The 68951-nt window shown below is 36.9% G+C and overlaps 12 protein-coding genes across 12 annotated transcripts in view; 2 read left to right on the top strand and 10 right to left on the bottom strand.

Annotated features, from left to right (window-relative positions):
• LOC107191567 (Niemann-Pick C1 protein-like) overlaps positions 1-419 on the bottom strand; it is a 6421-nt gene extending 6002 nt beyond the window's left edge. Inside the window, exons 1-2 of the mRNA XM_015580629.1 lie at positions 194-419; positions 1-118 (exon numbers count right to left, since the gene is read on the bottom strand). The exon at positions 1-118 is cut by the window's left edge and continues 97 nt beyond it. Coding sequence (XP_015436115.1) covers positions 1-118; positions 194-419 — 344 coding nt within the window. The remainder of the gene's footprint in view (positions 119-193) is intronic.
• Positions 420-6773: 6354 nt separating this feature from the next.
• LOC107191809 (protein still life, isoforms C/SIF type 2) lies at positions 6774-15292 on the bottom strand. Its single transcript, XM_015580924.1, has 19 exons — positions 15084-15292; positions 13588-13733; positions 13189-13456; positions 12539-12682; positions 12259-12441; positions 11454-11708; positions 11171-11341; positions 10890-11076; positions 10158-10463; positions 9779-10059; positions 9441-9635; positions 9246-9354; positions 8993-9172; positions 8726-8844; positions 8472-8648; positions 8215-8402; positions 7435-7874; positions 7126-7347; positions 6774-6973 (listed from the first exon to the last, which is right to left on the bottom strand). Exons 1-19 carry the CDS (start codon positions 15201-15203, stop codon positions 6795-6797), a joined length of 3870 nt encoding a protein of 1289 aa, XP_015436410.1. The 5' UTR covers positions 15204-15292; the 3' UTR covers positions 6774-6794.
• Positions 15293-20020: 4728 nt separating this feature from the next.
• LOC107191566 lies at positions 20021-30500 on the bottom strand. Its single transcript, XM_015580628.1, has 12 exons — positions 30477-30500; positions 28470-29225; positions 26501-26685; positions 26274-26392; positions 25375-25582; positions 24367-24617; positions 23145-23703; positions 22194-22550; positions 21561-21617; positions 21309-21483; positions 20317-20446; positions 20021-20032 (listed from the first exon to the last, which is right to left on the bottom strand). Exons 2-12 carry the CDS (start codon positions 28634-28636, stop codon positions 20021-20023), a joined length of 2220 nt encoding a protein of 739 aa, XP_015436114.1. The 5' UTR covers positions 28637-29225; positions 30477-30500.
• Positions 30501-33529: 3029 nt separating this feature from the next.
• On the top strand, positions 33530-35990 carry LOC107191565 (GPI mannosyltransferase 4). Its single transcript, XM_015580627.1, has 7 exons — positions 33530-33707; positions 34019-34419; positions 34599-34743; positions 34906-35137; positions 35212-35674; positions 35732-35905; positions 35982-35990. The coding sequence occupies exons 1-7, from the start codon at positions 33530-33532 to the stop codon at positions 35988-35990; spliced, it is 1602 nt and encodes a 533-aa protein (XP_015436113.1).
• A 760-nt stretch (positions 35991-36750) lies between these two features.
• Positions 36751-42290, bottom strand: LOC107191564 (histone deacetylase 6). Its single transcript, XM_015580626.1, has 19 exons — positions 42270-42290; positions 41809-41976; positions 41316-41738; positions 40930-41027; positions 40701-40874; positions 40435-40627; positions 40263-40322; positions 39969-40058; positions 39792-39898; positions 39585-39725; positions 39407-39513; positions 39169-39338; positions 38749-39089; positions 38482-38677; positions 38265-38394; positions 37619-38197; positions 37390-37556; positions 36998-37285; positions 36751-36874 (listed from the first exon to the last, which is right to left on the bottom strand). Exons 1-19 carry the CDS (start codon positions 42288-42290, stop codon positions 36797-36799), a joined length of 3531 nt encoding a protein of 1176 aa, XP_015436112.1. The 3' UTR covers positions 36751-36796.
• A 448-nt stretch (positions 42291-42738) lies between these two features.
• Positions 42739-46388, top strand: LOC107191595 (mitochondrial intermediate peptidase). The gene is made up of 11 exons (XM_015580659.1): positions 42739-42762; positions 43138-43332; positions 43413-43675; positions 43875-44061; positions 44307-44386; positions 44505-44693; positions 44776-44917; positions 44993-45331; positions 45404-45625; positions 45700-45930; positions 46001-46388. Exons 2-11 carry the CDS (start codon positions 43195-43197, stop codon positions 46304-46306), a joined length of 2097 nt encoding a protein of 698 aa, XP_015436145.1. The 5' UTR covers positions 42739-42762; positions 43138-43194; the 3' UTR covers positions 46307-46388.
• Positions 46389-48533: 2145 nt separating this feature from the next.
• LOC107191603 (cullin-4A) lies at positions 48534-53299 on the bottom strand. The gene is given in 11 exon segments (XM_015580671.1): positions 48534-48966; positions 49068-49220; positions 49303-49581; positions 49675-49968; positions 50121-50347; positions 50412-50604; positions 50696-50882; positions 50959-51105; positions 51179-51367; positions 51442-51805; positions 52825-53299. Coding segments are annotated over 11 exon segments (2433 nt in total). The 5' UTR covers positions 53129-53299; the 3' UTR covers positions 48534-48870.
• Positions 53300-54162: 863 nt separating this feature from the next.
• Positions 54163-56013, bottom strand: LOC107191670 (adenylate kinase). The gene is made up of 4 exons (XM_015580766.1): positions 55741-56013; positions 55367-55603; positions 54932-55099; positions 54163-54856 (listed from the first exon to the last, which is right to left on the bottom strand). The coding sequence occupies exons 1-4, from the start codon at positions 55855-55857 to the stop codon at positions 54620-54622; spliced, it is 759 nt and encodes a 252-aa protein (XP_015436252.1). The 5' UTR covers positions 55858-56013; the 3' UTR covers positions 54163-54619.
• A 3172-nt stretch (positions 56014-59185) lies between these two features.
• Positions 59186-60260, bottom strand: LOC107191643 (putative neutrophil cytosol factor 1C). Its single transcript, XM_015580729.1, has 3 exons — positions 60188-60260; positions 59902-60100; positions 59186-59539 (listed from the first exon to the last, which is right to left on the bottom strand). The coding sequence occupies exons 1-3, from the start codon at positions 60247-60249 to the stop codon at positions 59312-59314; spliced, it is 489 nt and encodes a 162-aa protein (XP_015436215.1). The 5' UTR covers positions 60250-60260; the 3' UTR covers positions 59186-59311.
• Positions 60261-60284: 24 nt separating this feature from the next.
• LOC107191563 (guanine nucleotide exchange factor DBS-like) lies at positions 60285-61459 on the bottom strand. The gene is made up of 4 exons (XM_015580625.1): positions 61122-61459; positions 60734-61051; positions 60468-60665; positions 60285-60374 (listed from the first exon to the last, which is right to left on the bottom strand). The coding sequence occupies exons 1-4, from the start codon at positions 61455-61457 to the stop codon at positions 60285-60287; spliced, it is 942 nt and encodes a 313-aa protein (XP_015436111.1). The 5' UTR covers positions 61458-61459.
• Positions 61460-61493: 34 nt separating this feature from the next.
• LOC107191562 (guanine nucleotide exchange factor DBS-like) lies at positions 61494-64756 on the bottom strand. Its single transcript, XM_015580624.1, has 10 exons — positions 64675-64756; positions 64468-64582; positions 64299-64389; positions 63987-64217; positions 63656-63915; positions 63316-63550; positions 62736-62771; positions 62055-62249; positions 61787-61963; positions 61494-61709 (listed from the first exon to the last, which is right to left on the bottom strand). Exons 1-10 carry the CDS (start codon positions 64754-64756, stop codon positions 61494-61496), a joined length of 1638 nt encoding a protein of 545 aa, XP_015436110.1.
• A 1745-nt stretch (positions 64757-66501) lies between these two features.
• LOC107191560 lies at positions 66502-67686 on the bottom strand. Its single transcript, XM_015580622.1, has 2 exons — positions 67628-67686; positions 66502-67533 (listed from the first exon to the last, which is right to left on the bottom strand). Exon 2 carries the CDS (start codon positions 67522-67524, stop codon positions 66502-66504), a length of 1023 nt encoding a protein of 340 aa, XP_015436108.1. The 5' UTR covers positions 67525-67533; positions 67628-67686.
• Between the last annotated feature and the right edge of the window lie 1265 nt (positions 67687-68951).

Below are 68951 nucleotides of genomic sequence, written 5' to 3'. Positions count from 1 at the left end.
ATTAATTTGTAGGCATTTCTCACACAGGTCGGACACCTGCCGAAAACACCCTCGACCATGCCCATCTGACCGAGCAGCGTTCCGATGGTGCCGTTGTCGCAACATAATTTTGGCATGTCTGAAAATTCATTTGAACTCGTTGGAAATTAAAATTCTTCGCTCGTTTAGATTGTCTACTCGTGTGGACACGTACCGGTCTCTTCGAAGTATTGGGGACATTTCTCGCGCAGCTTCTTCGCAATTTCCTTGTCCTGGATCTGTTGTGGTGGATCATTGGAAACGCATGTGACATGCTTCGTACTTCCTTCTTCTGTGCAGTCTCCGTACCATACGCAATGCGGCTCCTCCTCGATACTGTGCGATACCGTTAAAACGCAGAACAGTGTCAGCAGAACGTTCAGAATTCGATTGGGCTTCATCCTGTTGCATCGAATCCGCGCTGAGGCCCGGATACTGTATCTTTTTCTGCACAAATTTACAATGCCGTCGTTTCTTATAATCTTTGGATTTCATAGACTTTTATGTCTGTTTATTTATTGGCAGGGATCGCGCGGGCATGTAATTCGGAAACCAAAAGAAGAGTGATTATTTATTTCTTTAATTACTTGGACAAATTCTCGATAGCCAAATCTGTGCACTTTACTTACCCTTTCTCCTGTGCTGATCGTAATCGTAACTTTCCTTTGACAAAGTACACAGCACTCGAGGTCCGTGTCTCGTTGATCGGACGGTTAGTCGTTCTTGAGTGACTGTGTAGAAAGGTTGTTAACTAATTTTCATCAACTTGGAATCAAGTTTATCGCTAGACATGTTATCGTGTATCCTCAAACCACGCTAAATAAACGAAAGAGAGAAACAGAACGATACATCGATAATTAATCGGCTAATGAATCTTCGGAATCGATATAATGTAATTCGATAATAATTATCTTCGTGATCATTGGATTAAGTGTATTGTGCACACCTGCGGTTTACCCGATAACAAAAGAGAAGATTATAACACGTAAAATTTGATCGACACCTGGTGTTCTACCAGTCATGCCTGAAAAGAATTAATATTTCGCTGGGAGATAGACGGAAATTATCTTTCGCTGTAAACGGAAACGCACGTGTACCTACGAAGGATTGAGAATTATTGTCAGGCGTGCGTACAACACGGGACAATGGATTAAACAGCAGTCGAATTACTGGGTAATCATATTTTAATGACTCAATGATTGTACAAATGGATCACTCTTGAATGTTTTCGTGTAACCGAGGAACAATCATAATAAATACAGGAATGTTTGCAATCGGAGTGTTCGTTTTCTAAATTCATAATTACACAGTCGATGAAAACGTAAACAATTATGCAGTTTGTTATCGCAGCGTTTGCATTCGTACGTAGAAGAGTATTTTTTTCATTTTCGACTTTCGTCTCGCAAGTTTTTCTGTACATCAAAAAAGGAAAAGAATGCGGAAAGACTCGTTACATTCTTATTTTTACCCCAGCTTCGTTTCGTTATAACGCGACCCCATCTTTTTCATCGTATCCTGCTCCACAGTTAGATGCTATTCTCCCTTATGATCTATAATAATTCTATCAACCATCTAAAATCTTCGTATTCACGGGACACTCGAATAGATTACTTCATCCTTCTTTTCATTTTCGTTCGTACTGTTTCTTTTTCGCGCACAGCGCGCACACAGGCACATTCTCTGTCATTCATTCACTTAGTCATTCACTCAATCAGACATTCACTCATTCACTCACTCACTCACTTACTCATTAATTTTCTCAGTCAGTCATTCACTGACTCACTCACTAATTTAGTCACTAATTCACTCAGTCAGTCATTTAGTAAGTCATTTAATAAGTCATTCAGTAAGACATTCAGTCAGCTATTCTGTCAGTCAGTCAATCAGTCAGTAAGTAATTAAGTAAGTAATTCAGTAAGTCATTCAGTAAGTCATTCGGTAAGTCATTCAGTAAATTATTTAGTCAGTCAGTCACTCACTCAGTCATTGTGTAACTCACTCATTCGTTCACTCCCTATCTGCTACCCCGTTTCCCATTCACATATCACATTCATATTTTCTATCTCTCGTTACTTCGTTTCATCTGGTGCCCGTAATTATACCGAAGGTATCGTCATTATAATTTAAGTATATTATGTTCAACGGTAGCGATAAAGTTTATATCAATAAAATTTGTGGAGACTGTCAATAATCGTACAATAGATGATAAATCGTTCGACGATTCACCGTCATCGGGACAAAAATATGAAACTCGACACTAGGCCAACTATCGAGAGACGCGTCTCCGAGCCAGAGTGTTTTTTTCGACAGGTTCAAGAAATCGAAATTCTCCGATCGTGTTTCGTGTGTGTGTGTGTGTGTGTGTGTGGGTGTATGTATGTATGTATATACCGAATCTTCAGGAACATGTTCGCCTTATCTAGCAACCGCAGGTTACAAATAGTGTCGTTATAGAAAGAAAGGGTAAAAGAAAGTGAACGCCGCGTCGCGCAACGAAGAATTCTTGAGAAGCTTGCGAATATGTACAATAGATATACACGCGGGTCTAAAAAACAAATCGAACCAGGATGCGAGAATCTTAATTGTAAATAAAATCATTTCGGAATATTTCTTCGAGTGATCTGGATAGTTCGTGTCGTCTTTCTCTGTCGCCTGTTCGGTTCATCTCTCTTTAACAATTATCATGATTATTATCTTATGACATTGCTGTCATTGTTGTTAAGATAATCGACTGTTCTTCGTAATCATCGTCCCTCTATTATTATTATTATTATCATTATTATTATTATTACGTTTTAGTTAGTGTCGTTGGTCACTCATTCCTCCTTCGATAAAAAAATGCTGCCTTTGATTGTCACGAGTCCTGAATACAAATTACGTAATTGAACGTAGTGTACGCGCGGTGGTAGAGTATCGAAGACTTCCGAGAACGTGTGTAGGGGAACGTAGACAGAGCAATTAGTGAATGAATAAGGTTTTGCAAACGGTCTCGAAGCGCGCCGATACCACCGTGGTGGGGGGAGGGAGGGAGCGTATCTATAGGAAATCACATTCAACGTTTTCGCACGACCCACCGTGTATCGGAATCGAATAAAACTGTTCGAAGGGGCGCAAAAGAAACAACAATATCCAACTCTGCTTGAAGGCGCGTCTCAACAGAATTTATCCAATAAAATTTATATATATATGTAGCAGAGAATACAATAATACGAGCAACAGAAAGACCTCTGTAAATTTCTTTAAATCTGCACACATGACGTCTACAGTAATTAGTACATAAGTTATTTCATTATTTTTTTTTCTTTTGTCGTCTTTCGCTGTTAAATGTCAACCGATATTATCCTATTACATTACATACTTCGCTTTTATACGTATACGCACGCGTGTTTGCGTCGTCTTACCGTGTGCCCGTGTATGCACGTGCCTGCATATGTGTCACATGTGACAGAATAGATGTTTTTAAACTTTATTTCCTATACCGTTTGGTTTACAAATTTTTTTCGTGTAGGATCATCAATGCAGATAATACGGATGATTCTACGCTCGTTCTGTCTCGAATATGTATTTTATTTTCTTTTTTCTTCGTTATTAAATTCGACATTTCAACATGTGTTATTTTTCCTTTGGTACGTAACCAATAACCGATATTTTTTCTATCAAATAGTAGAACGAAATCGTGAAACGTAAGATATATCACAGCTGAAAGTGTGAAACAGAGTGATTGAGTTTTAATACACAGGTATTCTCTTAGCACCGACTTCAAAGTATGCGAAACACGAATTTAGATTGGGATTCTTGTAAACCTTATCTCTTCCAGGTTGTTCGATAAAACGAGTTACTATGGTTCGTGTAATTACCAAAAGAACTCGATCGTTTGTTTGATGATTACTTCTAAAACGCACATATGCATATAAACACACGCAAATCGGATGTCTGCGCGCGCGTGCCCGCACGCACACGTATACGTATATACACGATGCTATGTTCATGTGTATCTTATGTTAGTTTTATACACGTATATATACCGATAGCGGTTCCAATCTTTTATCTGAAAATTTTGAGGATACATGTCATTCGTGTGTGCACAGAGAAAAATGCGTTACCTTGATAGTTACTAAATCGACTTTTGCGAATATTGAGTGTGAAACAGAAACGTAACGCGAAACTAAAAGTCTTCTACTCGAATTGTACATTTTACATATGTCGGAGGAAAAAAGTCGAAACAGAATGGTATAAAGCTCGTAAATTTTCAGATAACAGCCTGGCGTCCGTTCTGCATGTACTGTATACGTACATGCGTACACATTATTTTATTGTTTGTTTGATAGATATTTATCTATACGTATAGATGTACTTTCTGTTTCCTAATTTACAAGCATTAATGATTTAATATCGTGTCAATTTGTCGTAAATACCCATTTCAGAACGCGCGTGTCACCGGGCCCGAATATCGTTAGCTTTTATGTGAAACATTTTTTTTATTGGTGATTTTGCTGGACGACACTCCACACGAATGTTTCCCTTTTGCTGTTGTGCTCGAATCTGCGAACGAATCTCGCGACGATCAATTCGATGAATTTCTGTTTTTTCTTTTAAATACACGTGCACCTGTTATCACCTGGTCTTACGAACTGGTCAGGCACAAAATCAATATTTACCTTTCTGTTATTTTTGGCAATTTATATTTTCGATTCTCGAGCATCCTGATCACTAATCGTATTTTAAGTAACGTTAAAAATAAAGTTTCCTATGACGATGAGAATACTCGAGAACGAAAAGAAAGTGTTTTCTATTTCGAAACAGGAAACATGTGGAAAACCATCCCGTCACATTACAATAATTGTGTACATGTACGTATCCATATACGGAAATGTATGTACGAGTTTTACCTACATTTTTTTTTTGTTTGTTTACATAAAGACATATCGTATATGTACACATGCGTGCACACATACATGCACGCATGCATACGCTGCTAGTGTACGTCGCGCACCTGTACACCTCCCATATTTCTCACTATTTCTCTCTCCCTCCCACTCACACAGACCCCCCTCCCTTTCACTTCCTCGCTCAATCTATCTATATATCTATTTATCTATCTATCTATACATCTATCTATCTATTTCTCTCATACATGCACGTACACACACACAAACACACAAACAGACGTGCGCACATACATACATACATCTAACGCACACGTTATACAGTCATTTTATACGCGGTCTCGCAACTTCCATATGTGTATCATATGTATATGTATATAATTTATTCCGTTAAACTTTGTCGTTTGATCGCTAAATCTGTTTTCTCGTTTACGTCGTCGTTTTACACCTCCAGATAACGTTATTATTATATTCTTTTCTTGGATGCAGTATCGCAAATCAGGATCGATGAGATGGATGAATATGACAATGTATCGATAATGATGGATGATGGATGACAAAAGGTGACGGGCAACGATGTATATGTATAGATAATAGTATCAGCAAAGACAATAATAGTAATATCGGGCGCAACAACACCAACGGAAAATGCGATTAATAGTAGATATACGGTAATAGTGGTGGTGTCGATGGTAATAATAGTATTATTGGTGTTGCTGATCGTAGGAGCGTGTATAGTGTTCGAAGTGATGATTATCGATTAGACTTAGACGATCGAAATAATGATACCAGCGACGATTCATTAAAATAAAAATGAAAAGGAATAGCGTGAAACAGATGTCAGCTGTAATAACGTGTTTAGTTAGAATCGTGATGAGGACAACGACGACGACGAGGACGATAGTTATAATAATAATAATAATATCATTCTTACATTATATACAGAGTGTATCACTCCATAACTGCACATTGCCGTCCACGTGGAAGAAACAGTGTAGAAAACAATAGAAATTCGAGAAACGAAACAACGAATATAATCGCAATTACTGCAAGCGAAGGGAAAAACAAAAGGAGGCGCGAGTCTCCCGGTAATTTCGTCGCGTCGCGTCGAGTCAGATTGAATTCGGTACTGGTATGGTATGTGTTCAATAGATACAACAACAACAACAACAACATCAACAATAACAGCAACAACAACTAGTAAACGTGAAAAATAGAATCTCGGAATGGAAATCTAACGCGACTCCTACCAAAAAAACGTCTCTCATCCGATGTTATCCGAACAGATTCGTTATTCCTTCTTGTTGTCGCAAGCTGAATAATTTTAGTTCGAGCAAAGTGGTTTTTTGGGGCGCGGGGCGTGCAATCGATTCCGAACGTTTACCATTGCTAACAAGAGTGCATTTAATAACAGACGCACTCGTATACTCTTGGAAATGAAAGAACAAGGCGGTTCACTCTGCAGGAAGTTATAAGGAATCAAACAAATCGTTAATAGATCGTGGCGATTTCAAAGTTAACACGTTCTTCGTATATTAGTTCTCGTTGCAAAAACGAAGCGCCTTATCTGTACGTGAGAGTTATTTTACTGTTCGACACGAAACAAATGGACGATCGAATGCGTTGATTGTGCAGAAAAAAAAGATATGTCGCGAGTATATAATACCGTGTGTCGTGCGATATAGCATTTGGAAGACAGAAACGAGACTTTTGGAGAAGAAAGTAACCCGACTGGATCATCCCGTTGAAATATTTCCGCGTGAACGGCACACACGCCACTCTCTTATTAGTCTTTTCACGATAATCGAATAAGTTGATCGGTTTATTTCACGATTTTTAAATTTAATCCCTATATCTTTGTTTTGTTTAGCCAGTTAACAACTACTTAACTTAAACGTGGTTATTATAGTTAGATTGTTGAGCACAGTTATTGATTTCTATCAGAGACTTTCGGGAAGCGCTGTGAGACGAGCTCATGTCCCCAAACTCGCTGGCCGACTTACCCTTGCGCGGTAAAGTGGTGGCCTCTCCTAACGAAGGTAACTCCCGCGGTTTCCAGATCGGCGATCCTTCAACAAATTTGCAAAATAGAACAATCAAATTATTCAATTTTCTCTTCTCGTCCGTCACGTTGTGAATAGTAAAGCCACGCGCGGATAGCAAACCGTGTGTTTTCCAATTTACTCGTAACAATTCGCCGCGACATCGATTCGTCCCTTACCGAGTTCTTTAACTGTAATCGGTTGATAGTTCTCCGGCTGATGTGACGACTGGATTAATCTCGCTTGACTACCGGTACTTCCCGCTGAAATGGTTGAAGTGGTGCTCAAAGTCAAATGATTCGGAGTGCGGCCCAAATTTGCCGTCTTCTCACCTAAAAAAGCTTGCGAGTCCTCCTCACCCTCGGACTTTGTCCCCGAGTCCATCTCGACCTTCGCCTCTCCTGTGTTTTCAACGAAAGAGAACGAGATTCGTTTCGTTTTCGTACGAGATGATGATGGGTTTGCTGTGACGCGATTACCGCTCTTACCGGACGTGTCGCTAATCGTTTTGCTGCGAAAACGAAAGATGGTCTGTTGTTGATTAACCGTGCCGCCACCGCCGCCGCCGCCGCCGCCGCCGCCGGCGGGTTCTTCTGTGTCCTTGTCCTCGGAACTCTCGTGTTCCACGCTTTGCTTCGACTGACTGTACCGTCGTTTAAAGTTATGCGCGGTGGACAACGGTTGCGGCTTCACCGGCTTCTTCGGCAACGGCGTCGCGCCGGCCGTTCCGTTATTGTTGCCGTTCGGCCCTTGGCTCGCGGCCGATTGTTTCTCGAACTTCTCCACGTGTCCGGTCGACATACGCGGGGAGATCGTCATCGGTGGTTGACTCATATTCTGTTTAGTCGACGGTATACTCATATTTCGTACCGATTCTCGAATGATTTGTCGAATTGTCCGCAGGAAGGCGTTTCGAAATTCGGTCGTGCTGCGGACCAGAAATACGGATAAGATGTTATCGTGCTTGTGAGTTGCAACCAAGAATAATCGGTACGATTGCAACTTAGCGAAACGGAGGAAGGAAAATTCGTGTTTCACATATTAACCCATTCGGGGCCAAACATACATCTGATATATGATGCCGTCCCCTAGACGAAAAGATCAATGACACACCCGTGTGTGTAATGATCATGGATTCATATATGAGTTATAAAAATACTGGCTCCTGGGGACCGACTTTTGAAAAGTCGCCGGCCTCGAAGGGGTTAAACGAAATAAAATATTCCGTCAGAGAGACCATGTCGACTGTTAGACGATGTATTAGGTACCTGTTAGAGAGCACATATACTTTTTCCGATCTTCTCTGTAATTGACTTCTTAAATGGATCAACTCCCATAAGAAATGGGACTCCATATCCTTCGCAGAACTAGCCCGTACTTGAACTTCTGTCACAGGTATCAACACTTGGTAACGTATTATCTCCACCTCGCTGGAATTCGCTTTCGTCGAGACCCCCTGCACATACACGAAACGTCTATGTCTCTGTCCGTTGTGAACTGATCGCACTAAACAAACAAGATTTACCATGAGCTTCTTCTTTTGCCTTAACCTTTCTTTGCACAGAAAGACGACCGCAGACTTGAAAACGAAGCACATCGCATGCAGCTCCAGGCCTTTCTTGATCTTTCCAAGGAAATCAGAAATGTTCAGCCATTCGACGCCTCCGTAGTAGAGAAGATCTCCTGGACTCAGGTCGATAGGCTGTCGAATCAGCACACTTTTAGCGATCGTTTCGAATGAAAGAATGGAGGGAAGGAATTGGCCCTCTTTTTACATACCTGCTTGCAAGATTTCTGGTGTTGCCTGAACAAATGGTCAAAGATGGCTCCGTATTCCTCGTGAATTCTTTGCATTTCATTTATGTGTTCCGCCACTTTCTCCATGCCATTTAGCGCTTCTGTAACCAGTAAACGGTCATCCATTAGCAATTTCATTGATCGAAACAGTCTTTTTTATGGTACCACGCTATATGATTACTATTTCAATAGTATAGCGTGTAAAAGCATTAGGCAACAGGGTTCTAGTGAATTAACTGATTCTTTTACCAATTAAATGTTGGTGTTCCTCGCTTCGTTCGTCGGTGAGATTTCGAAGCTGTTGCAAAAGCAACGGATATTTCAGTATTCTTTGGATAGGCTTGATCAAATACGACTCTAAGGTCGACGAGTGTTGTTGCCGTGGGTTTCTTGCCTGCAAGAATTCTTGTAAAGCCTGGTTCCCTTCGTCTGCAACAAATGGTAGTATTTTGAGTAGGACGGGAATAAAACAAAAGCGATTGAACGGGGCAATTCCACTCACTTGGATGTAGAACTTTTTGCGCCTTCGAATGGCTGGCGCAGAACGAGCTGTACAGCTTGAAATGGTTTACGTAATATAAGAAGGCACTTCCAATGGAGAATAGGACACCCTTTAAACACGAAAAAGGCCTATTTACAAACGATTGACTGGATGTATGCGACACAGCTGATCATGTACTATCTATAATCACGTTACCTTAAATTGACTCGGATGGTCGAAATGATTAAAATCAGCCTCCATCTCGATCGCGTGATCCAGATTCTGCAGAAACTGTCGTTGAAACGTAACGATCTCCTGAATGTTTCCGAACAACGCGTTTATCTCTGCGTTTGATAGGAAAGTCTCGCGTTTAAGGGGCTCCAGGTAGTTCTCCAGCAAATTGTTTAAATGCTAAAAGTATCGTGTAAACGTGTCACCGTACAAAAGCCAACAAATATCTATAGTTTCGATCGACCAGAATCATAGATGGTTCCACGATCCTTGTTAAACTATTGATAGCAATTCGAATTTAGAAGTTGGGACGATAGACTCACCTTAACGTAAGTCCGTTCAGTCTCGATCAATTCTAGAATAACCTTTTTCAGTTTCTCGGCGTCGCTTAACTGCCGACTCGGAGTCATAGCTTGCGAATGAGAGCTCACGACGCTACCCGTGGGACTGGATTTCCTAGTTTCGCCGGGTGATCGACAGATCCCCGTCACTTGTTCAGCAGTCTTTAACAAATTTTCAATTTCGAACGAATTTGTGCGTGACGTTTGTTTTCCGTTCTCCGCGTGAGCAGCCGCCGCGCACTCTTGCGCGATGCTCTCCTTACCTACGTTCACCGAATCAGGTATCTTCGTTAATCAGAAGTAATCGAAGAAAGGAATGTCATTTCAGCAGTACTATTATATAGATTGTAGGTCGTAATACAAATTCGAAAAGCTAGAGGGAAAAATAGAAAAGCCTTACTCCATCCAGGTGCTGGAACGATCAAGTCGGAAATCATTTGTTCGCTTATAACTGGTGGATCGGTGGGAGGTGGTGGACAAACCAAGCTCTCGATTATGTCATCCGTTACCCTCATGATACCCGTGAGATCCGGCGGTTCGGTTCGCGAAGACCTCATCATCATACACAAGCCAACTTCTTCTTGTAACACGCTTTCCAGATACATCATATCCAAATCGCTTACAATAGCACCGTTAATTACCATGATCTCGTCGCCCTTGATGATCCCTGAAATGTTAAAACATCGATCGTGTGATTTCGCGTCAAAGCATAAACAATTATTCACGAAAACGGTTCGATTAACCGGTAGGAAATAAATAGTACGCGTATACAGAAAAATCAGTTTTTTACTGGGTCGTTTAGGATCGAAATATTCCGATGAAAAGCAAAAGAAGAGTTGTTATAAGGTCACCCGGTGCACTTTCACATGCATGTACGTAACCTTCGTTTTTAAATTAGATTGCAGAAGGTTAAAGGGGGGTCACGTTGACCTATATGGACGTGTATGACGTGTACATCCGGATATGATAGGACGAATATTGCACACAGGGCATCATACAATCTCTCTTTCGTCTTCTTAATACACATCGACATTCGAAAATGAAGGATGGAATACCGTAAAATTTTACATTCGTATCAAAAACATCCACTTACCGTTTTGCATTGCCACACTTTTGTCCTCGACTCGGCTAACGTAACAGCACAATTCGTCCTGCCTGTCGGAATTTTCAATCAGCTCCGCCTCCACCGAAAAGCCCCACATTTGTTCGAGAGTGTTTCTCTGTAATTCCACTTGATACAGGATTTTCGCGCACACTTCAACGATCTCGTGCGTGTGCAACTGAAACACACACACACACACACACACATCGGGAATATTTTGTGTTTCATTGTTTGCCGATATCTATCGTATTCAGATTTCTTATTTATCTTACATAGGTCTCTATCAAGTCGGTTCTGTGCGGCACAAAGTAATTGTGATCCTCCATATCGCGTCGTTTCTTGACACGAACAAAATGTTCCATTGGGTTCAGATTCTTTCTGTTGCAGGCGCTCGCTAGAAACTCCTCGACCGTCATAGCGTCGCGCAAAAGCACGGACACTAACTGGAAATCGAAAAACGAACGATCATTAATTTTCCCTCGTTGTCAGAAATATCAATTAGATTTATTCAATTCGTCGTTAATTATGTCAGAAATATCATTATGAGTTGCTCACCGTATTTTCTGGCACGCATACTTTCACAGACTTCTCATCGTCCCTCGAGGAAATTTGAAGGGATCTCCGGCTGGACTCGCTGTTGGACCTCGAGAGCAACGGTGGTCTTCGTTTGGTGGCTCCCCGTCCGGCCAACAGATTGTTCAACAACGACGGACTCCTCGCGCATATGAACGCGTGAAACGACGACACCGTGAACACGCCCAATTTGTTCAACGTTTGCTTCGTGGCACGCGACACGTGCGTCAATAAACTCTGCAGGGAGGAAAATAAGAGGACACGTATCGTGACACGGTGCGTTCCGATCAGGATTCTCGGGTTGCCCCTACTAATCTGGCGGAAACACTGGCGCTCATCCAACTTGCACGGGAACTCTATTTGCGGGGTTACAATGATCGATACCAGTCTCTCGGATGAAATGCGCACAAACGGTAACTTGCAAACCCTTTATGCGCGAGAATGTACCGTATAACATCATTATAATGATAATATGTATTATAATGGAGAAGGAGCTGATACCGCGAATTTCATATTTGAAATACTTTGACAAAGGTTTCGTGCTACATTATATCCCTTGATAAGCTGTACAATTGCGGAAACCGTAATTCTACATACAACAACAGATTGAAAATGCAGAATATATTATTTTTTCATGGAGTTTTCTTTCCGAGAGAATCTATTTTGATTTAAGTGTAGATTGGATTCGCGCAGGGCACGCGTAGAATTGTTCTTCGTTCGACCCACGCCAGGGGGGCATATTATTTGGAAATTTGTCCACGAATTTCGGAATTATACACGTACTCACTTTTGGATTAGGTAACTCGCCGCTCTGTAGGCTGGCCATGTAACACCTCAGACGGAATTGCTCGCAATGGAGTCGCTCCAGATTCTCTTCCCATTGAACGATCTGATTGTTGATCTGCTGTTTCGTTTCCACGTCAGAGACAACGGACTGCTGAAGATCCGCCATGTGCTTTAATTTATGATCCTATCAAAAAGGATCATCCTTACAATCCACGTCACTTCGCTTTCGCTGGTTTCTGCCGAGTGGCAGCACTTTGGCTGAAGTCGAAATAAAAGCTTACCGATTCTATCGCCTTTTCTAAGCGAAAGATTTCCTCCTGCAGCAGATGAAGCGTCCCCGTTTTGCCACGATGACGCGCGAACGCGGCGGCACAGGCCGAATGGATGCTGTTCACCCAGTTCTCGAGTTCTACCTGACACGGTGCCTAAACACGCCAAACACGATCACACAATGTATCCCTTTCCCCATGTACAATGAGAGTCAAAGGTGAGTGTACTGTATATTTTGGCTCATAATCTCACTAAAAGACCCATGAATGCACTTACAGCTGAATTTGATTTCAAAATATTTAAATATCAAAATCTGTTCATAGTACTGTGAATAAAAACCAACTGTCCTACACTAGAGGCTAACATACTGTCCCAAATCATAATAGTACATTCACCATGTTTAACGATATTCACAAAATTTTCTGATTATAGCTCTGAATTTCTTTTCTTCGAATTCGTTGGCTGCCTATTCATTCTAAAAATTTTAATAAAATCATATCCAACCGTATTACCGCCATGATCAATCGTAAGATACAAAAGTGTTACAGAAGTGTTACACGCACATCACCTTTGTAAGGTGTATACTTAGTTTCAACTCTCACCGTGCATGCATTTGTCGTGAACGTACGCATGCGATTAAAGCACACGATTCTCTACTCACTTGGAACAGATACGCGTCGCCGAACGCGGTGCTCAGGCAAAATATATAATCCCTTTTCGGATGTTCCGGGATCGGTTGCATGATAGCACCGTCGACAATTATCAGATGCTTCGGTGCTGCTTCCATGGCTCTGCTCTCCTGCGAGTCGCACGGATAGAAAAGAAGCGTTGTTCCTTTCAGGCAGACCCAGTAACCCTTCCATCCTCGTTTCCTCGCGAGCTCGATCTGATGTTTCTTCCGTAGCAACCACTTTTTCACGCTGAGAAATCTGCGAACCAACAGACACCACGGTTGTAAACAATCACGTACAACACACAGTATTTACACACTGACACATCATTCGTTGATTTCTTTTTCGTTTTTTTGTTGTCGATCCACAATCCGTCGAATGTCACTTACCCAGCCTTTCGAACCGCTCCGGTGCAATTAAAGGAGGCCGCAGCTGTGCCAGGCTGTTTTCCCCGATACGGCGAATTGATCACACTCTCGCCGTCGTCGTCGTCGCTCACAGCGGTGGTTAACGACATTCTGTCGTCGTCGGACATCTACAACATTTCGAGATTGTTTTTATTCGTTCTGTTGTCCGTGTGTCGCTTAGAACGGTGTGTACACGGATGGACAAAGCTGGAAAAATGATCAATCTACAATTGAGAGAGTGACAGAGTTCTCGTTCCGGTCACCACACGTATATCAAATTATTTGTGTGTGTGTAGGTATTTGTTGTGTCTACTACTTGTGTGTTCTGTACCTTGGAGCAGATCCGCCGGAAACAATATACCGTGAACACGCGTGCACCGAATATTGTAACACCAGAGTTAAGGAACGAACAAACCAAATGAGGGGACAGACGGAACGACGAAGAGAGAGATGGCACGCATCGGCATCGTGGCAAGTGCAAAAGGATAGTGTGATCTAGCGTAACAGGGTTGATGAATAATTACCGTGTATAAGTAACCTTGAATGTGTGTGTAAATAGATATCGATATTTTATAAAAATAGTACACACCATCTGGGTGCGTCTAATCTACCTACCTACCTACTCGCCCCGAGGATACTTGTTTCAATAATATAGGTACGTTGCAATGGATTTTAACACGATTAATATGTCGGTGCTTGTCGTAACAGTCGATTATCTCTCGCATGCGAGTCACTTCGTTCAGTGAGACCGACAAATCAGATGGGAGGACAGAACACGCGGTGACAACGATCGAAGTGACGCTCAGTGTTTCGATTAATGCTAATTAGCCGGACAGAACTTATAATTACATTTCATAAAAAAAGATACTCGATATATCCTGTAATATCTAGAACTGAACTTACTGTCGGATTATCTAAAATTTCTGTTTTATCGACGAGAATCAATTAACACCCTAAACAATACCTTCTAACATGTTGAGTGCCACAGTGAAAAATGCCGTACATATCCAGACATACTTTATTTCATTCTTTAAACCATAAATTATCGGAAAATATATGCATTTAGTTAATAGAGGCTGTTGCTCTTGTTTTAAAATATTTAAATAATCAAGCCTCCTTGCAATATACGTGTCACCCATATGGTGACGTAAGTATATGTATAAAAAAATAGTTTTGTCCAGCTAACATCTGCAATCGCAACGCTGTGCGGCGGTGAAGAAGGTAACAGACAAAACAGTGAAGGTGAAAATAGTGGCAACGAAACAAACACGAACAAAGGATTAAACGGCAATCACAACGACAACGGCAACGACAACGACCAGAAGTAAAACAATGAAACACCGTGATATACAAGAAGAAAGAAGAAAAAAAACGTTCAACGCGGATTAGGTACTCGTGTCTACCTTTTTTGCATAATTCGTCATACCGCGTAGCTTGTCGCGTATCCCTCTAAGGCCTTCGCCGGCCCAGAAACTTACAACTTTTTTCAGAAAGTCGGCGTTGCATGCGTCCGCCGTCAAATGCGGATGGTAGTGACAGTAGCAACCCTCCTTTAACAGCTTCATGTTCGTCTTCGCGGTCCCGTTGATCTTGAACATGATCTCTCTGCGCGTCACACCGAGACCGTCGATATAACGTTGCACCCAGGTGTTCAGGGCACAGTCGACGATCCTTAACAGCTTGTAGTAATAACCGTCGCCCAGACCAAAGTTCACCTTCTCGCGTACGTTCTTGTAGTTGAACCAATAGAGCTTCCGCGTCTCGTTAATGCATATCACGCTGATCGTGTGACGTTTGCAAAAGCAAAAATACTTCTTGCAGCGTTTCTTGTGCAGCGTCTTCAGGTCCGTGTAGCTACTGCTCGGATTCAACAGACTCAGTGTGCTATTCGTACATCTGATCGACCATTTTGGCTCTACCATTATTCGCGGTTACGTCGATCCTATCGGTGTATCGGACCAAGGAGATCGCTATGGATCATTGGACGAACAGACTTTACGGTGAAAGTCTTCCTGATTAGGAAACTTCACGGTTGCGACGATAGAGCCGTCGTCGCAGTTTGTCTCGTTTTCTGTCTTTTAATTCCTTCTTGCCCCATGCATATCTTTACGAAGGTCACTAATCATTATACTGGTTCGATATTCACATTTTTTTCGATTATCATCTATTTGTCTAGAAAGTCTTCAACTGTTCTGCTATTCGAATACCATCAGCTAGCTTTCCTTTAAGGATCTATCATTAATCAATTCTCCAGACAATCGTCGCGTCGATGCTAAGTTTCCGTGGACACTGTTCAAATTATTTGTTTCGATAATAAATTTGAAGAATGTGCTTGACAAACGCTACAACCAGTGGATCCAGTTCCTCTGTGAATAAACATAATAGACCGAACACACACGAAGATACGAAGTAGAACACACAGAGTCGTTTCACGTTGAGCATATTTCACGAAGGGAAAGAAGCGATGAGTTTGTTCGATCGTTTAGCATTATCGATCATTGCCGCGCAACCAGGTAAACGTTGAATAAGGGTGAAAGGAATCGAAAGGGGTTGGGGGGAGGGGGGGGGGCAAGTAAACAAGAAAAGAAGGAGCACAGAGATCCCCTCTCGTCGATTTCAGGTAATCTACGATTCGTCGTTGCTCGCCTGGTATTTATTCTTTCTGCAAAGTAACTCTTGTTATACATATATATCATACATATGTATATATATTATTCATGTAGATACATACATGTATATGTATATGTATGCATACAAGATGGAACGTCTGTGATTATTTGTGCACCATTAAAACTTGTTACTTAAGGCATATACCTTCTTTGCACTTTACGTATCACGCGATATCATTAGCTCCCTGTTCCATGAGATTCCAGTCGGTGCTCGCATCACAAACGTTTTCGTATTAAGCAATTCTGTTCATTATTTTAGCGGTCGATCACGTGTTCGTCGTTCCGTGACATTCTCCAAAGTGTGCACACGCAGAGAAACAATTGTTTTCTCCTTCTCACTCTCTTCCATAATACTTTCATTGATCTTCGTTCGTGAGGAACGTTGTATTTTAATCCCAGTACTAATGTACAGACCAAACGTTCACGGACAAACGTCGGGTTGGTCAACGAATGGAAACGGTCGTTTTAAAAAATTCGATACCGTGCGCTGGCCAGACACGTCTTCTCTCCGAATCTACTCGTAACGAGCCAACCTTGTGTTCCGCGATTAAAAGTAAATATATAGAATATGTTTTTCTTTTTGTAATACACGCGTAGAAACGAACTGGTCGTATAAAAATATGTTACATTTTTGTTTTTTTTATATCACTTTTTCATCTTGTTTCCTTAAGTATACATCTAGGTAGGTATGTATCCCTTTAATTTTCATCGAGTAGTCTGGTTCCTTTGAAAATTCCACCGAACTCTTCTACCTATCTCCTCTGTTTCTCTTGTTCGTCGTACTTCTCTACTGTTTTTTATACACTACGTTACGGTGTTCTTTGTACTGCGAAAGCGAATAAAGAATTTCGTTGAATCGTTCGCGGGAAATCAATCATTCCTTGCAACGTTTTCGACGCTTTGCCTAAATCTCGAAAACTCGTTGGTAAAGCAAAACAGAGCAGAGGGGGAGCCGAATGGATCTATCGATGATACCAGGTACCTAATTACTCGTACGTATATACGCACAAATACGTCTAGCATCTATCTGAAACGCGTTGGTACATTGTTGTTCACCGTGTGTGTGTGTGTGTGTGTGTGTGTATGATCATCACGTGAACCAGCACGTGACAAAACAAACCACAGGGACATACAAATATTCTCCTAGCTTCTGGAAGAACGGGGGCTTTTCGTGGGGCTTGTTTACCCGACGAAAATACGCTCTATTTTTCTCTCGCCTTCGATTACTCTCAGACACGATGATCCGAAAATGATCAATAGTAGTCTCTCGACTGTGAAATATTTCGTGTGACACACGTTCTCGATATATCCTTTCAAGATCGATATTCCCCTGTATCCTTCAAGAAACGGTGTATAGTCGTGTTGTTCACGATCGTACACACATCCGACGTCTTTTCTTAACGTATGACGATCGGATTCGGCGCGCGCCGTCCACGGTGGTAATCCTCGAGAGTGTCACTCGTCGTGTCCCCGTCCATCGTGAAATAATGTACGTGATGTCGCGGCCACGGATAACCAGGGTCCAGAGTGATGTGTCCGCAGTGTCTTTCCAGCCGGAGGATCCGCCAGTCTGGTGGCTCGAGGAGCGAACAGATATTCCAACCGCCTCCCCCGTGTGACCAAACAGCAGCAGACAATCGATTCTCGATTACAACCCTCTCCCCCGGATTATGGTCCCGCGGACACGCTAACGACAATTATACGCCGGCCTGTGTCTATCTTTCCGCGACTACTTTCCGCGTACGATCGGGTAAAATTAGTAGAGTGTGTTCGTATCCCCAGCAGCCGCGATCGCGCGTTGCTCCAGCAGACTACTGCGCTGAAGAACAGGCAAGAGGAGAGAGGAGAGCTGCTACCGCGAGGGGAATCAATACCTCGGTCCTTCTGGAGACCAAACGGAGAGGTGGGGGAGGACGAGGGTGGCAGCAGCCGGTAGTAGGGAAACGAAAGGGTAGGCAGGGGGTGGAGGAGGAGCAAGAGGGTATATATGTATATAGTATATATATATATATATATATATATGTATATCCGCGAGAAGAGGTCGCGGAACCGGGCTTGGAACGGGGAAAATGGGTGACGGACGGCATAGAAGGGGTGACAGGATAGTGGGAGAGACCAGCTTGAAAATGGAAGGGGTGGATGAACATCTATCCTGCTCGCTGCTATCACCGGTGGTCTGAAGGAGGGGGGCGAAGAAAACGTTTCGAATGCACCAAGCGGCGCAGCTCTCGCCAAAGAGGGATGCTAGACACGTTTTAGGGAAAGGGATTAATGGCAGGAAAACGCGACGCGGTACCAGAGTCAACAGAGACACACACATACCAAGTTTATTTGGTAACACTTGTATCGTGTTGCGTCTATACTATCTAGCATAACAGGTTATATAGCAAAGTTAAAAAACTTGAGAAAAACAGAAAGAAAAATGTTGTACAACATTTTTCGTGTTACATAACAAGTTACCTGTTACCTATCAAGTGTGATGCTATTATTAATAATGAGACAAGTCTGTCACAAGTTTGTAGAATATTTCCCATCTAATTATTAATAATGGATCATACTTAATGGATAACATATAACTTGCTATGTAACACGAAAAATGTTATATAACACTTTCTTTCTCTTTTTCTAACAAGTTTTATAACGTGTTATGCCATATAGTGTAGACGCAGCTTTACGACGCATCGTTATTTCTTCAAAACGCGTGTCGTCATCGTCATTGTTTCAATTGTGTGGATCCAAGTGTAAATAATAATTTTATATTTCTGGGCTCGTGAAAGAAAATGGAAAAAGTCGCAGGATCGCTACTTTGAAGTTTCTTGTTTTTATTATTCTTGATCGTTCCAATTCTTTAATCCTGTGGGCGGGCCATCGAGTTTGAAACATATCTCGATGTCTCGAGTTGTACAATTTGTCGTGTGTTATACGTGTATACCATTAATGTTCGATTTGATGCAGGACTAGAGGAACAGATAATTATCCATCGCGGGCATAGATCGGCAACAGTCTTGTACGTACCATGTATCGTTACAATCGCAACAAGAAAAGAAAGTACAAACGGTACACGGGGCATAATCTTGGCGGCTCGAGGTATACGTTTGCGCATGCACCTGTTGGCAAGGAAAATCTATCTTCGATTTCCCGTTTACTACACCACTTATACAGACGCGCATATTTCTTTTTCTTTCTGTCTTGTCATTCAATTTCACGCGGGAAGTGCAATTTTTATTTTTTTTGTTTCTATCAATTTATAAAATTTCGATACTTGACTGTACATTTTTCAATTTTCCGTCTGTACAGAGAAAAGCGAAACTACACGAGGAAAGTATGCGTTCTACAAAAAATTGAAAAATATCCCGTATACCGGCAGTACGTTGAAAGGGTTAGTAGGTTATCGACGTTCAGCAAATAGACGTGTACTTTTACTTGCAACATCAATGAAAACTATTGCATGTACACGTTCGTGCATGTACACGCACGCACACACATTCGTATGGAGAGCAATAAAATCCTATATTCACGCGCTTGCGCCTGTCTAGATTACACGTTTTCGCGCACGCGTACGAATAATGCAATTAAAAGAACAGAAGTAAAAATTTCAGTATTCATCTATTTACTGTAAATGGAGATTCTCATCAATATCCATTTATTTTCTCTAAATATGGGTAGAATCACCGACAGACGTTGGTATCTATTTTCAGAAGAGTCTCAGACTACGTTCAAGTTTCAATAGAATTGACATACCTACTTCAAATAAGTCCCTTAAATAATAAATGCCCAATGAAATATTTCGAGAATAAAAAATCTTTCTTTGTAAATTCTTTGGTTATCATCGTTATTATCGTATGTCTCGTAGGTGTGTGTATGAGAGCATGCGTGTATACGCGAACGCGAACATGTTCTCGTAGGATAGAGAATTTGAGAATTTTTGGTTTCACTTAACGAAATTCGGGCTAGTCGAAGCAACGAACCGTTTGAAAACAAGTAAGCATCCCGATATACGTCGCATTACACTATAGTCAACCACTCTATTCGAACGACTTACCTCCGAGGACGTTAAATAACAAAGTCTCGAGTCTGTGCTCTCCAATGAAGCTTGCTGAACGATTCCGTATCTACCGTCCCTGTCGGACATGTAGTCCGATCTCACGCTGTCCTGCCTGTCGAAAGTGCCTCTGAAAAATACGAAAAACACCCACGACTATAGTTTCCACATACATACGTATAATACATGACAAGTGCATCGTTAGAATATCACGAAAGCTTGGATCACGTTTTCTTTTTAGAACACTAAGTATGACCGTTACAAATTTTTCTGCTCGCATGTATGTACGATACATTAATTTTGCAACTTTTTCAAAGGATAAAAAGGGTAAAAAAAGGTAAAAGGTAAAAGGTAAACAGGTAAGGTAGGTTTTCAAGTAAGTTTTCACGGTGATTAGACATTTTTTCTCACCTGTGCTCAAGAGAATCGGTTCGATTAGATTTGTATCCGCTGTCGTTTAGGCTGCCCTCGTGTCTCAAGGATGGAAGCGAGTCCCACGGGGATTCTCGTTTGTGGCCAGGATAACTTGGATTTATCGAATATGCCGAAACCACTGAGCGCGAGCTGATTCGCCGATGCAGCTGGCACATCTTAAAATTGCATCGAATCCATATCTATCTGTGTGCTGTCTCGCTAGAAATACTACAGTATGCGCGTGCAGAACTTTTATCGAAATGGAAAACATTTGTTAACACTGTAACTGCTACGTCACCCAAATATAGGTGATACGTACATTGCGATAATTAATAATCGCAGTATAATTTAGAGCAAGGCCAATAGCCTCTATTAACTAAACGCATATATTTTCGACGATTCATGACTTCAAAAAAAAAAAATGAAGTGCGTCTGGCTATGTACGGTTTTTTTCACTGTAGCAGTCAACGTGTTAACATTATCGGTATCGTAGAATTTTCATTCATTCGACCGTACATATCGTATTCAGTTCAATTTCAATAATACTTGAGGTTCAACAGCGTTACAAGTCGAATTACCTAGAATTGTAATCGCTAAGGTATCCACGATCTCGATCAGCATCCCTTTCTCTCTTCTCTCGTATCATTTCATTGCGATCGCTATAGTAACCGTCCCTATCTTTGCTGTTCTGTCTCTCGGTGCAATAACGATACGACAGCGGCAAGGTCGACGATTTGTTGTTGGCACCGGGACCTGGAATAGTATCGTAGGCGTGTGTGAAACTGACGCGTACAAAACAAATCGTGGTTCGATCAAAAGTTTAAACTTACGTCTTCGTGAAACGTGAGGTGTGCGCTGTACATTCAGTGGTATATTCTCCGCAAATTCTGTAACATTAAAATCGGTATCGTATCGGTACTTATCCGTTATTCGCTAGGGATTCGGGAGAACCGGTTGAAATCGAGTCAAATTGGAAAACTGTCAATTTCGTTAACCCTTTCATTCCTACTGTTGCCATATGGCTACGTATTCTAAATTACGTATTAGAAAATGTAAATGTGCACGTGAAATCTTATCAGTAAAATAAGACATTATTAGTCCTTTGTCTCTTTCATGCGATAGAATTGAAATGTTGAAAGCATTGTTACAAATACAACGGAAACTTACAAAACTCGAATTTCTTTCAAGTATATTTCACGAGGCTTTATAAATCAGAATTATTATAAATGAGAATATTTCTATACTTATAAATGAGAATTATTAAAGTAAAAATCTTGTCAAATAGGTACGAACGAAGAATGGCATTAGATGGTTTCCAAATATTAAAATGATCTTTTGAATCATTTATATGTAATGTAGTATACAGGAAAAATACAACAAAATATTTCTTTGTGTGATTTTTAAACAATTTGGGAATGAAATCTATCGCGGTCTCGTGGATGGTAAACCAAGGTGGGACTCACCTAAATTTTCCATACTTTGGGTGAGGAGCGCCTCGAACGTACGCAGGCTATAACTCTCCGCGTCCATCCCCTTCTCCAACGTGTTCCTCAAGTGCATCTCGTACTCGAGCAGCAGTCTGCTGGTCGGACTGCCGGGCGTCGAAACGGATTGCATGTTTTGCTGCTGTTGATATGTCTGACTCCGGTTGCAATGTCGCGAATTACAATGGGTCGGCTGTTCCATGTCCGAGTTACCGTTCGACGAGCTCGGCGTAGTAGCGTAGCACTGATTATCGAAGATCACATTGTCCGACGGCGGTGACATGTCACCTGTGCAACGATTACGCTCCGCGTCCAAGTACGTCCTGCCTCGGTCGGCTATACGACAACAACAAAAAACACACAGGTGCTCTCATGCAGAGGAATCGGGAAACTTGTACGAGTGCGACGAACGTGTTCAGGTTGTCGGACTGAAACTAGTCCGTTACACACTTTTCCGTACGAGTGTCGGTGTACACCGATGTGTTGTTGGCATGCGCCATGCACCCCTCTGCTAACCGATCTATGCACCCCCTTATTTATTTATAAAGCACCTGTACACCTTTCCCTTTATATACGCTACGGACACGTTATAACATTACACACGCTCGCCCGAGGTATTATTTTCAAATCTATAGCGACATTAAACGACCCAAGTGCTGATTTAGATATCGAGTGATTATGTCATTTTGAAAGTACAGGAAATCATCGATGAGTGTTCGAAGCATCCTCGGCACTGACAAGGAATGAATATTCAGTGTCGAAGGGCCTTCGAACACTTATCCAGGACTCCTGTACTTTCGGTAAATCGTCGAACGAAAATCGAAGTGTTGCAAGCAATTTTTTAAAGAAATCGAATCGTGTATGGAATGTGTATTATATAATATGAATATATCGTACATCTTAGCTTGTATAAGAATTTGTCGTATATACCAGTATACTGACGTCCCATGTCGTGGACACTTCTGGAAGCCTGGAATTTGTTACTGTACGGGGCACGATACGGATGCGCGTAATTTTCGTTCTCAGTCTCTTGCATAACGTACTTCTGGTTGTTATTGCTCGGATGATAATGGTAACTGTGGTGGCTGTGCCGTTTTCTGGTCATCTCCGGCGACGTGACGGGACTATCGATACTCGAGATCGGTTTCAGCATTCTCTTCAACGTGTTCGAATCCAAACTGATCCCACCGTTTTGCGCATTCTCGATTCTCATGTCGTCGGTGCTCTTGCTTTTCGGTTTCTTTCCACCGTGATTGTTATTCACTGTATTGAAGATATTACCATTCTGTATCTCGAGATCCGTGTAGTCGGCCGATTTCGTATGATGCAATTGTTCCTTTCGTGACGATCTGTTTTGCAATGTACCGCCCGCCTGAGTGCCTTCCGACTTTAGCATCTCGGTGCCATTCTGTTCAGTAGATGTGTCTTGATTTTGTTTCTGTGATTTCTTCGGCGAGGCCATGGTACCTTTCTCCTCCGGGCTGTCGATCTGCAATCGAATGCAATTACATCAATTACACGTAATTAGTGGGATCAACAGTGAAATACAGTGACTCACATTCGTTCACACAGTTTAGAAATAATAATTAAGATCTTGATGTAATTCCTTTTTTATATATCCTCGTTACTTTTACTTTTATTGTCCTTTTGTGATGTATATTTCTTAATTTTGAAATAAAATTCGCAGTTTGCCTACCTGTTTTAGTCAAATAAATATGACAACCTTTCGTGAACAAATTTGTGAGTCGCTGTAATTGCAAGAGCATCGATTTAACAGGATCGTTTATACATTTCAGCGAGTTCCTACATCGATGGCTGATTTATCCGTCTAGTCTCTACTGGGACATACCATTTGTAATTTAACACATTATATAGAGAATGTCTAACCTAACAAAAATTTAAGATTTTGAGATTACGTAGAACTACGTTACCGGTACTCAGCAAAAGATTTTAAAATGACGTTGGATTATGTTGCCGGTTACGAATGTGTTAACATTATATGTATACGTATTCCCAGCTAATCTCTCTTTCACGCGCAATCGGCAAGAGTAAAACTAAGACCTGCCTACTGTCAGCCAGTCCCATGACATCGTGGAACTGACAATATAGTTTCTGTGCATTCATAGATTGATCGAACAGTTTCGAAACTTGCCTGTGACCCAACCGTGACCGTTTCGATTCCAACGTTTGCCGTCTTCGGTGTCGTCTGACACGTTTCGTTCTGTTTCTCCTTCTGTTTCGTCGAGTCACCGCTCACTTTCGATGTTTTCCCCGGTGTTGCGCTCGTGTTGTTAACGTTATCGTATAGGGACGCGCTAGACGTTGCTGCTGTGATCTTCTCCCGACCCGGTGTCATTTCCATTTCCGTGGATCGTGCCATGGTACGTGGAAGAGTAGAAGTATCTGCACGCGAACCACACGAATACCAAAAGAATTTTAATTAAATTGTTACACGACATATTTAAAGCACAGTCTGTATTATACAGAGTGCCTCCGGAAGTTATGTACAAACGAGCATGAAGTGATTTTTCGGAAGAATACAAGAATAAAAAATATAGAATAAAATTTGTTCATTTCAGTCTTCATTTTCGAGAAAATCAAAATTGAAAATCTGCTGGATACGCGTGCAATTGAGTGGGATTTGGTTAGCATGTCTGTTCATTGCATTCCCTTTCTACATAGTACCTACCACGACGAATACACGCCTTTCAGATTAGCGCGTAATTGTCGCAGTGAAAAAGGACCCACACAGTCAGACATACGTTTATTTTGTTTTTTTTTAAGTCATAAATCGTCGAAAATATTTGCGTTTAGTTAACAGTGGCTATTGGTCTTGTTTTCAATTATATTGCAATATTAATTCCACGCAAAATATTTGTAACGGTATTTAAATAATTCACGGCTCTTTGCAACGTACGTGTCACCCGTATTTGGGTGACATGGCAGTCAAAGTGTCGCCTCATGCTCGCTTATATATAACTTTCGAAACCAGCCTGCATACAACATAATCGTGTCTCGTGATACACGCATTTATTGACAACGTGGGGTTGAAATCTTTCGAGTGGAAAGAAAATGTTCTATATGTACGATTCCTGTCCGATTAACGGCTACGTGAAATTACGTAACAAGGGGCACGTGACAACGAGTATTGATATCGTACCGCAGAAACTCCGATATCTGGCTTCTTGATTTCGTAGTCTGGCGAATTGTTCCGGGGTCATGCAAGTGCATTGCGGCTCTCTGGATCTGCTTGGCGAGCCAGGCGTCGACAGAGGCTTTCTTCGCGGTTTGATCTTCTGCTTGTTCGGTGGTTCGAGCTTCAATGAGTAAGAAGAGGACTCTTTCCTTGAAATCTTGAACGACGGTGACTGTATGAAAAATTAACTAATGACGGTGAATGATTCGAGTCCTACTGAATCGATTTTCGCGATCCCCATACTCGTGTGGTAGCCCATTACGGGCGCTCTCGATCGTTTCAAATCAGAACCATCCTGGCCCCTTTGCGAACCGGTCCGTCAGAAAGATACTTTGAGCATGAACGATTGGAAAAGTTCTGTCGTTCTCCTTTCACAAGTGCAATATAAATAATATTATCCTTGTTGTATGCAGAATTGCATAAACATAATACAGAAAACGTACACAAGCCTCCCAATTTACAGTGACTCAGAAGTTTCTTCACGAAAACCAGTCACTTCTATTTGACCAAATTATTTACCAAAATGCGTATTTTATCCCAAAATTGATAATAATTTATTACAAAAGGATGATAAAAGTAATAAGAAGAAGAATTGTATAAACAGAAATTGCATAAAAGTTTCAACACTTAATTGTTATTTCGGAAGTATGTGTGAGTCACTGTATTTGGCAAGACTATATGTATAATCTGAAGCTACTACTACTGATATCTCTACTGAAAATGCCAGCCACTGCAATGGGGACGCACCTTTACCGTATTCACGTCTTTTCTACCATCGTAGCGTTACAAGAGCAATACAGAAAGAGAACGACCAAGCTTTCCAATGAATCTGATACGAAATGGTTTGTGTGCTGTAAACTTACGCAACATTCTCTGAATTGTTTAGCATCTATAGGGGAGGTAAAATTCAATCCCCATGTATCGTTAGTCATCGTGTCCTTCCAGTAAACGAAGCATTCTGACGCCTGTCCGATTCGTGTCCCTTAAACAGAACGAAACAACGACAACGTGAATAATATGCAATCATGAGCAAACGTGTCTCATTTCTTCATTGTTTTATTCGTTCTAGACGAGAGAGTCGCACTCTTACCTGGTTGAACCAGTCGCACGTCTAATATTTTGTCGACTTGACTATTGTACGCGGTGATATGGAAGACGCATTCCGGCGAATCTTGAATGCAAGTAATATTTACAGGAACTAAATCTTCCGAGACCTGCTGCCATTTTACAGTTCCTGCCCCGCTGGCGCTTACGTGGAACACTTCGGCCCACAACCTACAAAAATCTCATTGCTGAATCGTTGGTGGCTAGAGAGACTAGAGTTTCGAGTATTCACATATCCGAATAGATTAATAATCGAAGAGAAAACTAGCAGGAAAAGGTTATTAAAATGTAGCACGAGTAAGAGAGGAAATGTTCGAATGTTGTTTCTCGTCAAGATAATCAACAATCCATGGTGCTGGTTCTCTTTTTTCCTTCTGTCCTCGTTGTTCCTTTGTTGGTGCACAACATACAGTAGTTATCTTATCATAAAATACAATCGTATTTTCATATTAATTTACAGCGAGCCATTCTATGCTCTAAAATATTCTAAATGTATCCCATTACTGTATACTGTGCGGAAATAGAACACAAACATTTATTTCCCTTCGACCAAGTTGACTGATGTTTCTCACAGGATTTTGTACATGGAAGCATGCATCTGTTCCATAGTTCTTACACTGGTTTGACTAGTATACAGCAAAGAAATTACGGAACCATGCATAAGTCAAACGCAATTTCTAGGGCGGAAGCGTAAAAAATCAAAGTGAACAGTATTGCAGCTTTGTAACGTTAAATGATGTTTGTGCAGTATAAAACAGCGATAGTCCCGAAATCAGTATAAACTCGAATTACTTTCTGAATACATAAATTTTAGTTCAAGTTCGTAAAGGACGAAACAACTGCTCCTGGTACCAAAACGCCTAAGAAGAACGCCATATCGAATCTCCATACAAGCATCGAGTGTTCATTCAGAAATCTACACCTATCGTCTGTTCATAACGTTTTCGATGGACTACATGAAATGTTAGCTTAAACGACTATAAAAACGATAAATGAACATAGAAAGACCAGAAATTGATAAAACAGGATAACACTACGTTAGAAAATAAAGTCAGAATAGAAAGAGACACAGAAAAAAGAGAAAGAAAGAAAGGAAGAGAGAGAAAGGAAGAGAAAGTGACTTGACCAAACTCGTAGATGAATGTAAATACAAGGTTGTTCTCTGTATGCGTATAGTGTGGTGTGAGTTTGTGTATGTGTGTATTGCAGGTGAGGTCAGAGGGTTCAAATGCTCGAGCCGCAGAAAAATCACAAAGTAAAAAACAATCAAACAAACAAATAGAAAGAGAAATAAGAGTTAAGAAAAAAGAGACAAGAAGAACTCCATGGTGCCTTCGAAACTAATGACAAACACGTTATCATACTACAATACTTCAGTTGTTTGTCTGATTATTCTATTATGTAACATATACAATAGACGTGGTGTATCGTGTTCAAAAAGAAGAACAATCGATATCTTCGACTAATCGTCTAATGTAGCAGTACATTGCACAAATGACTTTTCCATTCGTATGTACGCATACTGATTTTATTACTTTCACTTGAGCATGAAAAGGAATTTACGAACATATGTACCTATGAATTATATATGTATGTGGATATGTAGGTTATATTTCTACGTATTTTTTAAAAGAATGTATGCATATCATACTATTACGTATGAGTAATCTAAATTCCTGGGCAACAAAGACGAAAGAGTAATGGACATTTAAAGAGTCGACTGTGATCGATCGTTACGAAAGAGGATACTAAAATAAAAGAAAATTACAAATGATTTATGCTTTACCTGAGGAAAATATTACAATGCATTCAATATAAGTGTATACGACAGATAGATAGAGCGAAAAATAGAGATAGAGAGAGAAAGACGAGAAGAGAAGTGAGGTTTTTTCTCAAAAATAGAAACTGATAATTATGTAGTCGAATGGAGTGGTTGAATGGTATGGTATGCGCACCTCTTCCTTTCTCTTAAGCTTCCGCACCTGAGCAAGTGGCCAGTGTCACCCCTGCGACCTACGCCGCCGCCCATTCCGCCCCTAGCTGCTGTCTGCCATGGGGAGTCTTCGTAACGGTACGCCTTTCTGATCAGGGGAGCGCAACTACAAGACAGCTTATTGCCCATTCTATTCTTTTTTTTACTTCTTCGCCCCACCTGTGACCAACACACTTCTCTCCCCTTTAAATCCGTGCTCTCACCAAACAGTTTGCATTTATAATACTTTACTTTAATAAGCACTCAGTCTTCTTGTGTTTTTGTCAGGCCTACTGCTGCTGTTTCCCTTTTCCCTTTTTTTTATGTATGTTTCAATTCAAAATCGAAATGGTGCGGTGTTGTATGCCTCCGACCGATCTTTCTTTCTTCCTTTTTTCAATCGCTTTTTTTCATTACTCAGTCGTTACCGATATTCGTCGGAAATGTGGTGTGATGGCTACGTGAAAATTCACTTTAATTGGCTTGTCTATCGACTTTTGGCACCGTTTTCATTAAGCACCGATTCTATCGGTGGATAGAATCACTTTGTCTTTTTTTTTTTTTTGGTTTGTTAACCTCGCCTTGTTTTATAGTTTTGTTACGGGAAGCACTGTGTATTTTCTGTATATGTTTGCAGGGAGAATCTCCCGTGATTCGAAGAAGATACAGGAGGAGATATCTTTATTGTCACATCATTGCAGATATTCGAAAAGTCATCAGCTTGTCCCTGGCATGATCGCTGAAAATACAACAATTTCATTATATTAATTTACAATTCGTTGTTCACGCATGTTTTCCGATTCTCTCTCATCCAGAACAGAAGTAGAAATTGTCGTGACCTAAACTGACACAGCATAAGAGGTCTGAAACTCGATTCTTCCACGTCTACTAGTAGTAGAGCTGAACGTATACGCCGACACTGACGCTACGGTCGCGAGAACTTGTTCTTCGCATTGCAAGCTCGAATATAATTTATCATTTTTATTCATTCATTACTGTTTATTACGTCCATTCATTCATCTGAACAACATTATTCGTGGATATAATTTTCATTCCATTATGTGAATTCGACTGTAAAAAGGGATTGAAAATTTTCGTTCTTTCAAGAAGATTTCAGATTTTTTATATGAATATAGAACGGTTTAAAGAATCAAAGTGTACGATAACTAACCAGTAAAAACATTGATCTAAACGGTTGCGTACTTATTTGCGAACATTGCATAAGATCTCGAAATCTGTCAATCAGACACGGATATGATTCCAGTATCAGAAAAGAAAAGTAATTCCAGCGTGACACGATATCAGAGACATTAGTGAGGTCAATGAAGCGGAACAGGGCATTGCGTGGATGTGTCACGGATAATAATAGGGGTGGCGCCGCGGAACGGTTACTGAACCGGTCTGTGACGACTCTTCGGCAACGATCGTAATTTCCTTGGTTTCGAGGTATCAAGTATTCATCCCTAAATAATTATATCGTATACGCTAATGTCGAAAGTAACGATAAAATCACCAAATAAGCCAGTTCTGTAAACTCGATCTTCTTCGCACCCTGAAGTTCCCACTACCCTTCCAAATGACAAATTACTGACAAAATGACGATTATTAACACGTATCCACAACACTCGACTTCCATTGGCTTTTTCGCTACATGAAATTGGCACGTCACAAGAAAAATAACAATAAAAACTGGGACGTTCCCTCTCCTGAATAATGGAACCATATTTTACATTTTGGTCACTGGTAACGAGATTTGGAACAACTTCCAAAACCTCTGACCCCTTTTATGTAATCCGACGCATCGTTCCATGATCGACAAATAATGAAACGATATTATTCTAACGACAATCTGTCTCGTAAAAACGAAAAAAACCCGGCTCCGCCTAGGCAGAGGTACCTCACCCTGGCGTTCGAGTAAACACTGCGCCAGGCAGGATGCACCACCCGCCTATCCACCGCTCAATCAACGCCCCTAGCCCGTTCTGCCCACCTTTTAACCGAAGAAACTCGACAAACACCCCTCCTTTATTGAAATTCTTTCGTTGATTCTTCACACCCTCCCTTATGCCTGCTCGGCCACTTTCCTTACGCGTTCAATGTTTGATTCTTTGCCCTTCGACGACGAACACCTTCGCATACTTTTCTTCTGTTTCCCTTCCACTTTCTCTCCCTCCATCTACCCCCACCATTCTCTCTTATACACACACACACACACACAAGCACAAGCATACATCGTGTACGTGCACACAACCCATCGCTCCTCTCATCCTTACTTCTTTTCCACTCGCTTGCACACGTTTCACACACGTTTAACCGCCTCGGTTACAAGATTAAAAACTCACCCTAAATCAGAAGGGTGACGATGTCTCGAATCACGGCAAAAGAACGTCTCCTCCCGAGAGTACCTACTTTTCGAGGTCGTGACGACAGTTTTCGTTTTCGTGAGGTGTCGTGCGCGCGATAACACGATAAAAGGTAGGGTGGGTACAGAATCAAAGATCAACACACACACACACACACACAGAGGAACACGATGGGAAAAAAATACAGAGTAGAGGGGAGAGAGATGGAGGGAAAAAAAGCGGAGACGAGGAGGTAAGAGGAGAGCAAGATAATCGTGGATGCGGAGAAGGGGTTAGCGAGGTAGCCGAAGAAGGGATGGGCAACTGTGCTCGTAGTAGTAGAGGGGTGGGATCATGGTATCCACCCTTCGTCCGAAAGTAAATAATTCCCGAGCGCGATTCTCTCCTTTATCGTTCGAGAATTAACGAAATATCCAAACCACTTTCACACACACGCACACATACACACGCGCGCGCGCGCACACAACCCCATAGTATCCTCGATTCTGACAGATATTATGTGCCCAAAATTTCCGGTATTTCGCGCGAAATCCTCGCGGACGACGTAGCCATGGATACTGCAGGATCGAGCAAAAGAGGCAACTGCCCCGTTACCCACCCCCCGCCCCTTCTTCTACGAATGCGCGCCCCTCGACCGAAAATGTCAATATCCTCTCTCTTGCTGCGCCCGCGATGCGCTCCATGTTACTCTGAACAGCCCTCTATGCGTTTTCTATTCCTCCCTCCCTCTCCGTGGCCCTCTTTCACTCGCTTCATATCTGCCACTCTTACGAATTCTTTTATTTTTTTGTCGTTCTTACGCCATTTTTTCCCCTCTAATTTATCATTTCTTAATCCCTTGTATCTCTCGGTCCCTCGATCTCATTCTTACTATCGCTCTCCTTTTTTCACTTCATCCCCCTACCGTTTTCTATCTATTTCTATCCTTTTCGACCCCCCCCCCGATTTCTCATCCTCTATCTCTCTCTCTCACACACACACACACACACACACACACTCCCTTAATATCTACACCTTACTTGATCTCTCCTTTCCACTCTCTCTCTCGATCTGTTTTTGTTCGGTGGTGCTTCTTCTAGGCTCAACCCTTTCAGCGAGCGAGAACAGGTATGGCACACGAAAAACCCCGGAATTGTTTCTTAAATGTTGAGTTTTTACAGTCTACACCATAACGTTTCTTGCTTGGTTCCGTTGTCTCCTCCACTTGTCATTTCGAACGTTAGTCCACTTCCATATCACTGTGTACCGTCATCCATCCTTGCTTCTTTACCGCACACCGTATTCCGCCATTCAGTCTTTCGTTCGAGACTCACCGTGAAACGAATACGAGGGTGATCGCTGTCACCGTCCGTCGTTGTCGCCGTCGTGCCTCCTATACCGAGGCGTAACCATAGTGATTAGCAATCGATATCGGGCATGCGCGTACTCACATTTACGCGTAAAATGAAAAAAAACCGCCCTCTCGCCCGCTTTTGCTCTCTTATGTCATTTGTAATAAACATTCAGCACTATATCTTACAAAATCCGCAAACGCGTGCTAGTACACACGTCTCCGAAATTCTACGTATCATTTTATTGTCTTTCTAGTTCCGTTTTGACTCTCCTCCTGCGGTGTAAGAAACGCAAACAAATCCATCGATTAAGATTTTTTTAACGATCGCTAAATGAGAACAATAAAAGTCACAGTGGACGAAAACATTAATTGAAAACATTCCTTAGAGGGATTTTCTATCATCGTCGATCTAATACATGCTTCATACGCGTATAGAATAAGCTAAATCAGTAAACTATACGCGAATTAATCTCATAGACGCGTACGATTATATTTTCTATCGTTATCAGTTCGTGTCGATTTAATTAACGCAAACTCTTTCCTTTCGTCTTCTAATCCCTCTAAGTGACGCTTCACGCGAGATACACAGTGTTATGAAATTCGATTTCAGGATACATACTCATATATCATTGATCTTCTGTTGTTAGTAGTAAATGTTTCCCGCCAATTTGACAAAGGTGGAATACTTATAAAATATCTGACAGATATTAGCAATCAAATAATATATATGTACAAGCTTTTCTTCATTGAGGAAATAAAGAAAACTCAGACGTGGCGATATTGTAGAAGTTTGGTTAGCTAAGCTAGAGTTGGGTCGAATATAATTCCCGAATTAACCGTTCTTATAACGTAGAGGCCGTTATAAGCACAGGCTTTTCAAAGTGCTGGTACTCCAGATTCCTTGGACACCAAGTCCCATAAGATGGTAAGTCTATTCTTATGCCTCGTTCGTATTAAAATATCGATTGATGGTTGTTGGTAAAGAAGTTAACACACATGTCCATAATACCTCATTTGTTACAAAATGGTTTCAATGAATTTCTCGTAATTCTCGTCTGTGGTATCAGCTGTTAAAATTGAGTGTTTCTCGCGTTCAACGTAGTGTCACATTATTTACTTTTTATCCGCGTAATATTTTGTTTCAAGTTAAATATTGTGACAAGACACGTGCATCATGACCGAAAAAATCGTTTGATTCAACCTCGAGTCGCATCAGCTTGCAAGAATCCGGAGAAATGATCAATTTAGTGGACAAACACACCTCTAACGGTTTCCATAACCTCACTTGACAGATTTGACAGAAGACCGGTCCTATTTTTCTGTTATTCAAATTACTCGCACGTGAAAATGAGCTCGAAAACTGAATATCGAAGGTCAATAGACGAATACAAGCCTGCTATTCCAATAAGTAGGAAGATTGGCCCGTATTGGTTTCTGGCTGCTTTGAGAATCATTCTAACGTTAATCCCACAGACAGGATATATTCATCCTGACGAGTATTTTCAGTCCATCGAAGTTATTTCTGGTGAGTTGACATTAGTCATTAATAGGAACTATTTATCGCTTATAATATATTTTGAAATATATTCTCTAAACAATAATTATAGTTACTCCATTATTTTACTTAAATTTCATAATTAACCCTTTGCGGACAGTGCACCTTAAAGCTATGCCCAATATGCTACTGTGGTAGCGATAGAAATCATCGGCAATGCCGACCGTTTACGTTAAATGAAAGCGCGTATAGGTTCATCGTCCGCGAAGTGTTAACTGCCATTGTCATAGTGATCACACCAAAGCAGTTATAAGATACATAGAAATATTTTAATCTTACAGGGGATTATTTTGATATTGATGTTCACAAACCATGGGAATTTAATTCTACATTTCCCTTGAGAACCGTTTTAATACCGCAAATTACCGTTGGTATACCGTACTCGATCTTGACAAGAGTTTCACAGTATACACTCTTCTACTTTGGCATGCCGTTAAAAACACCATACTTTCTTGTATTGTTCCCACGTTTATTGATGTGTGGATTGTCCTTCATATCGGACTATTGCCTATACAAAATATGCTACATGTACGGACAAAATTACAAAATAAGACTGATCGCTTATGCCAGTTCCTATGTCATGCTTGTTTATGCAACTCACACATTATCAAATGCTGTTGAATTAGTATTAACAGCACTATTATTGTACTATGCATCATACTGTATGGCATATTCGGAAAAGGTACAAATATGTTATTTTAAATAGAGAGATGTAGGGAAGACGTTAGGCATTGTTACATTTCTAATTGGAAGAATGTATTAAATTGTACCATTCTATCAATTAGGAGTGAAAGTGCAGACACACGTCTGTTACACGGGCATGGTAAAAAGAAATAATGCGAAGGACATTTCTCGTTTCAGGTAGTCGTTCAAAGCGATTATCTTTCAGACAAATATAACAAAGCTCAAACTGGAGTAGAGAGAGTGAAATATTATAAGCTGAAAGCATCGCTACCCCCGCATTCTTTGAATCACTGTTTTAAAATTGCAACAATTACTGTAATCGGTATATTTAATAGGCCAACGTTCATTGCGTTTGCCTTTGCCCCCATCTTCTTTTGGTTGCAAAGAGGTCTAGGCTCGCGTAGCGTAGGTTTCGTAGATTTTCACGTACGAATATTCACTTTTGTGGCATGCGGAGTACCTACGGCTATCTTTTTTATTTTAGTCGACAGCTTTTATTTCGGCTATTTAACAATGGCAGAGATAGGTAGTCTTGATATTAGCATTAATAATTTTGTGGTGACACCGTTAAATTTCCTCAAGTACAACATGAACAAAAAGAACCTACAGAATCATGGATTGCATCCTCATTATTTACATTTCATAGTAAATGTACCGCTTCTATTCAATGTTCTTGGGGTTATTGGTCTTCTTACGTTTGGGAAAATGTTACGCAGGTGATTAATTTATTAATGTTCTTTTACGTTATGTTAAAAGAATACAATTTTTAACGAGAAATAATTGCTTGCAGTGGCTTGAAAGCTCGTTGGTTGGAGTTACCACGTATACAAAGTGTCGTCGGTCTGATGACTGCATCTTTTATTATACCTATCTTGATGTTATCAATTTTTCCACATCAAGAGCCTCGATTTATAATACCAATAGTGCTGCCTTTGGTTTTTTTGTATGCACCGAATATGAGTCAAATATCAGGTACCGATACTATTGCACGAATCGCTGAGAACAATGTACACACTGGTAATTTAAAAAGAAAAAAGAAACTCACTAAATTACAAGTGTTGTGGTTCGTATGCAATATTGCATTGGCATTCTTTTATGGTTTTGTCCATCAAGGTGGAGTTCTACCTTTGACATCTCATGTGGCTACTGAATTAAAAGCAAAACCAGAATTAACTCATATACATCTATTTACATCGCATACTTATTCTTTACCAACTGCAGTCTTACATTTAAGAAACACTAAAAGAACGTATGTGAGTAGTGGAAACCACAAATATAAATTAGTTCAAGATTTTCATCTGTATGAACAGGGGTCTAGACCCATACGTGATGTGTGTAAGACTATTGCATTAAAACTTCGTGAATGTGAACAGAAATATGTTACCAAGAGGGTACCTTATAGATTATATTATGGTCTTCCTGCCACTGGCATGGAAGAATTTATTTCTATTCAAAATAACACAAATCTATTTAACTATCATATTGTAAATAGGTTTCATCCACACGTTACAGTCGAGAAATTACCATTTTTAAGGATTTCTAATAATGTTTTGCATTTAGCAAATATGAACAACATTTCAGTGAAATTCTTTACTGAAATTATGAATAACGTATTCGATGCGTTTCAGCAATTTGAATTACTGTTAATACGAATAGAATATGTAACGCATAATAAACAGAAAAATGTACAATTTTAATTTGGTTATTTATTTGTACAAGATAAAAGTAAGTTATACGGGCTTACTTTCAGGCTACTGACAGAACTGTTACATGTGTTACAGTAACAGAATATATAATATAATCTCAGAATATTTCGATTTTAAAAGAATTCCTCTTATACAGTTATGAACTTTTTGAGATCTACAAAGTTGTTAAAAATAATCAAGGACTGTGTAATTTTGTAAAATTGAAACTATTTATGGACACTGTTTCTTGCTCTATAACGTCGTTAATGTTTTGCTTTATCATTGGCGTAGTAATTATTACCCTACATAGAAAAATAGAATGTAAAGTTCTTTAAATTTCCTATCTTCAGTTTAGTAAAGTACGCTGTTAAATAACAGAAATCTTATATAAACTTAAATTTAAATTACAAGTAATTTGATTATCTGAAAACTAAAGAAGTTTATACATATTTACTATTTGTTATTTACTCATGGAGATAAAAAGAGATATTCTTATGATTATTCTTGTACTAGTGACTTTATCGACTAATGCTACAGTTGCTACTCCATGAGTTCTGAAAACTAACTATGTAAAAATCTGGAGCTCGTCAAGACTTCATTATTTCATAATATTTCTATTTTATAAATCAATTTTAAATGTTAGAAAATACATACAGTATTATGATCAATTTATCACTGCATGTTTGCACTTTAATTCTCATTGTATGTCCACGGCAATTCGTCGTTAAATTTGCTTTGATGAGCCGCATTACGCGCTGCAAATAATCGCTGAAAGATAATGTGACAATTGTAAATAATAATTTTTAATTATAAAATTATTCTAAATTTCTTAAATCAACGAGTACTTGCATTTCTGTTACATCTTGTATATTAAATAAAATCATAGCTTACCGGATTATCAATGTACGCCTCACATCTGTAACACCAAACTGACAAGTCACTGAAACTTAACGCCAACGGGTGGTCCAATTCCTCGGCATGTAACAAACCATGCTGATTAACGGTACGTGCACAATGTACAGTGTAACACTGCAGACAGATCCAATTTTCAACAGTGTTGGCGCATTCTGTACAGGGCAAATGTACATCGATTCCTGAATTTGGCACATCCCTGACACTGTCAAGGTGTGGACACTCTCTCAAAGGTACTACGGCGAACATTTCCCCAGCTATCAACGACTATAAAATTATAAAAAAAACATAATTACATTCGAATGTTTCGGTCCACAGAAAGAGTCTATATCTATATAACCTGCGATATTCTTAAGGGTTGCAATAATTACTTGCAAATTTTGAGAAAGGTAGTCGTATAAATTTGTAGCTGCACCGACTCGACCGATCGCTCCTTCATTTTGTTCACCACTACCACCTGGATTGGAATTGTCATTGTTTTTGTTAGAAAATACCTCCTTTCCAGGCTGATTCACGCACTGCCTAACGCATTCAAAGACTGAAAAACAGAAAAAGAGTGATTATTTCTTCTTTGTGATACACACTTCTGATGCATCGTACCTTTATCCTCACTAGCACCAGAACTCTGCACGTTCATCGATTTATTATACGTATTTTCGATAAGTTTTACAGCATTGTCTTGCGACGAATTCTTTATCTTAATGTTTTCAACCTCGTTTTGTAATTTCACAATCTCTTCGTCTGTCATGAAATTTTTATCAATTGAAAGTTTCAACTCCAATTTTTCACTTTCAATTTCTTCCAATGCTATCTTAGATTCGGATTGCTTAGAAGGCTTATTTTCTGTTTTCACTTGTTCGCTTGATTTCACGTGTTTTAATGTAGCCTTGGGTAGCACGTTTTCTCTCGGTAAAGAAACATTAAATATTAAATTCGACCAATATTGCTTCTGCGTCTTTAAAGCGTTGTTTATGGAATGAATGGCACTGGTACATGGAATTAGACCGCTTTCTAACATCGGCAGAGGATCACCGAGTAAAGTCTTAGTACAGATTGCCATTGCATGTGAAATTGAATTGATATTGTATCCTCCCTCGAGGCTGAGAATTAATCGACCATTTGCTAACGATGATAACCAGCTTGTTAAATGTCCGTACATCTCCGGGCTTACAAGACACCCTGGAATAAAATAAAAAAGATTCAACTGAATCTATAATATAAATATTTATGTAATTCATTTGTATACCTCCAAGAGGGTCTCCAATACAGGCATCGAAACCCGCAGAAACTAAAATTAGTTCTGGATTATACTGATAGGCAATTGGCATTACCACTTGTTGGAATGCTGCTATGTATTCAGCGTCACCCATTCCTTTCTACATATTACCCATACAAACAAAATACATTATTTTTCGTTTCAATTTATAAGTAATTGTTGCGTGTAATGTTTCGCGAAAACTAACTTTATTCCATGGTATATTAACATTAAAACCTTCTCCTGCTCCTGAGCCAACATAGGTATAATTGGCATTTTTTGAATTTGGGAAGAAACTACCGTTGTCGTATCTATGAACAGACATATAGAGAACTCTTGGATCTTCTTCGAATATAGATTGAGTTCCATTACCATGGTGCACATCCCAGTCCACTATTAATACTCTAAAAATTGCAGTATACAAATACTTTGTGATAGAAATATGTTGAAACCATCTAAATTAAATCGTTATTACTTTTTCAAATGATGGCATTCTATTGCATATTTGGCTGCAACAGCAATATTATTAAAAATACAAAAGCCACACAGCATATCCTCTCCCGCGTGATGTCCAGGAGGCCTTACAATAGCAACACCAGACTGACTTTCCCCCTTTAATACGCTATCAACTACTTGTAACAATGATCCAGTAGATACACAGGCACTTGTCCAAGTTTCAGGATGCAAATACACGGAATTGAAAGTTGTGGCTAATTTTTTTAATTCTTTAGCTCTTAAACTTGCAGTGCCTTTTATCCTGTCTATATGATCTTTTGAGTGAGCCAACAATAATTCTTCCATAGTTGCACTTCGTCCCTTTAATTAAACAATCATTAGCGATATTTAAAGTGAAACTGTACGCTAATATGTTTTGTTCCATAATATATGAGCATACTTGTTGCACGTAGCATCGATCGAGAATGTTATATTCTTTGAACCTTTTGTAAATACCGCTAATACGATTTGGTTTTTCTGGATGAGTATCATCGCTTATATCAGAATGCTTTAACATTCTTTCATCATAAACAATGCACACCTTGTTTGGTACTTTAGATAAATTGGTAACTAAAGAAGAAATAATTTCTTTTTGTTATAAATTTTAAGTTGTAACTAATAAAATATAAGAACCTTACATTGTACAAGAGCGTTGAATTTCGTGTCAAGCATCTCCAGAACTTCTTTACTATGAACCAAATAACAATTAGAAGTTTCATATTTGTCTGGTCGATCCTCAGTTCCTCTGGAATTAAATAATTGCACGCAATTACGTGTAGTGATTAAATTATTATTAATAATTCGTAAATTTCTTACTTGAATGTAACTACAGGTAAATGCTGATTAATACTTGGTTCCTTATTACTTGTACTATTAATACTGTACATATCTTGATATTGATAACATTTCCAATATGGTCGGTGTGAATAAATTGTATTTAATATTGAATCGCGTATACTGAAATAATAGGATACATATATAAATCAGTTTATTATACAATACATATTTATATTACAATCTCACCTTAATGAAGGCAATTCAAGGTCTTCCAACTTGGGACACGGTTCACCCAATAAAGCACGCAGGGTCAATGCTGCACTTTCAGCTAACGATTTTATGTAATAACCACCCTATAAGAAAAACTTCAATATACACAAAATATTTAGACAATTAAAAGCGTACTTAAAGTTCTTTTCAAACCTCTAATACAACAGCAACTTTTCCAGATGCCAAGCTCATTAAAGATGATACTAAATGAGCATAAAATGCAGGGGTAACCAACATCTCACCCTTAATACGACAAAAGATAAATTAGAATTTAAATATGTGTAATTCCATGAAAATGAAAAATCAAATTAAACGATTACATTAGTACTAAAAATAAAAATCGTTAACCTTTTCGTCTCCAAATGCGGAATCATACCCAGACGAAACAATGACAAAATCTGGATTAAACTAGGATAAAAAATACATTAATAAATGGTACTCATTTACCTCTGCACAGCCCAAGGCTGCATCATAACCAGCTGACACTATTACAAGATCTGGTTGAAACTACAAGGGTTAAAGTAATCTATTTTACATTGATTTACATGAACATTTGTAAATTAGTAGAGCGAGTCTATTACTCGTATAATCAACCGTGTTACTGCAAAATGCTATTTACCTCGTATGCCAATGGTAACAGAACTTGCTGGAATATGGCCAAATAATCAGCATTTGTCATACCAACTTTATTAAGCGGTACATTAAAATTGTACCCTTGGCCTAAATCATCCCCAACAAAGTGAAAATCTGATTCTCTCAGATTCGGCCAGAACATGCCATTCTCGTAGCGATGAATGGAAAAATAAATAACGCTGTAAAAAATTTACTCGTGCCAGACAGTCTGATAAAACAATCTGAGTTAACTGTAGAATTTAAACACCATACCGTGGATCGTTATAAAACATTTGCTGAGTTGCTTGTCCATGATGCACATCCCAATCAATAATTAAAATTTTATTAGCCCAATTATTGCTCAAAGCTTCCTCTGCAGCAATTGCAACGTTATTAAAGAAACAGTATCCACAATATTCTGATTTCATTGCATGATGTCCAGGTGGCCTGAAACAAGTGACATTAATTTCATTTTCAAACCGGAGTAACACAATTCAAATACCTTATAATAGCCATTCCATTTTGAACTTCTCCTTTGCATACACTTTCCACTAGATTTATCGTTGAGCCCACAGCTAACAGAGATAATTTGTAGGTAGACTAGAAAAAATGTTAAACAATTTAATATAAAAAAAATACGCTATTTAGGATGGTGCATACGATGTCGAGTCTTTTTAGCGGTACACGATATTCTACTGACTTTCGAACAAATTTTATTAATTAAAATAAAATTATATCCGGCTCCCAGTTAACGCACAAAAGGTGACTATTGTTAATAATTTTCATTCATGATAGTGTAATTGAATATACAAACCAATGGAACAGACATTGTGTATGCACCAAACCTAGTATTGAAATTTATTTCATGATCTATAAATATTCACATACAGGATGTACATAAATTGCATCATATTTGGATGACAACAATTCTAAATTATCTACATCTGTACATTCACTGGTGGCCTTTAAAATATCAAGTATTTTTTGACTATGCTTTCCAAGTATTTCATTTTCTGTAGCTTCTCTCGATGCAATGAACTTGCATCTACTTATTAAACCTAGTTCCTCACATCTTTGCAGAATACTAGTCAATCTAGCAGGACATTCTGGATAGTTTGGGTCCCAAAGACACTTATGTTCTTCCATAGACCGATCAAACACCAGACCTGTCTCTTTTCTCTTTACATTGTAAGAATCTATAGCTTTTTGATATATATCCTGTACAAACACATTATTAGATTCTTTCCCCTGTAACAGTTGTCTCTGTACTGCCTCTCTTTTAGCTGCTATCAGAGCTGCTGATGGACGAACCTAATAGAGAGGATAACAGTTAAATTCACTTAACATTACTGATACAATCATTCTTGACACTTATACTTACATTAGATGTTTTCCCAGACTTTTTGGCACTTCTCTTAGTTGACATTGTACTTATAATATTCTTATTATCCACTTGCTTTGAATTCTCTATAACTTTTAACAGTTGGATTTCACTTTCTGCTAATTGTTTAGCAGCAGCGAATAAATTCCCACTGATCACAGAATCAGACTATAACAGACACAGGAGCAGTTATTTTCTTATCTTTCCCTGTACATTATGGATACGATATAAGACATAAGTTTAATCAATGCTTAAGAAATTACTATAGGTACTTTTTCTCATTGAAACCTTTAATAACAGAAACGATATTCTATTCTTTTTTTCACGTCCGTTGAAAAATAATGTAATCAGAGAATAATTATTGCTTTTCGCTTCAACTGCGCCGCTTATCGTAGAAAGTATGAGATGTTGATAATATGTGGGTGATGGTACGCGACATATCCTTGTATAGATATCGGTACCCCTTCCACTCCGTAACGCATTGTCACGCGTAAGCTCCGTGAGCACAAGAATTGTCTTTCAAAATTCGAACGAAATAATACGAGATCATTTAACTGATGAAATAAATCCTTACCATTTGCGTACGATGAATAACCTCCGAAGCCTGTTCGAGTTTGTTGAAATCCACGATGAATAACTTTACAGGCAAATCATGCTTGACCGAAACTTTAAAATTTGTCGGCCGAACAGAGGCTCCAGTTGTAATGTCTTGGTTAGGAGGAAAGAGCTGTCCCGAGTGTCCCGACGACGACCGTCTTGTTCATTTTTTACTTCCAATTTTGCTCTCAATCCATTTAAACTGATCTGAACGAAAGGCTGACAGTAACCGTAGCCGTGGACTGCGGTTAAAATCACAGTGATGCCATCGCACCGTCGAAAATAGAATCACGATCGCCAAGACCGTCTGAGACAGTCTCAGACTGTCAGAGGTGGACGTGGACGAACACTCGTGTGGTATGTATAACCTATCGGCACACTAATAACATACGTTTTAAATTGTAATAAATAGCGTTTCATTTTTATTATAATCGAAATTGAACGCTATTTCATCGAATCTCTCTGACACTGTGTCGTTTCAACCACTGTGAATGTCGAAATATCGTTTTTAATTGTACTAATTCGTATTCGTATACAGAAATATTCGAAACAGTTTTGAAGCATTCGTAATTACACCGCGAACGTTTGTGCAAATATAATTTTTTATGGGTTCCTGTATAGTAGGCAAATCAAATATTTACTTACAATCACTTTTAATCATGAAATGTTTCACAGGATATTGTTTGTTATTGTGATGGTACACGCATTTTAAAATGATCCAATTCTTTTCAGACTTCTGAATGAATATTATTATTTTTCCGGTAAAATCAATTTAATGCTATATGAAAAATGATGCACATACTGAAAAAACAGATTTTGAGACATGTTATGAAGCACAGGAGTGTTAACACATGGTCCCCTCTTGCAACAGCATTTAATTCTATTGCCAAAGACAAATATGATTTTGACCTGTCCAAAAAAGAAACTGTAAGTTCGGTTGCTTATTAAATAAAATAAATATAAAGCAAACACTAATGACTACTGAAAAACTTTTAAATGTCTTATAGGGATTATTTGGTATATCAGAATTGAAAACACCAGATGGATTTCATATTTTAAAAGAGCAAGCAATGTCTCAAACAGATACCTTAATAACAGAGGCTACCAGTCCAAACAGAAAACGTAAGATGGTAGAAATTTTTGATGATATGTCTGACACACTGTGCAAGGTTGCAGATCTAGCAGAGTTTATCAGAGTTGCACATCCGGATAAACATTTTGTCAGAGCTGCAGAAGATGCTTGTATATTTATCAGTGGTATAGTAGAAAAGTAGATATTCCTTATTGAAGTGTTGAAAGATACAGATTTATCTTACAAGGAAATTAGGTAATCTAAAAATTACAATTCCTTTTTAAACCACAGGTTTGTTTGTCGCCTACAAAATTAAAAAAAAATCGTAATTTTGGCTTACTGAGATTCCCTTGTTAGTAGTTAGAAACGTAATCAGAAACCTATATCTAAAATTCAGGTTAAATACTCATCGTGAGCTATACAATGCATTACGGCATGTTGTAACTGATGGAGATGTTCAAGAAACATCTTTTGTGGACAACCATGTGGCTAAATTATTCCTTTTTGATTTTGAACAGTGTGGTATACACTTACCCGAATCGAAAAGGGAAACAGTTGTACAGTTGAATGATTATATATTACAAGTATGTATGTAGTTGATTTTCATATATCTTATTACTCAAAAATTCAGAATACCTTTTAAGCTTTGACACCTTCAGTTGTACTTTTAATAAATATTAAAACAATAGGATAGTCAAAGGTCCATTGTACATATGAAAATTATTCAAATGTTGAATTAGACTGAAGAGTAAATAGTACATGTATTAGCACTTATTATGTGTAATAGTACAGTTCTGTGTAATAAGTATATTCCATTTTTATGGTATAGGTAGGTCAAAAATTCATGGCAGGTGCAGGCAATCCACGAACTGTGGAAGTTGGCATTCTTCCTCCTGGTGTAAGGGAACAGTAAGTAGTAGAATCAAATTTTTAGAATAACATTTGAGTAGCTAGCATTCTCTTACTAAAACATTTTGCAAGATACAGAATTTGGAAGGTATTGAACTTTGTTAAATACATTTCACAGTTTTACAATGAAGGATAATCAGATAATAGTGCAAGGGCTTTATGTAGATTCTTCTAACAATCTGGTTAGAGAAACAGCATATCGTATATTCTTATATCCAGACAAGGAGCAAGAATATCTCTTGCAAGAACTTCTGAACTCCAGGCATGAGTTGGCTAGATTATGCGGATTTCCGTCGTATGCTCATAGGTAGATTTGAAATACTGATTAATAAATTAATAAATCAAGAATATTTATTGCCTATATTCGCACCTAAATGAACATTTTTTAGAGCTGTGAAGGGAAGTACGGTAGAGACGCCAGAAGTAATATATGATTTTCTTAATATTCTAAACGATAATCTGAAACTCAAAGCGGCACAAGATTTCCAACAGATGCAACGAATGAAAGATGCGGAGACTATTACAAAACAGGTTCACAAATTTACCTGAATGCTACCTTACGAAGTTTCGTAGTTGTTCGATTGAACTGTTGTTTTTCTTATTCAGGACATAATGCCATGGGACACTCCTTATTTCATGGCAAAAGCGAAAAAAACTTGGTTAAACATGTCAAGTACTGAGTTTACTCCATATTTTTCTCTCGGTGCCTGTATGGACGGAATAAACATTTTAACTCAAGCACTGTATGGTATTCGATTGGAATCTATGCCAGCCTTATCGGGCGAAGTTTGGGCCAATAATATACAGAAAATTACAGTGATAGATGAGAACGAAATAGTGCTGGGCTGTATATACTGTGATTTCTTTGAGAGAGAAGGAAAACCTAATCAAGACTGCCATTTTACTATTAGAGGAGGAAGACAATTAGCCGATGGAACTTATCAAGTATAAGATATTTATAATGCAAAGAATTCATTTCAGAATGTTTTCATTTTTACATGAATTTTTTTTTTTTAGAATCCTATAGCAGTATTAATGTTATCATTACCACCACCGAAATGGTCTAATCCATGCTTATTAAGTCCTGCTTCTGTAGAAAACTTATTTCATGAAATGGGCCATGCATTACATTCTATGTTAGGCAGAACACAGTATCAGCATGTAACTGGTACCAGATGTAGTACAGATTTCGCAGAGGTTCCAAGTATATTGATGGAATACTTTGCAAGCGATCCAAGAGTGAGTTATTGTTATCAATACAAATGAAGAAATTCCACATTTCATAACTTTTTAATAATCCAATATACGTTCAGGTTGTCTCCACGTTCGCAAGACACTTTCAAACTCTCGAACAAATACCGAACACTTTATTAGAAAAGTTACACGTCTCCAAGAATATATTCTGCGCTTCTGAGTTACAAAATCAAGTGTGTTATAGTATGTTGGATCAAGTATATCACAGTGGAAAGTTGGAAAAATCGTCTATTGCGATTTTAAAAGAAATACAAGAGAAATACTTTGGACTTCCCTATGTTGAAAATACAGTGCGTATCTAACTTTTTAATCGAATAATAATAAGGCTCGTGTCATTTATTTATATCATCGTCATTGTAGGCATGGCATTTAAGATTTTCTCACTTAGTTGGATACGGTGCAAAGTACTATGCTTACTTAATTTCTCGTGCAATCGCATCTTGGATATGGCAAACTTATTTCCAAGCAGATCCTTTCAATCGTACTGCTGGTGACCGATATCGGAAAGAATGTTTGGCACATGGAGGTGGTAAGCCCTCTTCTATATTGGTGTCTGATTTTCTGGATAAGGAAGCCAGCGCCAGCAATTTTGCGAAGTCTTTACTGAACGAGATTGATATGAGAACCGAACAAGTACATTTTTATAAGAATACAATAGACCAATAAATTTTATAACAAAAAATTTATAAAACAAAGACGGAAGTAGAAATGTCTCTATATGAATATTGTACAGTCATTGGTACTCGAATTTTTAATCACAAAAACATAAATAATATTATGACGAAGTACGTATTTTGTAAATAAAATGTAAATAATTCTAATCGATCCGTGACGAACGAAAGATAAACTTAAGATTTTATGTCATATTTTATTACAAGTACGGAAACCTTACCTTATTTACAATCTTGATAAATCTATGAATGATTACACAAAAATAAGTTTTTCAGTGTAATACAGAGCAAACGCAGTATAAGGTAATTTATGTGAAGATTAATAACTATCGATTTATTTTTATTTCTGGAAGCGATTCATCATTTTATTTCTAAGTGGCGAAAGAAGCTTGCTACCTATTTGATTTTTTACAAAAATGAAATGAAGTAATATGATAGAATACTACCATTATTATTTTGTCCTGCATTCACTATGAAATGACTTCTAGCATGAACTTACCATGTACTGCGTTTAAGGTGGTTCTAATTTGTATTAAAACTTTCCGTCGGGGCTTCCATTAAAATTGGCTAATGGTTTATCAACATTTTCTTCGTGTGTTTATACAAAATTTCATTAATAAGCTATTCAATAATTACACTGACATAAAACGACCGAACAAGCCAATGGATGCTCCATCTACAAATCTTATCAGTAGCATTAATAGTACATGTATACTTTTTTTTAATAACAATCGACTTCTACATTATGCTGCAATTCTTGCTTATGGATTTTTTTTAGCTTTCATTTCCTTAGATATTTGATGGCATATAACTAAGATGTTTTGTATTCACAAAAAAGCACTGGACATTTTTTTACAATAGTGTCTTGTCTCCGTTTTTAGATTACACTAAAAATTATTTGAAGACATCCTGCATAATTACGGCATATTAAAATTAATCTTCACTTCGGTGTTTTATGATAAGTCTCGAGTTATATAATTTTACACAGCATTTACATGAACTATAAGTTATTTCTTGTACAACCATTTGTAAAAGACCTAGTAATACAGAATCACTCAAGACAATGTAACTATTAACTGAAAGTTGTAAATGTATTACCGTTTGTTAAGTTCTTCACAGTGTGTATGTAGGTTTCAATTATTCAAGATCATAATTCTATTGAAAAAGAAAATGTGTAATTTAAATTACAGTTGTATATACGCATATCCAGAGTCATTGCAAGGTTAAAATGTAAATTTAAAAAATTTATTTTATAATTTAAATAGAATTTTTAAAAGTAGTACAATTGCAATTCGCTTCAGTACTCTATAATACATACAAAGCAAAATCACAATTAGCCAAAACACACGGTTTAATAGTTATATAGAGATATATAAGATACATACATTTTTTATAAACTTGTACTTCAAGTGAACTAGAATATGCCCAATAGATATGCAAAAAGTAGTTAAATAAGTGTGACATTACTTATGTTCTTAATTATTTAATTTTAAGTCAATGGCAGAGTATTTTCATTACACTATAATATGAAACACTTCTAATGTAATTCTTGACGTATAGTTTTATTACAATGTATTGAAGGAAAGTTTCTATACAATTTTATCCATTTTATGGTAAACTAACATGTATACAATATAGTCTTAAACAGAGTAGATAAAATTCAGAAAGTGTTTCATATTATGTTAAAGTTAAATTTACATGTATTGCTTTACTATTGTTTTGACAAAAACGGATGACATTTGTACAATATCTGTCTCTTATTTATAGACTCTGTATTATAAGGTAATGTACAAAAACTTGTTACAGAAATACATATTGTATTTTCAATAAGATTCATCGAACCTCGTGGCTTTCATCTTTTTTAGTGAGCACATACTGTTTATGTTTGACGTTTCTCTTCGACGATATCTTTCTCAACTTCTGCAAGGAATTAGATTTCTTTTATATATTAGAATATCATTTTAAATTATGTAATATGTTTTCTCGTTGAAAATGATTTCATTGTGCCAAGTTCAATGTCCACAATACACTATCTTATATTCGCCATAAATAATGCGCTTTTGTTCACTTTCAGTCAAACAATACATTGCATTCTTATTCTTAGGATATCCATACTACATTATCATCTTAAATTTTTAATATGCTGTGAAAAACTGTTTTGCATAAAAAATTGATGATCTATATATATATATATATATATATATTTGTTTTTAAATGCTGTATCGTTAGACATTTTTGCACATGGTCCTTTTTAGCGAAATCCAGAAACAACACAAGAATAACAACAGTAGAGCACTGTTTATAACGGGTCTTAATTGTCCAGTGTCCATTACGCACTACAAAAACCAAAACAATAAGGTCCACTCTAAGTATTTCTTTTTTCTTTTTAGTATCAACTGACCACACGCTGCAATGTTACGTTCACAGTCAGTCAGTTACGAGTTCTTTGCTCTTCAGTATGTCACATTCACAATAGACAAACACCAAAATGAATTGGTTCCCTTTGCTACGAAACATAGCGTCAACCCAGTCTGCAATGACTTTGGCATTTGGTTCAGGTTACGCAACATAGTTGTACTCATTTGCATTATCTTTGTCTCGCTCCATATAGTCCCTATCTATGAGAGATTCGATTCGTTTTTTCAAATCAGCAGGCTGAAAGAGAATATTTTTGTCGTTATTACATAATTACAATGATTAGATTCCATTTAACGCACGAGAATGAATCTATACTGTACTTTACATTCACTACATACTTTCACAGGGAACTTTAGTTGATTGTATAGTTCACTAATCAACAAATTGTGCGTGAGTGTCTTCCTCATTTTCATAATTCTAACAATAGCTGCATCTATTTGATACTGTCTATCCTGATAGACTCTTTCTTCCGTAGCTTTCTGTTCTTCGTTCTGAAGAGGAGACAACAAATCATTTACCACGAACCAATTACTTAAAATATAATATATTAATATTTAAGGGAACACGAATTACCGTTTCTTTCATTTGAATTTGATTTATTTTAATTCTGAATAATTTGTTCGTGAAATCCGCATTGAACACAAATCTATCATTGTCCGCTACATCTCTTCCTCTTGGGTTCTTTTTTAACACTCTGGCCTTTCCACAAGCTAAGGATTGCAAAGTTCTTCTAAGTTCACCATCCTCTATGTTTGTCGCCGCTTTTATATCCTCTAGCGACAAATTGTCCGAATCGTTGAACATAATTAACACTAATGCTTGAAACAGTGATACTTGAAACTCCTTGTTACCCTGTTGTCGAACGGAGATGAAATAATATGCAGTGTTTTCAATAAGTTCGCATTGAGATACTTTAAATAGTTCTCACTGAACATTAATGAATACCTGATTAAACCAAGCTTTTAGTACACAATGCCCCAAAGTAGGTTGCCACTGTAATTTTCTACCACTATGTTTTCCCAAGTAAAATTTGTTAAATACATCTTGATACTGAACCATCTCCGGCGGTAATGTTACTTCCATCACAGGGTATGTTGGCCAGTAACCCATTGTAAGTATCGAAACAGTCAAATCCAAATTACTAGCAGACAATTCATTTTGCAAATTTCCTGCATACTGATCGAGAAACAAAATATTTTAATGTTTAACAATCAGGGAAAGTTTTTTACATACGAATCTCTCAGAATCTAAATTTGATTTTCTATAAATTCCTGAACTTGTATTAATGTCCATAATACTAACGACTTTCTATGTTTTTATTTCATGGAGTTAATTAATTTGACTTCCGAGAGATTCATATATTGAGAAATAAATCTACAATTTATAGGTACCTGTTTAATTTCCTGCTTCAATTTGGACAGCATAGACTTTTCAGCGTCGACGGAAGCTGATTTACCCACCAACAACCGCTTAGCCAAGTCTTTTTTATAAAAAGCCTCAAATACATCTTTCCCGTGTATAAATCTAAACAGTACCATAATCTTATCTAATAATCTTTCTAACTCTTCTTCTGTCGCTTCTTTGTTACCCGCGCGCAACTTGCAGTCAACAAACTTAGCTGTAATTAAAAATATACGTATTACGTTAAGTAGTTATAATAGTTGTCTATTATTACAAGTTACCTATTAATTCAGCCGGTTTATTTGTTCGTTGGTTAACGAACGCTTCAAACGCCTCCTTTAAACTATTCGCAAATTTCTCGTTTCTATGAAAACATGTGTTAACTATATTGTCCATTTTGTCCTTGAAGTCCAATAGCTCTTGAACCATCGTCTTATCTTTCTCTGGATCTATAACTATGGTTTTACCCTTCTTCTGTAAAAAAAATACGAGCAGAATCGTAATTTCAATTTTGTGAATACACAAACTTATTAAAGAACTCATTGAATACACGTATAGTGCGTACCTTTATATAAGAATTGAAACTCAAACAAAGTTCTACAAGGCCATTCTTAACACGACTATATAAATTATAAAGTAAAGATAAATCGCTAATTCTATTCTCATCCAACAAACCACTTAATCCTTTCTGTAAAATGCTGGTAATATGCTCAGACAACAATTGTTTCTCCACTGTATGAATTAACGACCATCTGTAACATTAAATCACCAGTGTTTTATACAAAAAGTACTACAAACCATTCATAATATTATTATCAAGGTATTTACTTTGTAGATGCATCAAGATAGTGTAACAAACGTTCATTTTCCTCCTGAAGTCGTTTGTCCACATGCGCTAAGTACTCTGGGACATCATGTTCATTCATTAGTCTTTGTCCTTCTGCAGCATACAGTCTTTCTGTAGCTACCAGGAATCTATAAAGAGAAAAATTCAATAAAATGGCCTATTTTAACAACTAATTACATTATACTTTCGATAAATTCCTACTTGGTTTCAAAGGCATCTTGGTAAATTTGTAGATCCGATAACATTCGTAGTAATGACTTAAGAAGCGTTCTGTCCACCGTATCACCTTGTCGCTCTTTTTCTATGAGCATAAGTAATCCTTCAACCGTACGTGTCTGAACCAGATTGTTAAGAACAATATATACTCTAAACAAATGTAATCCCATATCCCTAAAATTACATTTTCAATGAGCAAAAAACATCAACGAGGCGTTTATTCGCGAGCAGAGACAAAAACCGCTTACCAAATGGACAAAATACTTGGATTCTGTAATACATATGTTCTATCCAGATATAGAAAAATACTCCTAATCATAATCATTTGCCTACAATGCGACTGCCAACATTCGTTCATCTTTTTCAGGAATATATGCCTGTCCATGGATTCTGCCAAGAACTGTTCTATGTTTGCCTGAACATGAACTTCTGTTAGCCTTGTCAGTTTTGTATATAAAGTAGATGCCATTTTGTGATTACACATATTTTCAACTGCTTGGTACAGTTCCTCTAATGAATAACGAATACTTTTGCTGGTCTGTATGGCAATTACAGCTTCTTGCAATTTCTCCCATGTTTGTTCTTGATAGTTTTCTGGTAATTTTGGCTTATCTGCAAAGAAAATTTACAATATTAGCATCCATTCATTGCCATATTTTTATAAATCTTATTTTTAAACCCATGAACATTAATACCAAGGTGATTGTAAATAATACAGAACTAATCTGATCAATTTTGACTCCATTGCCAACATCTATAAACTAGCAAATATCATATGCCACAATGTCAACATCTTTATGTCTACCTATGCCTTTAAATACTCTGTTATTTCTATTCATTGTAATTTTATTGGTATAGATTGCTTAGATGTTCAGCTTAAATTTGAATGAACATATGTTCTATATATTCCATTGTATCATAATAGATTATGGATGTTTAGGTAAATATAGAATTGTGAATTAATTCACAAAAGCTACAATCAAACAGAATTTTGTTTATTCTATTAGGAGGTCTATGAAGTCTTAGATAAAACAAGAATCTCATGAAACTCTCCATGTTACTGGATAATTGTGTATCATGCACATGTAAGATCCATAGTCTAATAGTAAATAAACAGACAAACATTAAGAACAGAACAATTACAGGAGGAATTTGAATACACTTGTGTTTTGTTTAAAAAATGAAAAGGAACTATAAAGCCTATGCATCCATTTAGTAATCATTACAGAAACACTGTTTAATTCATACTTTATTTTGCATTAACTTCAGAAAACCACGATGCGAATCCGTGCAAGCAGATATCATAAATCAATTGCGCAATCGATGAAAACGTGAAAGTTCTGGAAACCGTAACGAAAAAGAGGGGTAATAATGCGTGTTAAAGACGTTTATCCATGTTAAGTTTTCATGGGGCGTCAGGTTAGGTTATGTCAGTTTCGTATTATTATATCATCGGGAATGAATTTATCCTTGGCTGAGCGAGCATGTAAAAACGAATGAAGACGTATTTTGAAGTGAATGTCGCAATCCCAGCCGGCATATTGCCAGAAAATAAATGATATTACAGAATGAATCTTCGCGAGTCAGCACCAGCTGACTTTGAGGTTAGGTAGTCCCATGGTGTCGCTTACTTTTGAAGTTTTTGATAACGAGCTTTCTGGCAGTGCCAGTCTTCACGCTCGCCAGGCTCGGTGAGATCTTGTTCACGCCGTTCGGATTCCCAACGGTCAACGCCGAGAAATTCGCCCTCTTCTGAGTGTCGGTCGTCGCCGCGGCCGTATCCGTCATGTTCTCGATCTCTTTGATCTCCGTGACCGCAACCGCGGACAGCTTGCTGCGCTTCGCAGCACCGTAGCTTAACAACGCTGCGTGATCGCCGGCCGTCCTTTTCACCTGTGCTGTGGCCAGAACCTGAGTCCCTCCGAGCCTAGACATATGCGTGCATCACTCGGCCGCCGGCCCACACCAACCAAGAAAACACAGTTTTCCGACTGAGAAATCCAAACGATCCTCCCTCTCCTCGGTTCTACCTTTGTCCCTGTCCACTCGACGACCGGAAAAAACTTATTTATTCTACGGACCCTGCTTTCTGACGAAACTCGCGAACACTCGCGAACAATTGCCAATCAAGGCGCACGCGCGTCAAGCTTACCCGGCGCCCTCAGCGTGCTTGCCGCGCATCTTGAACAGTTAGGAATGGAAATATGCAAGCGTTTCACATGCCGCGAAAAAGTAAGTAGATCGAGAACGTTTATGTAAATATACAATTTTATAATCTAATCCCAAGAAGTGAGAATTAAATGGAATTTCACTTTCTCTATCAAAATTATTTTGAAGACCCTATTCTATTCCGTTTTGTAGTTTCATCTATTCTACTTATAGTTGTATGTACAAATTCCACAGTCTATTGATAACATATTATCTGAATTTACAAAGTGAAGTAAGAATTAAATGGAATTCTTTATGGTATACTAGAAATTTTATTTTATCCAGATATACATTCATTTCTCTCTGTAAAATATTTACAATTGGATTATGATACAACATGTATAGGCAGAAATATTGTACCAGAATATATATTTTGTGTCACTTTCATTTATGGAAAATAGAGATTTCGATCTACATTGCAGTTCGTTTATAGCCATTTATAAAATTACTTGCTTTTGAGTGCACATGGACTTAGTAATATGTTCAGTGCATTGATAGTGCAATATTTAAAATGTATGTTATTTTTATATAAATACTTCTCCACATAAATAAAAATCGAACAAATGAAAATATTATAAAAGTTTATATATGTGCGTAAAGAACTGTTCAACGTTTCTCGACAGTGTATGTAGGAATAAGTTACTAATTAGAACAACAAAATCTAAGAAATAACGTGTATATTCTATGCAAAAAATGATATATACGTTTTAAAAAATTGTCTAGATCAGGGTAATAAAATAGAAATGAATACAAAAAATATGCTCTATATAGCAATAATCAAAGAAATATGTATCCCGTTATCCATTATATACAAATACATTCATTATATCATATAAGTTACTCATTTATATGTCGCATTATTGTATTCAATACGCTGATAAAATGTGTGCATTTAACTTATTAGCTTACGGCTTACAATACTTTCTTCTCAAAACTTACAATGCCATTTGCAACTAAGTTGATGCAGTAACGTTCGCATTGTGCTTCGTTTTTTCCATACTTTGTTAGAAATACTGTACACTTCTTAATGGAAAAATACAGATTGTGTCGATTATGCGCCCCTAAATAGGTGAATTACTTGTGAATTGAAAATTGTACACCTAAAACCCTATACTCTTTCTAAATACCATAACACTATAGTAGAACATTTCCCGCTAACTACAGGTTACCCTTTTGTTTACAAGAGAAAAATGATCTGGAACAATTTTATTAGATATCTTAAAAGAATCGACTAAAGAAACTTTTCTTTTCATCTTGCTTCATTGTTCTTAAAAAAATACGATCGATGTCCTTGAAAACATTTTTACTCGATTGAGCTGCATTAACATAGTAATGAATCCCTTGTAAAGCATAATAATCAACCAAGGGTTGAGTTTGTGTATGATATGTTGTTAAGCGTTTCTTCAATGCTTGTGCATTGTCATCAGATCGTTTAATTAATGGCTCTCCAGTGATCTATTAAGAAGAAATTTCACTACACATTTAATGATATTTAAATATTATTATTTATTAGATGTATTCATTACTTACATCATCCTTCATAGGAACCTTAGGAGGAGCAAATTCTTCATGGTATGATCTACCACTAGCAGGGTGTATTAAACGACCTGTGATTCTGTTTATCAACAAATTATCATCAATTCCAAATTCTATCACAGCATCCAATTTGGTTTTCCTTTTCTTCAGCATATCATCAAGCTATTCAAAAATTTATGAAATACATGTTTTATATTAGTTGGATATAATGATTTAACTAATATATAATACAATGTTTGTAAGGTTGTTTTTTTTCTATCTCAATGTCATTTCAAGGTCAAGTGGTCACCTCAAATCAAACAAAAATACAGTGATTATCACCAATGATAATGCCATTGGTTTACTAAAATATTGTTAAGAATCTGATTAAGAAATTAATTAGATAAAATAAATTAAACTATAAATATTACACTTCATTTGTTAACATACTTTTTGAGCCTGGGGAACACTTCTTGGAAAACCATCCAATAAGAAACCACGCTTGCATTCAGGTTTGTCCAAATTATGATGGATCATGTTGACTACAAGATCATCGCTGACCAATTTACCTTCATCCATTATCTTTTTAATTTCTGCTCCCATTGCAGATCCTGCCTCAATCTCTGCTCTGAGCATATCACCTGTGGACAGGTGACACACGCAATACCGTTGCTTTAATAATGGGGCCTAGAAAATTATGAACCTTTTATTACAAAATTTCCATAAGGTCTCAGAAAACCACGGAAATTAAAACACGTGAGAAACGATTTAAGATATTTTCATGACTGAATGGGGAACACTTGTTAAATGAAAGAAAATTTTACCTGTGTGCCCTTGCCACTACCAGGTGGTCCCAATAAAACCGCATTAATTCCTCTACTTGGTGCTTCGTTCGGTAGTTCCACAGTTTCCTTAGGTACTGCTTCTGTTCGTGGAGCCATATTTAACTTGACGTTATTTCTTTCAATGAAAATTGTAAAATGCAACCTTCGCGAAAATTGCTAATGTCAAAGTTCACTATCAAGAGAACATATCACTCTTGCACACCGTCTGATTATTGAGCACCATTAATTCCCTCCGAATCTTCCGTAATAATGCAACACTGTGCAGCACATAGTGGTTTTCGTTGTTGTGCGTGCAACGCTTGCCTCATCTATCGTTCGTTTTTTAAATTACTATCGATTCGAATCGATACCTATCAAAACTTTAAATTTGAATTTTACAAATACAATTCGTTGAATGTAACGATTAATTCTTCCATATATACAAACATTATAAAAATTTGTTTACGAACTAATTTTATAATAGAAGTGAATGAATCAATCAGAAAGGACATTTTAGTAATATATCGTTTATATAATTCTTGTGTATTTTTCATCTTATTACATGATTTTTACAAATATACATGAAATATACGGAACAAAATACAATAGTAATCGTACAGCGTACGATATTTTTAGCATATTGCAATGTCCTAATCAATAATTAAAGACTACTGACTCGTGTATTTACTAAATTAAACGTAATTATCGCGAAATTAATTAAAATGCAATTTTTTTTACAAATACGCTTAACACAATCTGAATCAACAGAAGACTACATTTTGAACAATATCCTGTCGTCTGTTTCTCCTTCGTTAAAAAAGTTTCAAAAATTTCTCTCTCAATATCGTATAAATACAGAAAACTTTAGCGTCCACATTATCCTTATACATGTAAAAATAAATTTTATTAAATTCGCTATAAAGGAACAACAAAAGGAACCCTTCCTCAAAACTTTGCAGTCGATGGTGTAACTATAATTGTGTTAATAAATTAATGTATACTTCAGTATGTTAAACAAAGCTAGTATTTCGAATTGTCTTATACTGTAATTCTATTAATATTGTACAGGACGAACGTTCGCTCTGTAAAAGTTTGCTGTTTATTAATATTCTAGAAGGAAGTTTGTTAACATTGTTTTATTCATGTCAAAAATTATTACTATGCTCGAAATAAGTTCGAAATAGAATTATTCCACAATGGGCGTATATTTATTGTCTATATGTTAATAGAACATTGTCTACAAAAGATTCTAAACACTTGAACGCTCCTGTATTCGCTTAATTATACTAGACACGTGTTTCAACGGGAAAACAATAAAAAGAACTCATTGAAAATTTAAAATTAAATGTATGATAAAATGTATAATGGTATCATATGTCAATGATTGTAAAGTATAATTACAATTTCTCTTTTTACGAGAAGGATATTCGATCGAATACAGTTTAAAATTATCTCTGTAAATGCATAACAAATATTCAATTTTTATTATCATTCAATAGTGCTGTATTCAAATACTCAAAAATCTCTGCAATACTTTTGAAACGAATTAAACAATGTATATATAAATTAAGTGTTAAATATAAAATAATAATGCAGCTTGACTGATTAAATCCTATACCTAGTTAATATCAGGACGGCGTGGAAGTGGATAAAAATGACAAATTAAGTGGAATATTAGTATAAACAATACAATCATAAATTAATAATTTCTTTAGCTTCTTGTCTCACCAAAGAAAAGTAGAATGTTTTCTTTGGTCAAAAATTCACATCACCTTTTAAATAAACATTAACGAAATGTTTATAAATTGTATATATTTAAATTACGCGGATGCATTTATTATGATATTCAAGTTTAATCATTATAACATGAATTTATTTGAATAATGTTCGTAGTATTAAAATAAATTATTTGTACTCAATACATGTATCTTATAATCACAATAGAATTTTGCTATGTATAAATAATATATAAATTACACTTAAATAACATTTGCATAAGCAATATAAATTATGCAATGATATATTCATGATTTCGAATTGTAAAGTAAACACAATTATTGCACTCTGTGTATGTACCTACAAAAGAAAATGTTAATCCTTAACAATTTCTTAATTCTTTCTCCATTCATATAAACTTTTAGTACAAATTACATTATTATACACGTTTTAATTATTATTCAATACTTCATATATCGGTAGATTATTAGCTTTGCTAAAATCGAAATTGCTTTGTTCACTAAATTTTTTCTTCCTAATGTTTTTTACAATCGGTGTTAAATATTGCAGAATGCTTGGTGTTAATGTTGTATCTTCTAAAAAACTTGTGTATATGTTACTTATGTCTTTTCAATTGTTTTCTTTCTCTTGATTTAAATATTATTTAAATAAGTTATTCATTATTTGCTAAAATAGCGCTAATATTAAGCTGTTTGGTCGCAAAGACTTATTAACAATATGGTCTCTATTTTAGCTAGTCTGATATAACAAGGTATATCTACTAACGTTTTTTTACCGTTCATTTACAAAAGTATCAAATAAAGATTTGATCGGCAAATGCTAATTTCCATAATTCTTTAACTAATTTCCGATAGTTTGCAAATATTCGAAATTCTTTTTCAAGATATCAAGAGTATTCTATTATTTATACAAGTAAACAAATACGCGTCTAAATGATATGAATATAAAAAAGATTAGATCGATTTTATTTCGTAACTGTGCACAAGTTTTTACTATATAAAAAAAGTATTAAAAACATTGCTAACAGATAACACTAACCAAAATGATCTCAAGTCTTAGATTAGATATATGAACTTTGGAATATTTGCATACGGCCAAATGTAAGTAATGCAGGTAAATTTCATAGTTTCTAATCCCATGCTAAGTTTTATGAATGTAATAACTGAGTACTATGAATGATTGTATTTCATTGTAGTCATTTCTGTGTCAGTATTATAATACGTGACGTTACATACAAATCCGTATAACCTGTAGCAATCTTAGACCACGTAACTGCGAATACGCGTGCACATGATTTTAAATACGCTATCGAAACTCGTTTTGTACAATTCTATAAATACTATTCCTTCTGCAAGAATAAATCTAATAAATAGTATATTTATATCATAAATGCACATTGTATTCTATCCCATAGAGTACTTTCACCGACAAACCCTTTGGAATGCACTTTACGTGACCAGATGCCTATACCAACTTGTACCTAATCCCTGCAATCCTACTCAAAAAGGATTTCCAGATTCTTTCTTTAAATTCATCTTCAATGTAATTTCAACTTTAAAAAGTTACATGTTATTATAACCGCACATTGATTAATCACATTAATCAAGCGAATATTGCTATGTTATATCGTGTACAGAATAAGAAATTTTAATATAGTGTGTAATAATTTACTGGTTGATTTCTTATCCAAAATTTGCAAAGTCTCCTCCTCCACATACCCTTTATATTACAAAAGCCTCCATATGCATTTTTAATACTATAACAATCGATACTCTTCAATCAGATACGTAGAAACCTAACACACCAGGAAAACCTAGTGTGTTAGACGCCTGTTTCATATAGTCTCTTGGCTGTTGACAGACTGAGAGCTGCGCGATGTTTTCCGATTGATCGGTTCCAGGTAAGCCGCAGGTGCCCATCCTTCTATTCCGGTACCTATTAATTTTACAAACCACCAACCAGCACAACCGACCTTAAGAAGTTCTAGATTGTCCCCCTCGCGCATAGTCACTTCTGACTGGCCAACTGCACAATAATCAGCTAATGCTACGTATCTGCCACCCTAATTGGATATAATTTGGGATACGACGTTAACTTTGCCTAACTAATGGACTAAACTATACTAGCGAGCACAGATAGAGGTACAATGTTCCGAAGGTAATGAGTAGACTGCGGATTTTATGCATTTATATTAGACACGAATGACTGTTTCATTTATAAAGTGATGAAATTTTTGTTCAATTCCAATTTCCTAAAATTAGTCCATGAAAGTTTGTATCTGCATAAACATCTGCAGTCTAGTAATGAGATTCTATTTACATAAACTTCTGTATTTTTGGAGATGTGATTCAAATTTAAGGGTTTAAAGGTATCTCTATTGATGCTCTCTAGAGTAAGCTAAACATTTAAAGGAAAGAGACTTACGGGAGCTGGACCAGCGTTTTCACTGAAAGCGTCTTCATCATCGGTGTTACTATTCTCTGAACTCCATGCAACGTCGTCTTCTGTTGACTGCGAGACGTCAGTAATGTGTGATATGACACTGCTACCATCCATCGAAAGAGTGCGTAGAGACCCAGACACACTACCCTGAGCTTCCCATGAAATTGTCTGTCGTAGCGGTCTATAAAAATTGTGTATACGGTATAATTAATTATTATACCATAGTTTACCACATCAAATTACATACATAGAAATGATTGTATTATACTTGTGATTAGTCTTTCCTAGAGCTGAATTCTGTTTTCCCTTAAGTTCAGCCAACTGAGACATTAGAACGCCTTTAATTTGACGCACCCAGGACTGTTTTACCTCAATAGTGGATGCTTGAATCGTATGAACTTCAGCTCTACCTTGAAGCCAAATTTCAAACCGTCTTGCATCACCCTTGACGGATTCTGTCAGTCCAATTTGCGACATCTAGTAAAAATTTATTTACATAGTTTACTAACATAAATGAGTTGTAATGAATGTATAAAGGAAAAGTTTACCTTCAGATATCTTTTGAAATGGTATGTAGCTTTATTATGAGCTTGTGGCTTACTGTGCTTACAAAATATAAGAGCCTTCTCGTACAAGAAAATATGGCGCTGAGATGGTTTTAACCTGAGAAGTCTTTCTCGCTTACTGCTACTCCATACGCTAAAAGAGCCTTGTAACAAGAGCTCACCTTGTGCATTTAGATCTCCCTAGATATAATAATGTATTGTTTGTAACATCGTCGATTAATAATAGTAAAACGTCAGATTATACTTACACCAAACCCAGTAATTGCTGTCTGATGCATGCTATCGTTAACGCATTTTAATACAACAAGCATGCAATCCAAGGCTTCTTGTAGTTCAGTGCAACACGATGGTTCATCGCTGTATTTCAAGAGATCTTTCAATAACAATTGGTATTTCGTTATACGTTGTACAGGTTTCAGAAGGTATGCAGCAAGGGGTAACTTATGGCCAAGTCTTTGCTGACACGTCACAAGAAACTGTGGTTCATTCTGTATTTGTTCTCGTAATCTTTCCGATCTTGGAATATTCTGACAATAGTAACTATACAATCTGAAGAATACTTCACGCTGAAAGATGGAAATTTATTGCGTAAGCATATTTTTCGTAATTATTCGACATTATAATTGTACAACTTACCCTTTGTACAAAACATAACGCAACAAGTTCCGTATTGGAAATACAATTCTCTAAATCTCTTAAAAATGTTTCCCCATGAAAAATGTAAATATCCTCTAAGTTACCAAATAAGATATCTCCTTTGCCTATTAATGCTGCCGGTATTAAGTGAGCCATCGTTTCGTTTGTTAATTCCATTTTGTACCCTTTGATTATAGAACCTAACTCAGCAACATAGATTCGTTCAGTTTCGACAAGTTCTGCCAAAACGTGACCCCGTTTTAAGCGTAAAGCTTCCACGTCTTTAGATTCATTTTCCGGCGATGAAGACTCTCCTTCGATGGGGCTCATCTCCATCTACGGCAAATTCCAAATAGTCCATAATAATGCTGTCTATATTGATTGAATGAAGTAATTATTTACCTTTGGCATTGTATTAGCTTTCTTTAGAATTCTTCCAGGCTTCACTATTTGAGGCAGTGATTGCATTGGCTTAACAGGTTCGGGGGTTACAGTCTGAACCGGCCTTGTTGGTTTAATTAGTTGTTGTTTCAACGTCATTATTCTTTTATCACACATTAAGGACACATCTTCTATTCTTTGTAAAACCTAATAAAATAATTTCAGAAATTAAAATGCTTTACATTTACATCGCATTAAATCGTACTATGTAGAATAAATATTACTTGGGTAATGAGAGCCTTAGTTTCTGGCATTACAGAATCTTGGAAAATACATCTTGGATGATGGAATTCTTCCGCGGCTTCTATTAACTCTTGTAACTCTTGAAGCGCTTGGTCAGGCGGTGTTGTGTTATTCTGTGATGCTAATAACTCGATTCCACGTGTACACCACGTGTTTGCCTGTGATTTACCGTATAGCAATGGATGTATAAATCATAATTTCGAAGAAATTACTTTTTATAACTTGGTCGTAACATAAACGAGTAGTCACCTTATCTATTCGTTCCATAAGTTCTCTACACTTAGTCAACATGTGTAATCGCCTTTCCAATCTTTGACTTAGAATGGTACAGATTCTCTGTAATTCCACACACTTAGGCTCTACGACATCTGTAGGGCACTGATGCCTTCCAGACAATAGTTGCTGGCCAGCTGATATCACCTCCTCTGCTCGTTCTATATCTCCCTATAAATGTATGTGATTTTATTCATGTTTAGCAAAGGTCAAAGTAAACATTAACGAGAAAACTACAAACAGTCATTGATGTTTTCATCAAATGTTCATTATTCATCTAAAAAAGTATTTGAAAAAAAAAAAGGAATACTATCTTACGTGCAGTGCAAAGTGAGAAATTACAATGATATTCATTCTCAAAGATCCATCATGCCAGTACAAAGGCATGAATTAAATCCCTATTTCCTTTGCTTTTGAATGAATATTTCTTCGTATGTAAAGCATACATGTATACGCATCTAATGAGACAATATTATAGAGATTTAATTCACAAACCCATACAAAAATTACTAAAAGTAATACTTTTCTTTTATTTGAATATATCTCAAGATATAGTAAACACAGGATGTAAACTTTGAAATACTAAATTATTATCACTGTGTTTAAAAATGTAAATCTATTACGAAATATATGTATTTTGTTGAGTGGATTGCTTACCAAGACCCAAATCCACATGGTATGCAACAAATAGGACTATCGACAAAATGAGGAAAGCGGTGCAAAGTAACATTTGTGCATGATGTGCATTATATGTATATGTGACTGCTTACAAATCTGTCCAAACCAGAATTTTTTCATATGCTGTTGTTCATTAGTTAAACATACGATACTATTAAGATTTTATTATAATAATTTACAATTGTAATTTAGTTAAATGAGATATACAAAACTGAATCCGGTTTGGACATTACACTTTGCTGCTTTAAGTGCGTCGTGAACATTCTCAAACTTAAAACCATTAGTACTGTATCACTTTCGTTTTTTTCATTGTATAGTTTCATTAATTGCATAAGATTGTAGGTGATACATATTACAGTGACTATAACGCGGTGATGATCTTTTTAACGTATACTAAATACATAGCATATGAATGCTATCCTCAGATGGTCATGAAAAGTTCTAGTAAGGCGGAAATATTATTTTTCTGTACTTCTGTTGCTCGGCATAGTAATTTTGAACAAATGTTTTGTTAAATAATATACAATGATGCAACAATGTATAACATAAAGGTACATACTCTACATATTTTTTGAAATGCTGATGTGTCGCATAGCAGTTGTTCAACTCGTGCTTGGGTTTCTCCCACTTCCATCATGTCTTCTATGGTCTTTAAATGTTGGTCCAATGTTGCTTGTAATTCTCTAAAGTCAGCTTCGAATTGTCTCAAAGCTAGGCAGTGTCTCAAACGAGAACTATGATGCGACCAAAACAAGTCGAAAGTACGTTCTGTTTCTTCCAGTTGAACAAGCAATCTACAGGTAAACGATAAATTTTGACATTCCTCCAATTGCATCAACGGAAAATATATATTGGTTTATTATTAAAATAATTGCAATGATTATTAGTAAGTATTGCACCTTTCTATTGCCGCAACATTTCCTAGTCTATCAGCTGTTCCCTTGCCAGTTAATTGTCTTACACTATCCAACAGCGCTTCACCATGTCTCGCAGCACTAAGGATTTCTTCTTTTAATTCATTATACTCAACTTGTTGCTGAGACAGTAGAGATGTGGTTGCAACAGTATTGTTAGGAAATTCAATTTCGGCTAGGCGCCGTGTAAAAGAGTCCAGTGCGAGAGACACGTCTTGTGTCATTGATGAAAATTTTTCTAAACTCTGAAAGTGTAAAAAGAAATATAATACCAAACGTTTTTGAAACTGTTTTTTGTTATCTTCTACAGCCTTACAATTCTGTTTTGTATCCAAGTATGATGGCAATATGGTAAAGTACCGCCAAGTTGCTCAGTCAGCTGGTCTTTATCCATAAACTCATGAAGTTCTGTAATATTTGCTAAAAATATAACTCTAAATTTAAAGTCCTCCCGAAAAAATTTATTAGTGACTTCAGAGATAGCTTTTTGCAAAAATCCAGCTGGACGTAGAACATATGCTATGTGGACTAGTCCAGGAAAAAAACCCTAAACATAAGAGAGTTACATCAACATGTTTAATTTCATAATTGCAAGAATATCCACAGAAACCGGCTATATTATACTTACAGAGATCTTTAATAACACTGTTTTTACAGAATTCCACTTATCGTTTCTTCTATCTATTATTAAATGAAAACCAAGATCAGCTTCTTGTAATCTAAAAATTATAAATGATCCTTTTATATATGTAAGTTTTCTAGATCATAGTAATAAAATTATGAAAATTGAAACTCACGTTGGCACAGAAGTAAGATACAGCATGAGACGTTGATAATCCAAGTCAGATAAGTTATGAAAATTACCATTATCAGGAAAAGTAATTATAGGACAACCTTCTCGCGTTTTTCCTCCTATAAACGTATATATAATATGTAATTAAAAACAGAAATCACTGACTTAAGATCACATTGTAATGATATTAATTGCTCTTCGTTTTAACTACCTGCTATAATAGCATACTGTGATTGGAGAAGGTCAGCAACATCTCGAATCGCCAAATCTCCATTTTCAATCTCACCAGTCATACTCTCTACATCTTCTGCAAAATATAAATCTAATTGAATTCCATTAGTTAGATCTCATACTGTTGAAATCCATAGATAACATAAACTTGTGCAACATTAAACACTTAAGATATTACACTTTATATCACTTGTGCTTACAATATTTACAATTTTTCATATTTAAATTATATACCACGAATGGTGTAATTATCAATTTATGTGTTATTAATCTTTAATATTATAAAATGTATCGAGTACATATTATAAGCTTCTTTTAATGAATGTAACTCTAACAATGTGCAACTGTTCAAAGAAATTACTTAAAGCAGGAAACTGTTTCACAATATTATAATTTGTATTGACGTTTACTTATGCAATGTTTACTGTATATAAATATAAGACCTCAGAGTGCACTGAAATGACCTTGCTGACTCCTACTAACTGAAACAGTTCCCTGCTATATCTGCAGCATTTCTGTTGTAACTGTAAAACAAGAGGCTCTCAAACACAAAATCAACAAGTCAGGAATCCAATTTACTGCTTAAAGGGCAGACTATTTTATAAATAACAGGATAGTTTAACCCTTTATATTTGTACTCAAAACATGCACAATATAAAAGAATACATTGTGATACCAAGTAACATGTACAAAATATATAAAATTAAAAGAAAATCATATACTTCTATATATATATATATATTTATCTTGTTTTAATATATAAAATTTTCATGAACTATTTGTAAGTTGGTTTAATTGTACTCCAATTTAAACTAATAATAATATACTCATATGAAACCATTTATTTTATTGTATAAGTGATTTGAGAAACACTGTATTAAGGATTCCTCAGATCCTTGATTTACATGTTTGGAATTCGACTATTATAAGGAATGATCTTTGCATTTATTATGAAGCTTAACCGTTATATGGTTAATATAATATGAGGAAAAAAAACAATTTTTAAATTGAAAAAATGCAGAGTATTTCCTTCATATATTTTATTTATTACACATTTGTATTTTATAAAATTAAATATTAACATAATATAATCACACATTGTAAGCTTAATATTTATAAAAAATTACTTTATACATATGAATCTATTCAGCAGAATAAAACATTTTGCAATATAATTTTATTAAATAGCTATAGCATGTTGTATGTATATTTCCATTTCTATTAGTACATTTTGTACTAAAGCAAAGCATGAATGTGCATAAACAATACTAAAAGAAGCTAAAGATCATTTTAACCTACTCCAATAATATAATGATGTTATTATATATTATTAAATACTTTCAGATTTTCTGCTTTCATACAGTCGATACTGCTTTTTTTATTTAATAAAAAAAATTCATATCAATAGCCTCCTTAAACATTTAGGAAGTAACAAGGAAATACTTTTGTTTGACTATGGTTGAAACACAATACAAAATTATAAATATGTCTTTTGTGCCTATGATTTACATAAATTACTATACGAGAAAGCACAAAGTTCATAAAAATAATACATTTAAAAAAATATGCTGCTGTTTTTGAAAATAATTATATGATATTGCAAGACTCATAGAATCTACAAGTGTATTCATATTTTCATTGCATAAACCAAAATCCTTCGGTTTTATCGTATAAATTATTTCTTTAACATCGACAATAATGTTTAAAATATCACGTACATATTTATTTTCTATGTATATATAAATATATTTTACATATATTATTTTCTTAAATATATTTAAATAATAAATATAAAAGTATTTGTTTCTTAAACAACGTTGACTTTAGTCAAAGCAATCGGTAATGCTGGTTTATTGGATAGAAACCCATTTGCAGTTATATGATAACTCATACCATCTTGCAATTTGCTGACGGGCGTCAAAAAATAAGTATCACTTTGTCCTGTTTCACTGGCAATTAATAAAGGTAATAAGGCACCATCCTCTGTTATTAAGTCTGCTGAATTAGATGGTCTCTCATCAGTCAGATCCTTCTCCAAATCTATTTTACTACACCCCTGACTTTGCATACTTTGATTTCTAACTAGAAACTCTAACTTTGCAAACTTCACTTGTGGAAATTGAACTTTCATAAATCTACTGAAGGTAGAATACCCCATTATTTTTATATTAGGTGACATTTTTCTACAATACTGTATGTACATATCATACACTACTTTACGCGTAATATCAGACGGTAAATGTAACGGTGCGTTTTTTGCAACTTTAGTTTTCTGTTTTGCTTCTTGTAGTTCGATAAAATTTTTTAAGAACTCTGTAGCTATTTTATAAATGTCTAAGGAGAATGTATTATGCGGAATCTTCCCGTGATTCCCATGAACTCGTGGTGTAACGCCATGAGTCATTATATGTTTCCTAATTCTTTTTATTTGATAATGTGTACAGTTTTCCAAATATAAAAAAGCATCTAAACAAACTCTACGGCCCTGATAAACGTATTGCGCGCGTAATCTACGCCGTTCTGTATGTCTTGCTGTTTCATATGGATTTGTCAAGCATGCCATCGTAACACCCATTAAATACATGTCATGTTCAGCCTTAGTTAATTCTGCAATATTTAGCCTATGTCTATACACTGTCTCAGGATTTAGTCCTTTGAAACACTGATCATCCTGACATTCACATCCTCTTTTGAATCGCTCTGAAACTTGTGCAGGGCTGTCCTCTAACTTGGTGGGATCGTAACTTGACTCTCCTTCTGGTTTAGATTTCTTCACTTTAAGTTTTGACACAGTCTTCTTTGGTTTTGGAGAAATATTTGTTTCATCCATATGTACTACCTAGAATGTTTTAATCTTTGTATATAATACAAACTTTAACATTAAGTTAACATATTCTTTTTCATAAGATTTACGTTGAATATTCATCACTTACCTCTTCTTTTGTTTGTTTATATGTCAATTTGTCATGGATTATATATTGACAGTCTGATACTTGTGATTTACCATTTTTATCACACAAAGTCTGTTGTAATTCAATTTTTGCTTGCACTTGCATTCCATTCTTCTTACACGAATCAGTATCCATGCTCCGCCAAATATTACAGAATGATGTATTTTCTAACACTTTCTATATATTCTGCTAAACATCAATATGTCAATGATAGAAGAGCATACTAACGAAAACATATAAAGTTCACTAAAATTAAACAGACGTACTACGTTTTTATAAAACACAAAGGATAAAAAAAAACTCGAACTAAAACATTGTAAACAAACGATCAGCTGATTACAATGTCACTTATATGTCGGCAATAACTGTGAAATTTTCTTTAAAGAAAATGTGTCGCGAGTAACATGAAAGGTATTCACCGAATGAATTGCAATGAATGTATCGATAGATGTACTTATTTGACAATTTTTTTAATAAAAACGACAAGAAAAACAATGGATTCTACATCAACAAGGTTGAGAATCGCTATTCCCACGAATGGCTTTCCAACTTTGATCTTTATGGTACGTGGCAAGTCAAACTGTACTTACCTTTTCTCGGCTTAACTTCCTGATTATCTTCGCGAAGTCGATTACAGCGTCTTTCAAAAGATACTGCATTTGCGATTATGTATTCTCGCGATATAATTTCTCGTGAATCTCAACACACCGGCTGATATTATAAAGTACCACGCTCAATGATATGGCGAACGTACTTTACAGTACTGCGTGGAGGGGATAACAGCTTCAATCCCGTATACACGGGACGATCTCCACGTTGCACTCGAATGAATATACAGGATGTTCCTAAAACGTTCCCCCACAATTTACTCGCTTATTCTATCAATAGTTTTGATGAAAATATCATAAAAATCTGTGAATATATTTACGTTTTATGGTTTCCTCATGTCAAAAGTAACATCCTCGCGGAAAAATTCGAATCAACTATTAAGCGTGTATAAAGTTGCTTGGATATGATGTAATCAACCTTACCTAAACACTTACATACGATAAGAATTAGAGTGTGGGTCTGTATTTGATGGACAGTACTCTCAGTTTGTTTTTAGAATGATGTTTGTAAAGAACAAAGAAGACCCCACCCGTAGACAGCACTGCCTAACATAGTGAATATACATATTCCCCTACACCGCACTACTATTTTTCAACTCACAGCAGCGTCTCTCAATTTATAATTAAGAACTGTATTTGAGTTTACAAGTTTTGGCTTGTCAAAATAATTAAGAAGTAAGTAACTCCCATTTAAAGTT

Source organism: Dufourea novaeangliae, unplaced genomic scaffold (genome assembly GCF_001272555.1).
Source record: "Dufourea novaeangliae isolate 0120121106 unplaced genomic scaffold, ASM127255v1 scaffold228, whole genome shotgun sequence".
NCBI lineage: Eukaryota > Metazoa > Arthropoda > Insecta > Hymenoptera > Halictidae > Dufourea > Dufourea novaeangliae.
This window is presented reverse-complemented; position numbering and strand designations above follow the sequence as displayed.

Excerpts from the sequence above, each read along its gene's own strand:
- LOC107191809 (XM_015580924.1), bottom strand. The coding sequence starts at position 15,203 with ATGTTCAAGATCAACGGGACCGCGAAGACGAACATGAAGCTGTTAAAG. Across the intron at positions 13,734-15,083 it reads CCGACTTTCTGAAAAAAGTT|ATGTCCGACGACGACAGAAT; the intron begins GTAAGTTTCTGG and ends GAAATGTTGTAG. Across the intron at positions 10,060-10,157 it reads CCCTCTAGCTTTTCGAATTT|GTAAGGAGAGCATCGCGCAA; the intron begins GTATTACGACCT and ends CGGTGAACGTAG.
- LOC107191566 (XM_015580628.1), bottom strand. The coding sequence starts at position 28,636 with ATGGGCAATAAGCTGTCTTGTAGTTGCGCTCCCCTGATCAGAAAGGCG. Across the intron at positions 26,393-26,500 it reads CGTGCGACTGGTTCAACCAG|GGACACGAATCGGACAGGCG; the intron begins GTAAGAGTGCGA and ends GTTCTGTTTAAG. Across the intron at positions 25,583-26,273 it reads AACAATTCAGAGAATGTTGC|TCACCGTCGTTCAAGATTTC; the intron begins GTAAGTTTACAG and ends TTTTTCATACAG.
- LOC107191565 (XM_015580627.1), top strand. The coding sequence starts at position 33,530 with ATGAGCTCGAAAACTGAATATCGAAGGTCAATAGACGAATACAAGCCT. Across the intron at positions 34,420-34,598 it reads GTATGGCATATTCGGAAAAG|GTAGTCGTTCAAAGCGATTA; the intron begins GTACAAATATGT and ends TTCTCGTTTCAG. Across the intron at positions 35,675-35,731 it reads GAAACACTAAAAGAACGTAT|GGGTCTAGACCCATACGTGA; the intron begins GTGAGTAGTGGA and ends CTGTATGAACAG.
- LOC107191564 (XM_015580626.1), bottom strand. The coding sequence starts at position 42,290 with ATGCGTTACGGAGTGGAAGGG. Across the intron at positions 40,628-40,700 it reads ATGTTTTATAACGATCCACG|CGTTATTTATTTTTCCATTC; the intron begins GTATGGTGTTTA and ends AATTTTTTACAG. Across the intron at positions 38,198-38,264 it reads TATTGGAGACCCTCTTGGAG|GGTGTCTTGTAAGCCCGGAG; the intron begins GTATACAAATGA and ends ATTTTATTCCAG.
- LOC107191595 (XM_015580659.1), top strand. The coding sequence starts at position 43,195 with ATGATGCACATACTGAAAAAACAGATTTTGAGACATGTTATGAAGCAC. Across the intron at positions 43,333-43,412 it reads ACCTGTCCAAAAAAGAAACT|GGATTATTTGGTATATCAGA; the intron begins GTAAGTTCGGTT and ends AATGTCTTATAG. Across the intron at positions 45,626-45,699 it reads ACTTTGCAAGCGATCCAAGA|GTTGTCTCCACGTTCGCAAG; the intron begins GTGAGTTATTGT and ends ATATACGTTCAG.
- LOC107191670 (XM_015580766.1), bottom strand. The coding sequence starts at position 55,857 with ATGGCTCCACGAACAGAAGCAGTACCTAAGGAAACTGTGGAACTACCG. Across the intron at positions 55,100-55,366 it reads GTGTTCCCCAGGCTCAAAAA|CTTGATGATATGCTGAAGAA; the intron begins GTATGTTAACAA and ends ATTTTTGAATAG. Across the intron at positions 54,857-54,931 it reads AGGTTCCTATGAAGGATGAT|ATCACTGGAGAGCCATTAAT; the intron begins GTAAGTAATGAA and ends TCTTCTTAATAG.
- LOC107191643 (XM_015580729.1), bottom strand. The coding sequence starts at position 60,249 with ATGTCTCAGTTGGCTGAACTTAAGGGAAAACAGAATTCAGCTCTAGGA. Across the intron at positions 60,101-60,187 it reads CTAGGAAAGACTAATCACAA|ACCGCTACGACAGACAATTT; the intron begins GTATAATACAAT and ends CAATTTTTATAG. Across the intron at positions 59,540-59,901 it reads AAAACGCTGGTCCAGCTCCC|GGTGGCAGATACGTAGCATT; the intron begins GTAAGTCTCTTT and ends ATATCCAATTAG.
- LOC107191563 (XM_015580625.1), bottom strand. The coding sequence starts at position 61,457 with ATGGAGATGAGCCCCATCGAAGGAGAGTCTTCATCGCCGGAAAATGAA. Across the intron at positions 60,666-60,733 it reads CAGCAATTACTGGGTTTGGT|GGAGATCTAAATGCACAAGG; the intron begins GTAAGTATAATC and ends TATTATATCTAG. Across the intron at positions 60,375-60,467 it reads ATTTCAAAAGATATCTGAAG|AATCCGTCAAGGGTGATGCA; the intron begins GTAAACTTTTCC and ends TTGGACTGACAG.
- LOC107191562 (XM_015580624.1), bottom strand. The coding sequence starts at position 64,756 with ATGACTGGTGAGATTGAAAATGGAGATTTGGCGATTCGAGATGTTGCT. Across the intron at positions 64,218-64,298 it reads CAGTGTTATTAAAGATCTCT|GGTTTTTTTCCTGGACTAGT; the intron begins GTAAGTATAATA and ends TCTTATGTTTAG. Across the intron at positions 61,710-61,786 it reads CTAAGGCTCTCATTACCCAA|GTTTTACAAAGAATAGAAGA; the intron begins GTAATATTTATT and ends TTATTTTATTAG.
- LOC107191560 (XM_015580622.1), bottom strand. The coding sequence starts at position 67,524 with ATGGATGAAACAAATATTTCTCCAAAACCAAAGAAGACTGTGTCAAAA.